Source organism: Apium graveolens, chromosome 7 (genome assembly GCF_009905375.1).
Source record: "Apium graveolens cultivar Ventura chromosome 7, ASM990537v1, whole genome shotgun sequence".
In the NCBI taxonomy this organism is placed as follows: domain Eukaryota; kingdom Viridiplantae; phylum Streptophyta; class Magnoliopsida; order Apiales; family Apiaceae; genus Apium; species Apium graveolens.
The window spans coordinates 48,273,075-48,345,163 of NC_133653.1; the positions used below are offsets into that span (position 1 = coordinate 48,273,075).

General features: G+C 34.9%; 2 protein-coding genes and 1 long non-coding RNA gene across 7 annotated transcripts; all 3 read right to left on the bottom strand.

The window, feature by feature from the left end:
- Positions 1 to 26,795: 26,795 nt before the first annotated feature.
- On the bottom strand, positions 26,796 to 29,155 carry LOC141675102 (uncharacterized). 2 transcript variants are annotated; one of them, XR_012555889.1, is made up of 5 exons: positions 28,996 to 29,155; positions 28,701 to 28,746; positions 28,397 to 28,510; positions 27,763 to 28,002; positions 26,796 to 27,123 (listed from the first exon to the last, which is right to left on the bottom strand). It is a non-coding gene; the product is annotated as an uncharacterized LOC141675102 (long non-coding RNA). The 2 variants fall into 2 exon arrangements; XR_012555888.1 differs by lacking the exon at positions 28,701 to 28,746 and having other exon boundaries at positions 28,996 to 29,152.
- Positions 29,156 to 31,183: 2,028 nt separating this feature from the next.
- Positions 31,184 to 34,883, bottom strand: LOC141671005 (E3 ubiquitin-protein ligase RMA1H1-like). 4 transcript variants are annotated; one of them, XM_074477070.1, is made up of 4 exons: positions 34,698 to 34,883; positions 32,992 to 33,060; positions 32,769 to 32,892; positions 31,184 to 32,063 (listed from the first exon to the last, which is right to left on the bottom strand). In XM_074477070.1, the coding sequence occupies exon 4, from the start codon at positions 32,018 to 32,020 to the stop codon at positions 31,298 to 31,300; it is 723 nt and encodes a 240-aa protein (XP_074333171.1). In that variant the 5' UTR covers positions 32,021 to 32,063; positions 32,769 to 32,892; positions 32,992 to 33,060; positions 34,698 to 34,883; the 3' UTR covers positions 31,184 to 31,297. The 4 variants fall into 4 exon arrangements, with proteins under 4 accessions (XP_074333171.1, XP_074333172.1, XP_074333173.1 ...); XM_074477071.1 differs by having other exon boundaries at positions 32,992 to 33,135; XM_074477072.1 differs by lacking the exon at positions 32,992 to 33,060.
- Positions 34,884 to 43,144: 8,261 nt separating this feature from the next.
- LOC141675305 (DNA-directed RNA polymerase II subunit RPB2) lies at positions 43,145 to 52,752 on the bottom strand. Its single transcript, XM_074482023.1, has 25 exons — positions 52,381 to 52,752; positions 50,349 to 50,570; positions 49,973 to 50,263; positions 49,655 to 49,852; positions 48,822 to 48,886; positions 48,653 to 48,739; positions 48,440 to 48,560; positions 48,301 to 48,345; positions 48,074 to 48,211; positions 47,798 to 47,870; positions 47,634 to 47,710; positions 47,421 to 47,528; positions 47,231 to 47,347; positions 46,932 to 47,087; positions 46,363 to 46,467; positions 46,140 to 46,265; positions 45,957 to 46,034; positions 45,780 to 45,875; positions 45,582 to 45,697; positions 45,399 to 45,468; positions 45,264 to 45,317; positions 45,016 to 45,165; positions 44,538 to 44,837; positions 43,782 to 44,204; positions 43,145 to 43,705 (listed from the first exon to the last, which is right to left on the bottom strand). Exons 1-25 carry the CDS (start codon positions 52,621 to 52,623, stop codon positions 43,586 to 43,588), a joined length of 3,579 nt encoding a protein of 1,192 aa, XP_074338124.1. The 5' UTR covers positions 52,624 to 52,752; the 3' UTR covers positions 43,145 to 43,585.
- Between the last annotated feature and the right edge of the window lie 19,337 nt (positions 52,753 to 72,089).

Sequence of the window (72,089 nt, forward strand, 5' to 3'; positions counted from 1 at the left end):
AGTGGTGGGTATAAAATAGGGATGGTTGATCGAAGCACTATTCGATGCTTCAACTGTAATGAGTTGGGACACTTTGCCACAGAATGCAGGAAGCCAAAACAAGCTAGGAAGAACTCTTATGATTCTAATCAGAAGAGTAAATCTGAAAGGGCGTACCTGGCAAAGGGAAGAAGCTGGGATGATACTGACAGTGAAGATGAAGAAGTTGGGAATCTTGCTCTCATGGCTAGTAATGCAAGCACCTCATCGTCAAGAAAAGAGGTAAAACTTTCTGATGCTGAAATGGTTTATCATCTAAGAGGTAACTTAGATTGTGCTCGTCGTGATAATGAATTGTTAAATCAACAAATCAAAGACCTTGAGAAAGAGGTCAATGAATTAAGACTTGTGCACATTAATCAAGATAAACTAAAAGAACAAGTATCTTTTCTAGAGAATAGAGTTGACTGTTATAGACAACTCGAAACTATTCTCAAAGACAAGATCACCGGTCTTGAGGCTAAGGTTAAAGCTTACTTTAATTCTTGTTCGAAGTCCAAAGAGTTTTACAATAAGCAAGCTGTTAATCAAACACATGGAATAGGTTATGATTACAATGCTGCTATTGGAAAATTAGGCATAAACTCCCCTCCTCATGTATGTGCTAAAGGCAGGGAAGTACCACATGTGCTTAAGGGTGTTGATGAACCCCTCTATAAAGAATCAATTGCTGAACCATTTGATGAGACCTCTTTTATTATTCAAGAAGAAATCCGGGCTGAAGATAATGCTTATGGGAAAGCTGTCTCCAAGTCAAGTGTGTCAAAAGTTCCAGTCAAGGTTGTGAAAGCAACTGAGACTAACTCAGACACACATGAGTTGGATAACACAAATGCCATGTCTACCATGCATAAGTTGCCTATTGTTAATCCTTCTCATAAAGCATGTGGTGTTCCTGATTGTATGTCTTGTGTTTTTAATCTGTTGTTTGCTTATTTTAATGGTAAGCATGTTTCTAATGATAAGACTACTCCTCGTCAGCATGTGAATAATAGAAAGCATGATAGGTCTAAGACTGCTAGTCCTCCTAAAGCTAGAAAGGAGACATTTGTGCCTAAGCCTAAACATAAATTTGATAAGGCTGTTTTAAAGGTCAAATGTTCAGTCATTGAGAATGTTGAGAATAGTGAAATTAAGAATGTTGTTTTGCCTGATAAAGGCCAATTTTACAAGTATGCCGGACCCAGCCAAGCTTGGGTTCCGAAGAAGTTCTAATCCATTTGTATTGCAGGGCATTAAACAGGTACAACCGGTAGTGTGGATTCTTGACAGCGGATCGTCAAGACATATGACCGGAGATAGAGCCCTGCTATCAAATGTGGTTGAGAAAGCTGGCCCAGTGGTTACCTTTGGAGATAACAGCAAAGGTTTAACGGAGGGATATGGCTGTTTGCAAGCTGGAAATGTTATCATTGAAAATGTATATGTTGTGCAAGGACTTGAACACAATCTGCTTAGCATTAGTCAGTTCTGTGACAACGGCTATAATGTTTTATTCGACAAGCTGAAGTGTCAGATTCTGCACAAGAAAAGTGAAAAACCCTCCTTAATGGGAATCCGGAAAGGAAATCTGTTCGTAGCTGACATGAACTCTGGAAGCAATCTTGAAGTCAATTGTTTCTATGCAAAGGCATCGTCAGATGAGAGTTGGCTATGGCACAAGAGACTTTCCCATCTCAATTTCAAAACAATGAATTCTCTTGTCAAAAGAGAATTGGTCAGAGGTTTGCCTCAGCTGGAATTCTCTCCAGAAGGACTATGTGAGGCTTGCCAGAAAGGAAAGTCAAAGAAAGCAAGTCACAAAGGCACTGACACATCTTCCATAACTGGTGTTCTGCAATTATTGCACATGGATTTATTTGGTCCAGTTAATATCCTTTCTATGTCAAAGAAGTGTTACTGTCTTGTGATAGTTGATGACTATTCCAAGTATACGTGGGTTTTATTTCTTCACTCTAAGGATGAAACACCACAAGTTGTGATTGATCATATCAAAATGATTGAGTTAGATTCTAACGTCCCTGTTAGAGCAATAAGGTCAGATAATGGGACAGAATTCAAGAATACACTTCTCAATGGATTCTATACAGACAAAGGGATTACCAGACAATTTTCAGCTCCTAGAACCCCCCAGCAAAATGGAGTGGTAGAAAGGAAGAATCGTACATTGATTGAAGCTGCAAGAACGATGTTAAATGAATCAGGTCTTCCAATGTACTTTTGGGCTGAAGCTGTCAATACTGCATGTTATACTCAGAATCGAACTCTAATCAACAAAGACTTCATGAAAACTCCTTATGAGATTTTGAATGAACAGAAACCTTCTATCAAATACTTTCATGTATTTGGTGCCAGATGCTTCGTGCTCAAGGATGGAGATGATCGTCGTGGTAAGTTCGAGGCAAAGGCATATGAGGGTATTTTTGTTGGATATGGAAGAAGATCATATAGAGTGTATATCATTGATCAACACAAAGTAACTGAAAGTGTCAATGTTACATTTGATGACACTAAACTCCCTAGTATCCAAACTGAAGATCCTTCTGAGAAACTGAAGTTTGATGATACGTCAGATTCAGAATCAGAACATGGTCAAGAACCTGAGGTTGTTGCTGGTGAAGAACCTGTTAATCCTGATGATACTCAAGGTAATAGTGATGGAAACTTTGGCAATAATGGAGACACCACTGCTACTGACGGAGAATCTTCAAGTCAACATGGCAACAACTCAGGGGGAGATGCTGAAGGATCATCTAGTAGGACACAACATCACAATGAATTTCAAGGCGAATCATCAAGATCACATCTTCCAAGACAGACAGTCTGGAATAAAGCTCACCCTTTTGAGTTGATTATTGGTGATCCAGATGTTGGAGTCAGAACTAGACGTGCTACTCAAAATGAGTGTCTGTTCTCAGGATTTCTTTCTGAGATGGAACCTAAGAAAATTGAAGAAGCACTGTCTGATCCAGATTGGGTGATTGCTATACAAGATGAACTCAATCAGTTTGAAAGTCAACAAGTCTGGAAACTGGTACCTAGGCCTGTACACAAGAAAGCTGTTGGTACTAGGTGGGTATTCAGGAATAAACTAGATGAAGATGGTGTGGTTACAAGAAACAAGGCAAGACTGGTAGCTAAAGGGTATTCTCAAGCTGAAGGTATTGATTATGATGAAACCTATGCTCCAGTGGCTAGACTTGAGGCCATCAGGATATTTCTGGCATTCGCAGCATTTTCAAACTTTAAAGTTTATCAAATGGATGTCAAGAGTGCCTTTCTGAATGGAAAGCTGGATGAAGAGGTATATGTAGAGCAACCTCCTGGTTTTGAAGATCCAGATCATTTGGATTTTGTCTTCTTTCTTTTCAAGGCTATCTATGGGCTAAAACAGTCTCCAAGAAAATGGTATGACACTCTCTCTGAATTTCTTATTGAAAATAGCTTTATTAGAGGTGTCATAGACAAAACTCTCTTTTCTAAAAAACATAAGAATGATACTATATTAGTCCAAGTCTATGTGGATGATATAATATTTGGGTCTACTAATGATAATCTCTGTAAGAGATTTGCTAAGTTAATGCACAGCAAGTTTGAAATGAGCATGATGGGAGAGCTGAAGTTCTTTCTTGGATTACAAGTAAGTCAAAGGTTAGATGGAACATTTATTTGTCAATCCAAGTATCTCAAGGAACTCCTCAAAAAGTACAATCTAGAGGATTCTGCATCAGCAAGGACTCCATCAACTACAGCTGTCAAGCTTGGACCATGTGAAAACTCCATTAAGGTAGATGTCACAAGCTACAGAGATTCAGATTATGCAGGAAGTGTTGTTGATAGGAAAAGCACCTCAGGAAGTTGTCAATTTCTATGAAGCAGGCTAGTCTCATAGTACAGCAAGAAACAGCAAACAGTTTCCAACTCAACGGCCGAGGCTGAATATATTGCTGCTGGAAGCTGCTGTGCTCAGATCTTGTGAATTAGGAACCAACTACGAGACTATGGCTCTGTATTGAACAAGATTCCTATTTTATGTGACAACACAAGTGCAATAGCCATCACCAACAACCCTGTGCAGCACTCGAGGACAAAGCACATTGACATCAGGTATCATTTTATTAGAGAGCACGTCATGAATGGTACTGTTGAACTATTTTTTGTTCCAACAGAAGAACAAATAGCAGATATTTTCACTAAACCACTTGACGAATCCACATTTACCGGATTAGTTGGTAAATTGGGCATGTTGAATAGTTTTAGTGATTAATTTAGTTAATATCTGGGATCTGTTCTTGAATAAATTTACAAATGAATTTTTCATAAATGAAAAATTCATTTGCAAATTTATTTTATCATTTTATCATATTTCTTGCTTATTTCTATGTAATATATATTATCTTATCTATTTTTATTTTCCCTACTTGTTAATTTAAAATATCTCAAAATATTTTATTTCCTCTAAAAATATTTTTCTATGAATTTTATTTGCTAAAATTCAATAGAAATCTATTTTTGGAATAAAAATAATAAATTCTGATATATTGTCTTTGTTTCTGTAAAAATTTTAAGTGTTTATTTTAGTTTTACTATTTTGTAATATAGTTTCAGTATATAAATAGAAGTCTGTTCCTTTTATTTTATTTTGTTTTCTACTGCAATGACAATCGGCAAGACAATTGAATTGTCTTGCTGAAAATCATTTCAGTACTTATATATATATTTACTTATTTTCATATTAATTCTGTGTGAAATCCTTTTATTTCCAAAATGACAATCGGCAAGACAATTGAAATTGTCTTGCTGAAAGTCATTTGCGAATATAATTGTCATTTCAGTGTTTTTCAATATAGTTTTATACTGGCAAGACAATTGGTATGACTATTGATTGTCTTGCCAGTTATAAACATTATACATATCTATTTTTGTTTTATTTTGCCTGGTATGACAATCGGTATGACTATCAGATTGTCATACCAGTTATAATTTTAATACTTATTCTATTGTATTTCTTTTCCTTCTTTTGCCTGGTATGACAATCGGTATGACAATCCCGGATTGTCATACCAGCTGTTATATAAAGGCGTTTGGTGTATTGTTTTTAAACCATTTCATCAGTTCACTTCATTTCAAAAAAATCTAACCGTTTTTCTCTCTTAATTTTCTCTCTTCTCTCTCTTCGAACCAAACCAACAATCTGCTATTTCCTTGCTCGAGTTTTTACTCAGCTTACTATTTCATCACTTTGTGATATATACATACAAGTATATATATACAAAGGTGCTGTTGCAGTTTTATTAAAAAAAAAAAAAAAATTTATAAAAATCAGTTTGCCCCTTCAAATTCCATTTGTGTTGTTGATTTTGAACTTTTTATTTTTAATTTTAATTTCTGATTTGTGTCTTTTGGCTTTTCAACTGTGTTTGTGAGTTAAAAAATTCTAACGAGATACATTTCTGTCTAAATTTTTCGATTATAATTAATTTAATTCGAATTATTAAATTAATTTAATTAATTCGAATTTTCTTAATATTATTCTTAAAATTTTGAAAAGCGTGTGTCTTATTATTATTTTAAATGGCTCTCAATTTCCAAATTGTCGCGCATAATCAGGTTGGTTATTTTAATCCGGAAAAATGTGATGTTGAAAAATTTAAGCCTTGGATTAGATTTTTAAATGACCATTCGATTGTTAGCTCTGCTATTAAATCAAATGTGATTTTAAATATCGATCTTCTTAGACTGATTTGCACAACCTCTACTGTGGCCGATGATTCAAAATCTTTTTCATTCACCGTGGCAAACACACAGTATGTAGTTGATGAAACAGTCGTCAATCGTGCGCTAAATTTTCCACTTGACAATTTCTGTAATTTACCCTCTGAAAATGATATCACAAATTTTTTCAATGCTATTCACTATCAGGGGGTGATCAATTTAACCAAACTTTCTAAATCAAATTTGGTGTCTGAATGGGATATTTTCTTCGATACACTTTCCAAAGTGTTTGCCAACTGCACAAAATCCAATTTTCATAACATCACTTCCACTCTGCAGTATATTGGTCTTGCGGTTGTTTTCAATCAAAGGATCAATTTTGGCAAACTACTTTTTCCCATTCTCTTGAGATGTCTAACTTCTGCTTTACGTGATCATTCTACAAATCGTAGGGTATCATGTTACTATGCTCGTTTTCTCATGCTTATAGCAGATCATCTACTCACACCTGAACACAAAGCCCTTTTTGCTAACTCTGCTGTAACTGAACCCCCTCCAGTTAGCAAAAAGATTTACACTCGCCAAGACACAACCTTCAAATTCATGCAAGTTCCAGTACTTGTATCTGCTTTCATGGCCAATTATATTCCCTTACCTATTTTCAATCTTCCCGGCCATGAACAGCAACCTCAACCTCCAGTGGTTCAAGCCACCCAGGCTCTTCCATTACAGGTAGTAATTCCTCACTCTCACTCTCTTCCTACTTCTGTTGACAGACCCCCAGTGGTTGATAGGGCTGACCATGAAGTTGTAGAACCACAGCTTCAATCCCAGGTCATAGAGCCAAACACAGCGTCTCATTCTATCTCAACCTCTCCCCCACTGTCTAAAATGTTACCCAGGAGATTACTAGGAAGTAGTACATTGTTAAATATGAGTGAACCCTCAGCTCTGCCTCCTCCTAAGAAAAGAAGAACATATTCTGAGGCATCTGAAAGCCCATCCTTGTCCTCCCAACAGGACATGGACTTTGAAATGGCCAATGAACAGTTACTAGATTCATTCTCTCAACAGGATGCATCTATTGAAATTCGCCATAGGGCCAGGGCATCTTGTACTGAGTCAAGCACAATTCCATTACTCACAATGGAACCATACACTTCCCCAGATCATACTCAGGACACACAGCGAGGAGTGCACGTAGATTCGGTTACAGTGCCTGCCATAGTTACGGCAGAAGAGCAGTCACATGCTTCAGAGGGAAAATCTGACTCTCCGCCATCTTTAATAGAGTCATTTTCTCCCCTCCCAGATCCAACACCTCTGGCTCCCTTATGGGATTCTCCACTCGCAGATTTATCTGGAGAAAGTGGAGGGCAACTCGGTCAATCTATCCCTGAAGCAATTCAGACATCTATTCCAAAAGATTTGATAGCATTGACTGAGGATCGGGACTCGTGAATTCCCATTGCACCACCACTGACCTCTCTTGAAGAGGCTAGGGTGATTTTTAATGCAGGTACACAAGAACAGCAACTGGAAGACTCCTCACGAGCAATTATATTGAGAGAAACACATGCACGTGAGATGAGTGAACCAAACACGAGTGAACTTCAGGTGAGAGCACACACAGACACTGATACTGTAAACCTGTTAGCTCAGATTGCTGCCCTAAAAGAAGAACTTGCTAAAAGCCAAGCTGAAGCTCAAGCATTCAAAGCACAAGTGGTTGAACGGTCTTCTTCTTCCACCTCTGTCAACAATCAGCTTGCAATCATAAGGAATGACATCTCAGATCTAAAGACTATTGTAATACCAAAGCTCAATTCTATTCAGGACACTCCAAATTTATCAGCTGATGACATATCCAACTTTTGCTCTCTACACACAAGAATGATTTCTCTTGAAGACCTCGTTGAGATGAATCATTCACTGGACTCCTCAAGATTTCTAAAGATAGAGACGGGCATGGAACATCTAAATGAAGGGATGAAGCACCTATATTACATGATCAAGAATTCTCATTGCCCTAATGAAGAACAAAGAGCTTATTTTGAAGGACCGTCTGGTGGAGGATCAGGCTCTGGAGGTGATGGAAGTTCCAAAGGAAAGTCAGTAGAGGATCCCTCAACTAAGGGGGAGAAGAAAGGGAGCAGTGCCAAAGGGAAGGAAAAAGATACCTCTGCTGGAGATAAAGGAAAGGCTGATGATGTCTACTACAGTGGAGAACAGGATGACTTTGATATTTTTGACATTCCCACTGAACCAATTCAGGAAGATAAAGATGGGTTATTTGAAGCTGAAGAAGAAAGTGATTTTGAAGATTGGGAAGAAGAAGATACAGTGGATCCTAGGTTTGAGAAAGAATTTCAGAAAGAGCAGTCAGAAATGAAAAGAAAAGAAGCTGAACTCAAGAAGGTCTCTCAGATCATTGACAGGAGGAAAGACATACAAAGAACAGAAACTCTTCAAAAGCAACGTCTTCATGACATTAAGGCTCAAGAAAGGAGAAGAGATGTCAGACTAAAGATTGGTGAAAAATGGGATGAAGCTAGGAGAGTACTTGATATGCCTCAGCTGAGCACTAACAATGATAGGCAGTTCTTACATCTTCTTGACAAGCTGGAAATATCAAATCCTAACAATGACATGTACATGAATGCTATCAAGACTGAAGTCTCAAGGATCACAGCTGCTTTTGATAGATCCCTAAATGAGATGAGCATTTTTGTATATTGTCAGAGTGAAGGATCTTTCAAGGTGTCACTTCATCTATTTGAGAATCGTTCTTTGTCAGAGATTTGGGTTCTTTTAAACAAAGTCAAAAGAAGCTCAGAATTGAATGAAGTTCTTCGAGAAAGGCTTAAAGAGTTTGCCAGCAGGGCTAGTCCTCAAGTGGTCAACAATCCTCATCAGGTGAGATTCTTTAAGTCTGATTGTCTTCAAATCTGTCAGCTAGATGTACAATCTCTTAAAGACTACTCAGCTAAGCATCTGGTCTGGATGGAACATCATTTGAGAACTGCTGGATATTCATCCATGTTGAAGACTCAAGCTGCTGACTTGATTCAAGCTTATTGTGAAAAGAATGTTAAAAGGTACACTCAACTCAAGAATAAGCTGAAGTCAGTTGGAGTTCAACCAGTCAGACCAGCAAGCTTTACTTCAGAAAAGGATCGTGTCTTTGACAAGGAATTGCTTCAAGATTTAGAAGAAGGTGAAGTCAGGAGAGAAGACAACTGAAGTCAATTAGCTCAAAACTCAATGTAATATGATTAGAGCGTTATGAATCAAGATAGTCTAATGTAGTTATATGTTCAGGCTAGAGGAACATCTATCTTGTATTCACTTGTAAATTTCATTTGGAATCTGGAAAATGTTAAATATAATCCAGAACTTTTCTGCTATTTACTTTACCTTACTGTTTATATCTTTTTCTTATTTGTTAGTTGAGTTATCCTCTAGGTATTTGTTGTTATTGTCTAACAAGCAAATAGGGGGAGATTGAAAGGCATATGTCATAGCCTACTCGTTTATTCGAGTATTTAACTCAACTCAAATAAGAATGTAATAAGTAAATAGTGGATCAATCATCAGAGAGATCTCACAAAGTAACATCTGTCAAAGATCAAAGAAACATTGTTCATCTGCAGACTTGAAGATTCACTGGAAGAAGTTCAAGAATTTGATCATGCCTCAGTGATGTAAATCAAGATCGTGGATTTAATCAAGTGACAGAGATCTCGTCAAGGTATCAATTTATTACAAGGATTCAATCAGAATATCAAAGTCAAGACATGAAGAAACGTCACGGAAGTTAGTCACTCATGAACCAGACAGTACATCGAGTGTCAGCATTGAAGTGGCGGAATTGATTCATAAGTCTCAGTGACTTTCAGAAGATTGTCAGAAGAATGGATGCTGCTCAGCGTTAGTATTAATTCTCTATTAATTAATTAAGTCATATAATTTAATTAAGAAAATAAATTATATCTGCAAAGATTAATTTATTGATTAATTGAATTAAATTGATTAATTAAGTTAGAATTAATATTAAGGATTTACAGAATTTTAATTGATTAAAATCTGTTTTAATTCTAAAAAGACAACTGATTGTACTAGTATGACAATCGGTATGACAATTGATAGTCATACCGAAAGTCATGTTAATTCAGTTGATTGTCTTGATAGAATTATTGTTTAGATTAAAATCACTTATTAATTCAGTAAGACAATTTCATTTGTACTACTATGACAATCGGTATGACAATCAATAGTCATACCGAAAGTCTTGCTAGTTCATTTTAATTGTCTTACTAGCTCTAAAGGATTGTCACACCAGCTCAACATTCTCGGCTGTGGTGATTAAAAACAAGCAGAGACCAATTCATTTACATAACACATACAGAGAGCAATCAAAAAGAAGCCAAGAACAAAAAGAGAACAAGCAGCCAAAATATTTCATCTTATCTGCTAATTCAAGTTTACAATTTCTAGCTTGTAAAGTTAAATCCAATCAACTAGAAATCACTCTCTTGTTCTTGTGTATCAATCTAGCGGATTAAAATCCCTAGAACTTAATCTCAAATCGCTTTTAGCATTTGATCTTTTAATTACAAAAATAGAAAAAGTTCATGTCGAATTTATTCTAGATTTGTAATAATTGATTTGAGATTAATCCCTTGTAACCGATACCGTAGTTGTAACACCTTTCAAGTTTAATAAAAGTTTTATTTAACTTGAATTTTGTTTCACAATTTTATTCCGCATTTTATTCGACGAAACGGTATTGTTTGCATTCAACCCCCCCTTCTACAAACAAATTGGGACCTAACAGGCTCCACCAAGAAGTCGTATCCATTTGGAAAGGAGAACTCACCGATATTTCCCAGGCGATGCCTGTTAATGGATTAACTTGTTCCAAGAATTTTACTTCCCGAGTGTTGGGTAAGTAATCAATTCATTTATCAAAACAGCAACCTTGTTGCGAATATAAAACACACCACAGAGCCGGATCCCTCAGGTTTTGAGTGAGTATTTAAATCCCCTTAAAAAAGAAGATCTTAAATATAAAAATGAGTTTTGGGATCCGCTCTAACTTTTAAAAATCATTTTGAAGACTCGAAAACACTTTATAGAGTGTTTGGAGTAAAGCTGATTTAATGAAGTAAATCAGTCCCCAGAATATTTAGAAAATGACTGAATATTATTATTTAAATAATATTCCCATAAAGAATAATCTTTATAAAAATAATTGAAGTAGAAGTATTAAAACTTATACTTGAAATGGATATCAAATAACCAAAGATATACTTATATGAAAGTACTATCTTTATTTGAATAATCGAAAATAAGTTTAATTATTGACACCTTATTCTTTAATAAAATAAAGAATATATCTCAGCAAATAATCGGAGTCATAGATCCTCAAATGAATATTCAAATAATATTCATTAAATAATATAAACTGAGTCATAAGCCCTCGAATGAATATTCAAATAATATTCAGATAATAAAATAAAAGGAGTCATAAGTCCTCGAATGAATATTCAAAATAATATTCATTTAATATAAAGGAGTCATACGCCTTCGAATAATATTCGAAATAATATTCAATAATAAAATAAAGCTAAAGTTATCGAATAAACCTTATTCGATTAATAGTTTTGAAAACTATGTCCATATATATATATATAAGTATATATATATATATATTTATATCCATATATACAAAACCTACTCGGGATCCTCGACTCCCGGTTTTAGAAAATATTTTCACCTTTGGGTCCCTATACTAAGGGTATATTCAAATTACCGCTATCCTCTAGCATAGGTATTATCAACTGAATCAATTGAATCAACAGATATATATCAAGATTACGAAACAGACATGCATATATACCATATCAGCATGCTCCAATATATCGCAAAATTTGCTAATAACAATCATGCACTTATCACAAGATAATGCATATACATATATTTACATCACAACAACAGTATAACGGGTAGAAAACTTGCCTGAGCGACTGGGGGTTACGAATGGCTCGGGACGAGTCTGGTAACCTATAAACAACAAGTAAGTTGGAATTAAACCAAAGTCACTTGTAAATCTATACTTTAACTAACTTAGACTCTAACGCTTGTTTTGCGCTTACTGATTCTCTTAAGTCACTCGAGTACCCTCGGCTCCACCATTTTTAATAATTTAACCTTTACGAGTTTTAAGGCGATTCCTTCGCGAGTGTCTTACTAACTGCCTAGCACACTTACCATAAATGTTTCATACAATAATTAACCCTTTTTGGTCTTTAACCTATGTTTCAAAGTAAGGCGAGGGGAAAAGTTTCGTTCGCGAAACGCCGTTACTTGAAACGGTCGTTTCTCCTAAACCGTGCATCGGAATCGAACGAACTACATATCAAAACGAAGCTCGTAACATGAGCTATCTAGACATGGTAATGGTCATAATCTAGCAGGGGGTTCTCGGGTCCTAATGTTATGCACAAAAACAGTCTAAAGAAAATCGGACGTTACGACGGCTATGTTTACGCGATTTCCAATATTTTAAACCATTCAAAACCCTCCCAATTCAACCTCAAATCCAACATACAACCAACATCCATCCTTATCACATCATGACAACCCCAACCAATTCAATTTAATCATTCATACTTATGCCTAAGCTTAACTTTAATCATACTTAAGTCCTTTTAATCAAAACCACAACATTCACCATTCCATTTCACTACCATTTCAAATCTCAAACTCTAAATCACAACAACAAGCTACAATAGCACCCTACTAATCAAAATCATCTTATAATATATAGGAATCTAGGTTTTGGAGATTGTATACCTTCCTTGAAGTGGTGGGAGGAGCTAGGAAGCCTTAAGAAGCTTTGAGAAGTCTTAGGAATGCTTGGATCTTCAAGGAAAACAAGAAAAACTTCAAGTTAAAAACTTGAAAACACTATTCATAGTCTTCTTCTTTGATTAAATGAAGAAGATGGAGAAGGAATTGATGGCTTAAACTCATGATATAGCCCTAACTAAGCATGAAGATGATTAGGGAATTAACTCACCAATTTAGGAAGCTTGGATCTTTGATTTTGAATTTCTTGCTCTTTTGAATAGTAAAAAGCCGAGAGCAAAGATGAACCATGCCTTGGTTGCTTTTTGATTTTGATGAAAAATGATTTTACTTGGCTTGGTTGGCTTATTTTTGTGTTTGATTTAGTTAATTACCTTGTTGCCCTTGAATTTGTGTGGTTACAAAGCCACCACACCTCCTTCCTTTTTTGTCATGCCTATGTCACCTTGCACATGTCATAATGCTCCCACTTGTCCACACCCTGTGGTTTGATGATGTCACAACCCCTGGCTTCTTGTACAAGCTTGTCTCTTGGTCACTTATTTGTTTTACGGTTCGCTTATCTTTCGTTCTCGTTTATCGTTTGAGGGATCATACCCGGGATCTTATTACTTAGGTTCCCTTAACCTTTCTCAATACATTATATTCCTTTTTATGATCCTCTATTATAATTCTTTAATTTAAATCCTTTTATCCTGTTACCTTATACTCAATTCTTTCCGTATCTATTGGATTTCCGGGAAAATCAAAGTGTTCGGATTTGGATTCTGACGATCTTTACATACACTTATATCCCATATAAAGTACTAATAAAATCTCAGAATATCCATATCAGAACCCCTACATAGTGTGGCATGAAAAGTTTTCTCATTCAGCAAAAACACTATTCATAAGGGTTTCAAAATTTCCCAAAAATTGGGGTTATTACAGTCTCCCCTCCTTAAAAGGATTCCGTCCCGGAATCAGATAGAAATGAATAGGGATACCTTCTTAGTATTGCACTTTCTAACTCTCAAGTCAATTTTCCCACATTGTGGTTCTACCATCAAACTCTTACTAGTTTGACAACCCTTCTCCTAAGCACTCGTTCCTTTCTTAATCTATACCCTTCCTGGTTGCTCCATATAGGTTACGTCTGGTTGCATGTCTATGCGCTCATATGCCCCTATTTATCTGGCATCCGAATTACATTTTCTTAACATTGATACGTGGAACACGTTATGAACTTGCTACATATTCGGGGGTAGGGCTAGCTCATATGCTATCTTCCCAATATGTCTTAATATATCCAAGGGTCCAACAATTCGTGGACTTAGCTTCCCTTTCTTTCCGAACCTCATCCTTCCTTTCCAAGGGAATACCTATAACTACGCTAGGTCCCCTACTTCCTATTCTTTGTCCTTCCATGTCAAATCAACATACTTCTTATGTCCATCTTGGGCTACTACCAGCCGTCCTCTGATTAGATCTATTATATCCGTGGTCCTTTGGACTACTGCGGTTCCGAGCATCTTACGCTCTACAACTTCATCCTAACATAAGGGAGATCGACATTGTCTTCCCTCAAGGATCTCATAAGGCGATACCTCAATACTGACATATGATCTATTATCGTAAGATAACTTAATCCGCGTTAAGTGATCATTCCAAATTCTTTCAAGTCTATTGCACAGACTCTCATTATAGCTTTTATCATTAGAACTTTTGCTTCTCAATACCCATTCTTTTCCAGTTCGTAATCGCTACTACCTTCCGTTCCTAATATTATACGGGTTATACTTTTGCTCGCTAGCGTTCTATAACCTTTTAATAACCACGTCAACCTTAGTATCACGAATGTGTCCCCATTCTGCATACTACCACCACTTTATTACTCCTTTTTCAGTTGTTTCTATTTTCCAAAATTTGATCAATCAAATAGAAGTAAAGGAATTTGTTGAGAGATCACTATGATCATGAACACTTGTTATATCGCATAGTTAGTACAGAAGGTGGCCAGCCTTTAGTACTTGACAAGCAATTAAACAATAGCTGGTATCCTACTAGGCTTCTATCACACAGATAGATAGTCATTCGGCAATACCTCCCCTTTCTGGAAGGGTTTTCTTCTCAGCTTACATGAAATGAAAATAAGAGAAAAGAACGAATTGAAGAGAATTGTATATATGAAAAAAATATACTGCCACAAAATATCTGGCTTGGAACCTACCTCTGAACTATAGAGGTTTGTCATAGGAGAACAAATCATATACGTATATAAATCAACATTAAGCATTATAGCCTCGTATTTCCCATGCCTAAATATTTTCGCTATCCCGTCCATCATTCTATGGACCCACACTCTTCCTCGAGCTTATACACAATCACCTTTGAAACTCCCTCGACATCGAAAATCGAATCTGGGATCTCATTCTATACATCATCGTTACTAGAATTCTATGCTTGCACCGTAACCTTCCTCGTATAATAATACGACTCTCTATTGATAAGAAAGAATAATTATTCACTAGGTAGATACTCTACTTAATTAGTCTATCAATGATAACTTATACACTACCACGACCCGATTAGTGGTACTCAATCTCAACACCATTCCAATACAACTCTCACGGTTGTATTCAGCTCCATACTCGCAGAATCATTGCTGCCTTACTATGGTCCACCACTGACCTACTGTAGTCATTCATTTTCCTTGAAGTCTTAATAGCTAACCATACAGAGTCCATACATATCGTATCGAATTCTTCTAAGGAGGTAACATAATCACCATTCATGATTCATGAAGAACACTCCTGATCCTGACATACATACATGACATGAAGCAAATAAAATTGCAGAAGAGTTTCCATCAAATCAACGATAGCAGGTTAATACCATTCGTAATCATATGCCTTCAATAGAAGACTTAACTCAAAGGTTCTTTTAGTCCTTTTTGAAACATGGTCCTGGATTATTCTCAAGATAGTACCTCCTAAGATAGATAGCCCGTTCATGGCGATTACACGAATTAAACCTTTGCCAACTACTATTACGGTTGGGTATTGCACAGTCATCAGAAGGAATATCAATCTTCCAAACCATAATACAATCTGTATAGCTTTAACCATCATCACTGTATTCCTTTGGCACAAGCGCCTATAATTATCCTCTTACCTTTAAAGTGTCGGCCACCTCTTTGGCCTTTCCTGATAGTAAAATTTCCTTACAGTCAATGTCATTTTAACCACCTCCAAATAAATTTTCCACCTTATTTCAATCACAGCTTATGTGAAGATGTTTTCCTTAAAATCTGATGAGTAAAAAAAAATCACCATTTTTCCATAAGTTATTGCCTCAGTCTTTAGAGGTTAATCACTGTCATGACTGACGCTCAATCATAATTAGAACATCTTTTATCTTAAGTCCTAATTGCCCTGAACAATTTCGACCATTACTGGTTCGATCCATACTTTCTTGTGGTTTAGCACGTGCCTCACTTGGCAACATTATAATTACGTCATATTTCCTTTATCAACATTTCTATTCTTGAGAATTTTGAATATTACCTTTCTCCTTGTAAAACCTCTAAGGTTATCCTTGAATCGTTCCTCCTGTATTCCCTAGATACAGGGCATATCAAGATACCATTTATTAATACCAGAATCATTGTCTATATACTTCTGAAAAATTTCTCCACTGATCCTTAAAGGTTGTTATTACCTTAATCCTTCCCAATTCATACTGTCAAAACTCATACTATCCCTATTAAGGATGAAATGCCAACCTTTATGCATTCCCCTAGGATTCGTTTTAAGTTACCGATGTTCTATTATTAATTCCACCTTTAAAAGGTACCTGCCTTCTTCTATGGATAAATCAAGTCATATATCCCTGATAAGGGTGTCTTATTCAATCATTCCCACCTCGATAGTCTATACCTAACTTCATAATAGCATCCTTATTCAAATTGAGGTCAATCCATATGGCCTCCAAAAGATAACAATGGTCATCCGCTTTTCTTTCCTGATTTGGTAATGATAACATGGATGTTTTGGAAGATATTGGTCATGTTCAACATGAACTTCTTCTTAATAATTCCTTATTTACTTTTGTTGTTTATCTCAACAGTCACCTCAATGTTGGGATACCTCCCATACCTGGCGTTTCCCTTTTTGGGTAACAAGCCACCGGTCCTACACTTCACATTCTTGAAGGTCACTTCCTTCATCCAAATTTTCCTAATTTCTTACTTCCTTGTCTCCTCAGTCTATCCGCGTCTCATTATTTATCCTTCGAACTATCTCAAGGTTTCCTCGAATCCTCCCAACTTAAAGGGGGTACAATATATGTATCTCTTATGCCTTCAACCATCAATTTTAACTCATGGTGGATCATCATCATCCTGACGATTATATACTTTTCTATTTCTATTGCTATGAGTCTTTAGGGTTTCCTCATACCCAACTCCCTTATCATTCCTCAAACTCTATTGCCTTTATATTCCTTTCCACTTCAGTTTCTTTTTTTTTTATTTTCCTTTCTCTTATCGTTATTTCACAAACCAATCACAATATAAGCATTGATTTCAAACATCCCATCATTCTGGATTCGTGTCCTCAGAACGAATCTTGACAACTTTTACAACTTAGATTCATAATTTATCATACTTGTCTGCCTTTGTTCTGGCTCTAAAGCTTTTACATTATCTCCTTATCTTTGGGAATTACTTTCCCGAAAACAATTGACTGAACTTAAATCAGTTTATTCTAACCTCTGGCTCCGTGCCTTTCTTGGTCTTTCACCAGCGGGTGGTCTCTCTCTTAGGAGGGTAAGTGACAAAAACAGTCTTTTATGGTTCGTCAATCATTCAGAATCTCAAATGATTCCTCTATTTCCTTTAGCCAGGCTCTTGCCTCGACTAGGTCAACCTGTTCCTTGGAACTCTGAGAGCTTAGAGACTTAAAGGTCCTGAAAGAATTTCCTATCGCATTATTTCCTCAAGGTGGTGGTTGGGGATAATAGTCTAAGTTCTGTCTAGACAGGTCCATGAATTGCCGTATAGGAGTACCGTCTCGGGTCTCCTTTCCTTACTCGACTTTCTGTTTCCTTAGTATGAAATGTTTCATCCTACTCCCCATAATTGGGGTCATTTTTTTTTTTTTTTAAATCCTCATTTTCCACTCCATTATGTCATGGGTTCCTTCTATCTTGATGGTGACCTCCCTGACTATCACGTTCAGGGTTTGCTCTAAATCTTATTCCTCCAACTATGGCTCTCATCTAAGTTCTCATTCTTACGCTCTTGAACTTTTCGGAACCCAAATTCTATAGGAATACCTCATTATTCCCTTATCATCTTTCTCGGTATTAATCTCATATTTATTTGTTGGCTCTCTGCCTTCATTCATCACCTTTCTCTGGTACCGTATGCTCTTTTCCAATAATTCGGTCTCTATTGCAATCTCAAACAGCTTTTCGGTACCGGCTCCGGTTACCTTCACTACTATTTCCAAAATCTCTTATAAACTCTCCCAAAGACATTATCATCTTGAGTCTCTCCTCTTTTTTTTTACTAAGGGCATCAGCCACCACATTGGCTTTCCCCGAATGATAAAGAATCTCATAATCGTAATCCTTGATTAGCTCTAACCACCTCATTTGGCACATGTTGAGCTCTCTCTACGGGAAAATGTACTAGAGTACTTATGGCTTAGGTAAATCTCGCACTTCTCTTCATACAAGTAGTGCCTCCAATCTTTAGGGCAAAACTATTGCCACGAGCCCAAGCTCATGGGTGGGGATATCGAATTTCATATTACCTTAATTGTCTTGACATGTACGCGATTACCTTACCATGCTGCATAAGCACGCACCCTAAGCCCTTGTGCGAAGCGTCACTACACTTCACAAAATCTCCTTTTCCATCCGGAAACGCCAGCATAGGGGTCGTCACCAACCTTTGCTTCAGTTCTTGAGAGCTGTTCTCGCATTTCTCTGTCCATTCGAACTTCTCAGTCTTACGAGTAAGCCGCGTTAAAGGGGCTACTATCTTTACAAACTTGAACAAACCTCCGGTAGTGACCGGCCAATCCTACCTCTGGTAGTCGACCAAACCATGGTCATCAATTCATCAGTGGTCCTTTATCCAATCCTGTCAGGATCCTCCATGGGATCCTCCTCAACAACTATCCCTTCTAGGACAACATCCTCAACCGCTACATCCTCAATATCAACATCATCCGGTCCTGCATTAGGACATTCTATCGGATCCACAATCCGATCTCCAATTAGTAATAAAACATCATCGCGCTGTTGCCCCTCAACCTCAGGGTTCGGAGTCCCGCTACCATATACGATAACGAACTACGCTCCTATCACGATATTTATAAGGGTTCCCATAAGGGTTTTAACTGTCAGTACCACGTTAGGTAGCCCGACTATGAACTTGGCAAGAGTTCTTATTATCTTTGTGAACTTATTATCTTAACGTCCCATCATCTCTGAGGTTTATAACGCTTAGCTCTAATACCACTTCTGTAACACCCCCAAATCCGGGGTCGGGGATCCGGGTTGTCACGAGTTCCATTTCCCTTAATAACACCCAATCTTAATAATTACTCAACTACTCTGTACTGTGACCCCACAATAAACACACACACCACACGTTATAGTCTCAGAGATGACCATCCAAAAATAATCACAAGTCATTTTATTCCACAATTATAAGACAATACACCTTAAAAGGTTTTCTGAATAAATTTACATTTCTTTGCCATTATTACAATTCATAGATATACATAAATCTGGTACATCAAAAGTTGAAAGCCTAGCCTATTGGTAGCTCCTACCTCAGCTACAGCGACATCAACGCCTATAGGAAACTGCGGAATGTTTCCTATCCGCTCGCGAATTGGGAGCTTGGTCCTGTTCATCCTTTCTATCTGTTGTTGTGTGATGAAAGAAGAAAGCAAGGGTGAGCAGCAAGCCCACCAAAATAATATGTATAATGATTAATAGTATATGAGCCTTCTCTTAGTACTCATGAAAGTCTTGGTCAAAAGAAATGAACCAAGTTGATATCTTAATGCGATGAAGTCGCAAAATATTCAGTATATATATATACATATATACTTTTCAAAATATTGGAAGTCCTCTTCCATGCATAATATACACAAAGTCCCAGTGTATAACTGTATAAAAAAAATATCGTTGCAAGGTGATCTCATATATCTAACCTTGTCTCAACGTTTTTATGAAAATCTTTGTCATACATAAGACAATTATTAATTAGATATAAGCTTAAAAGATGAAGTTACCAAATACTCCAATATACTTATATCTTTCCCAAATACTACTTGAACTACCACCGTTCAAGTTATAATTAGCTTCAAAAGTTCATCACATAGATGAGACTATAAGACAAGATTTGAATAGATTAAATCTTTAAAATATTATCAAAATAAAATGAAGTTACGAGATACTTCATTTGATGTAAACATCATTTTGAAAACTTGACCCTGCCAACACTCAACAATCGCCCAACCGTAGCCTTTCTATCAAAGTGCTCTGGGTAGTGTTGCAGAAATTATCCAATTGGATGATGAACTCATTACGGGAGTTTGCCGCGCCAGGAAGACCACTTACGATGATCAGTCGTAGTAGTACAACCCCACCATTTTCTACATGTAGAGGAGAACCTGTCGGATTTACTTGTCAACCGAACACTGAACTCCTAAGGAATGGACCGCCTTAGCGGAACTTCCAGGCCATTTGGGCCAATATAATAAGGCTGGGCCGGCGCTACTCGGCCACTTACGCCACTCCTAGTTCAGATGAAATCCATGACTCTGAAACGTAAAGCTCGTCCCCACTTTCCCCAAGTAGAAACTTGTTGATACGGCTCCACCAAGAAGTCGTATCCATTTGGAAAGGAGAACTCACCGATATTTCCCAGGCGATGCCTGTTAATGGATTAACTTGTTCCAAGAATTTTACTTCCCGAGTGTTGGGTAAGTAATCAATTCATTTATCAAAACAGCAACCTTGTTGCGAATATAAAACACACCACAGAGCCGGATCCCTCAGGTTTTGAGCAAGTATTTAAATCCCCTTAAAAAGGAAGATCTTAAATATAAAAATGAGTTTTGGGATCCGCTCTAACTTTTAAAAATCATTTTGAAGACTCGAAAACACTTTATAGAGTGTTTGGAGTAAAGCTGATTTAATGAAGTAAATCAGTCCCCAGAATATTTAGAAAATGACTGAATATTATTATTTAAATAATATTCCGATAAAGAATAATCTTTATAAAAATAATTGAAGTAGAAGTATTAAAACTTATACTTGAAATGTATATCAAATAACCAAAGATATACTTATATGAAAGTACTATCTTTATTTGAATAATCGAAAATAAGTTTGATTATTGACACCTTATTCTTTAATAAAATAAAGAATATATCTCAGCAAATAATCGGAGTCATAGATCCTCAAATGAATATTCAAATAATATTCATTAAATAATATAAACTGAGTCATAAGCCCTCGAATGAATATTCAAATAATATTCAGATAATAAAATAAAAGGAGTCATAAGTCCTCGAATGAATATTCAAAATAATATTCATTTAATATAAAGGAGTCATACGCCTTCGAATAATATTCGAAATAATATTCAATAATAAAATAAAGCTAAAGTTATCGAATAAACCTTATTCGATTAATAGTTTTGAAAACTATGACCATATATATATATAAGTATATATATATATATTTATATCCATATATACAAAACCTACTCGGGATCCTCGACTCCCGGTTTTAGAAAATATTTTCACCTTTGGGTCCCTATACTAAGGGTATATGCAAATTACCGCTATCCTCTAGCATAGGTATTATCAACTGAATCAATTGAATCAAGATTACGAAACAGACATGCATATATACCATATCAGCATGCTCCAATATATCGCAAAATTTGCTAATAACAATCATGCACTTATCACAAGATAATGCATATACATATATTTACATCACAACAACAGTATAACGGGTAGAAAACTTGCCTGAGCGACTGGGGGTTACGAATGGCTCGGGACGAGTCTGGTAACCTATAAACAACAAGTAAGTTGGAATTAAACCAAAGTCACTTGTAAATCTATACTTTAACTAACTTAGACTCTAACGCTTGTTTTGCGCTTACTGATTCTCTTAAGTCACTCGAGTACCCTCGGCTCCACCATTTTTAATAATTTAACCTTTACGAGTTTTAAGGCGATTCCTTCGCGATTGTCTTACTAACTGCCTAGCACACTTACCATAAATGTTTCATACAATAATTAACCCTTTTTGGTCTTTAACCTATGTTTCAAAGTAAGGCGAGGGGAAAAGTTTCGTTCGTGAAACGCCGTTACTTGAAACGGTCGTTTCTCCTAAACCGTGCATCGGAATCGAACGAACTACATATCAAAACGAAGCTCGTAACATGAGCTATCTAGACATGGCAATGGTCATAATCTAGCAGGGGGTTCTCGGGTCCTAATGTTATGCACAAAAACAGTCTAAAGAAAATCGGACGTTACGACGGCTATGTTTACGCGATTTCCAATATTTTAAACCATTCAAAACCCTCCCAATTCAACCTCAAATCCAACATACAACCAACATCCATCCTTATCACATCATGACAACCCCAACCAATTCAATTTAATCATTCATACTTATGCCTAAGCTTAACTTTAATCATACTTAAGTCCTTTTAATCAAAACCACAACATTCACCATTCCATTTCACTACCATTTCAAATCTCAAACTCTAAATCACAATAACAAGCTACAATAGCACCCTGCTAATCAAAATCATCTTATAATATATAGGAATCTAGGGTTTGGAGATGGTATACCTTCCTTGAAGTGGTGGGAGGAGCTAGGAAGCCTTAAGAAGCTTTGAGAAGTCTTAGGAATGCTTGGATCTTCAAGGAAAACAAGAAAAACTTCAAGTTAAAAACTTGAAAACACTATTCATAGTCTTCTTCTTTGATTAAATGAAGAAGATGGAAAAGGAATTGATGGCTTAAACTCATGATATAGCCCTAACTAAGCATGAAGATGATTAGGGAATTAACTCACCAATTTAGGAAGCTTGGATCTTTGATTTTGAATTTCTTGCTCTTTTGAATAGTAAAAAGCCGAGAGCAAAGATGAACCATGCCTTGGTTGCTTTTTGATTTTGATGAAAAATGATTTTGCTTGGCTTGGTTGGCTTGTTTTTGTGTTTGATTTAGTTAATTACCTTGTTGCCCTTGAATTTGTGTGGTTACAAAGCCACCACACCTCCTTCCTTTTTTGTCATGCCTATGTCACCTTGCACATGTCATAATGCTCCCACTTGTCCACACCCTGTGGTTTGATGATGTCACAACCCCTGGCTTCTTGTACAAGCATGTCTCTTGGTCACTTATTTGTTTTACGGTTCGCTTATCTTTCGTTCTCATTTATCGTTTGAGGGATCATACCCGGGATCTTATTACTTAGGTTCCCTTAACCTTTCTCAATACATTATATTCCTTTTTATGATCCTCTATTATAATTCTTTAATTTAAATCCGTTTATCCTGTTACCTTATACTCAATTCTTTCCGTATCTATTGGATTTCCGGGAAAATCAAAGTGTTCGGATTTGGATTCTGACGATCTTTACATACACTTATATCCCATATAAAGTACTAATAAAATCTCAGAATATCCATATCAGAACCCCTACATAGTGTGGCATGAAAAGTTTTCTCATTCAGCAAAAACACTATTCATAAGGGTTTCAAAATTTCCCAAAAATTGGGGTTATTACATAAGCCATCTGGTAGTGAAGAGTGGCTATATAAGTTCCTTCCACTTGAGGTGCTTCAACAATCTGTAACTGAACTTTGAGATTTTTGTATATGAGAGGGTCGTTAAGCCTCATGTTGAAGTTTGGAAATAGCGTCACAGACACAATACTAATATTGAGTGTTGTTTGAATAGTTGCAATTAGAGCCGGCCAAACGAACGGGCCGAGCGTGTCGGGCCGAATTTTGGACGGGCCGGTTCGTTGACAACTGAATTCGTGAACGGCCCGCGATTATATACGGTCCGGGCCGAGCCGGGCCGATTACATAGTTGAATTACTCGTGAACGGCACGCGAATAAACCGAATAAAACGGTTCAGCGAATAAAGGCGAATAGAGGCGAACAACAAATTGATTAAACGCGTAATAAGAAAAAGATATGGTAGGCGGTTAACCGTGAATTGCGGTTAACTCACGAGTTGCCCTCTTTTTTTTTTATTTAATAAGCCGTTGACTTTGTAAATTAAACAGGAGCTGATTGATTTATATATAAAAAATTAGTACTTATTCGGATATGCATTAGTAAATTAGCAGACATCAAGTAAAATGTATAATTTGAAATTCATTATTGATCACCAATAAATCTATGAAGGCATCTGGTTTAGGTTGATATTTTTTTAAATTTTATGATATATTTTATATTGTACATAATAATATATTATTTAAAAAAAAAGTAAAATGATAATTTATATTATTAAATATCATACATAAGTATATCAATGAGAAATTAAGGAGGAACAACAGCCCACTTCCCTTTACTGCAATCGTCTGGCGAATAATTTGCGGGCCGGTTAACCGCGAATTCACGTGCCTTCACCCTAACAATTCATTGACGAATTAATCGGTTCGGGCCGGTCCGGTTCCGGGCCGATTCCGGTTTCAAAAAATACTATTCGTATTCGGTTCGTTACACTTGACGGTTCGTGCCGAATAATTAACCGTTCGTTGACGAGCCGATTTAATACGAATTTTGACGAGCCGAATTGTGAACGGGCCGAGCTAAACCGCTCGTTTGGCCGGCTCTAGTTGCAATACATGCATGGACATATTGCTGAAAACGGATGTCCAGAAGTGCCATTCTTGCCACTATTCCTTTTCTTCCATGGAGTGTTAAGGCCATTCGAAGTGCTCCAAAATGGAGATGTGTCTACACATTCATTTGCCATTGGGTTGGCAATGATTCTCCTAGCTGAATTATAATAACTCGTTCAACTTCAGTAGACGGGATAAAGACTTGTTCTAACTTCGAAACTAGTACGAGCTCCCTAGCCTCCATCGCCTTATGAGATGAAAGAACCTGTTTTACAACACGAAAGACAATATTTTATTTTTTAGTAAAGGTTCTATATTGATTCAATAAAGGAATTTTAGTAATAGATATTTTATTGTCTTCATTATTTCATTATGATAATCTACAGCATAAAGAAAATCATTATTTTTTATTTTAAAAGAACTGAAAGAATTACAAGAAGAAGTAAAAGAAGAGAAATTGTTGTGCAATACATGTCTGTATTGTAACAAGAATAAGTCACATTGACAACCCTAAGATTTAGTCGTATGATAGTCTAAATCTGTATTTTGTATTGTATTACTTGAGTCTATAAAAATGTTAAAAATCTGACTGGAGTATTTTTCCATGAACAGTCTCAAGCCTAAGAATAAACTCTGGAAGAAGATTAATAAGATCATGCCTCAGAGAAAATGTAAAGAAATTTGGAGTTGAATAAATCTGTTTTAGGAAAAATGTTCTAAGTCAAGATATCTACAAGTCACAGATCAAGTCATATAGAGAAGTCATTTGAGAACTCCAAAATGACTTATCGAGAAGTCCAAAATGAATTATAGAGAAGTCTCAAAGATATCGACAAGTCAAATGAAGATATGAAGATTGGAGATATTGACAGTGACAAGTCAAATTATCATTAGAGATCTCAGAGATATCTACAAGTCAAAATGTATATAGAGATCTCTGAGATATCGAAAAGTCATATCGACAAGTTAAATGAAGATATGAATATTGGAGATATCGACTAGTCAATTTCTCATTAGAGATCTCAAAGATATCGACAAGTCAAAATGCATATAGAGATCTCAGAGATATCGACAAGTCATTTTTATATCCCGAGATTTGGAGAACTCGACAAGCCAAATTTACTTATAGAGAACTCGGAGATCTCGAAAAGTCAAAGACACTTATAGAAAAGTCATAGATCTCGATAAGACATTATATTTATCGATATGTCAGTTCTCTATAGAACAAATTGGAGATCTCGATATGGAACTCAAGTACAAAATGCAGACAAGTTAAATATTCAAGATTATCAATCAACAAATAATCTAATCACTTAGATTGAAAAGTCTACAAAAGCAGCTTGAAGAGTGCAAGATCAAGGGTCAAGATTAACTGACAAAGGAAGGTCACAGACCAACAAGATTGCAAGGATTCACTAAGCCAGAAATGGAAAGCTTTGGAGATAACTTAAAGTAGGGTTTAATACATCTTATTTCATGCAGTGTAAACCTGTGTTTACTAATCTATAAAGTAAACACTGCTCCTTTATTTTTAAGTGTAACAAACAGATCTAAATTTTCTTGTACTCTCTCAAGAAAGAAGCTGAGTTCTTATATTCTTAAGAACCCAGGAATTGTAGCAAGACATACTTAATTTTAATACAAATTAAGTGAGTTGTGAAATACTTTGTTTTGTCGTGCACGTTCCTTATATTCTGCTAAATATAGTATCTCACTACACCATAGAATGACTACGACAACCACAAAAAATTATTGCCTTCTGGGCTATTTGTGTTGCAGTAGAATTTATGGCAACAAATATGCAAATTTTTGGCGTTGCATCCGGTGGTGATGCAATATAGGTCCTATTACAACATTTTAAGTCATGTTTTGCAACAAAATATTATTGCAATAAATCATATTTAGCAACAAAATGTATTTTAAAGCAACGTAGTGAAATCATTGCAATAGATGTTTTTGTCAGCTAAATAACCACCTTAAGGCAACATTAATTGGACCAATTGCAATGAAGTTTAAGGTAAAATTTAATAAAAATTGCAACAATTTTGATCCAATTGCAATATTTTATAGCTGATGTAATTGTAAATGGCAACATATTTGAATACAATTGCAGCGTTATTTTTTTTTAAAAACAAAAGGATCTGTTTATAAATAGACTAGCCAGGCATTTTTCATGCCACAACCAAACAATGTCATTCATAACTATTCATGACCAATTCAAAATCCTCAGGCTGTCCCAACATCAAACCATTCATAATATAAGTCTAAGACAAAATGACAAAACGTAATCTAGCTATTTTTATAAATTTTGAACTATAATTAAACATAAAGTGATTTGTTGTACATGATGCAGAAACTACAAATGAACCACCGACAAGTTAAGAGATCTCTCCATCAGATTCTATTAAAACGACACATCTGATCATCTAACAAAATGTTGAACAGCCATCCCAAAATATGTCAAATGCAGAAAGGTACGTAGGCATGATGCTCTGTCTCCAAATAATATGGCATGTAATCGGGCTAATAAAATCTTCTTCCACAGCTTTGTCGATAGATGATAATAAGGAGTTGTAGTATCCGCCCATAATGAGCAATTTCACCTGCCAAATATAACAAAAGTACTTATTATACTTGATGCTAGTGGATGCACATGCTACCACATATACAAATAGTATTCAAGGCCACAGGACAATTTGATAGCAAGAAAAACAGATATTATGTTTTTCAGGTCTGCCAAGATTATTATTTGACATATTTCATTATTTGACATCTTTTTCCTACGTTACGAGCTAGAAAAAGAGCTAAAAAGTACTTCTAGAGTAACAAATATTTAATTAAAAATGGAAAATAGAAAATCTAAATTACCATTATTATTATTTGACAAATAACAAATAGCAGATTTTGTACCATTTCTCAGGCCTGCCAAATTCCTGCTCGTAAATCTATCATGTTAAGCAATTTGCAACGACTAAGCAATTTGCTAACCAGGGATATATTTGATATTTGTCTCCTTAAAAAGAAAGAATGCCATCACTTCACCTTGGATCATACGGTAAACTTTACAAAGCAAAACAACAGATGGGTAAATTACATGGACATGACTACATTATAGAAGTCTTGGGTTAGAATTACTACAGATGCCCCAATCATCACTTTACTATCAAAATTGCTGCTTGAAATGTTATGTTACTCTGCTGGTAGAATTTCACAAGAAACGTAAATAGAATAAGATGCCTTACAACAAATGCATTGTACTTGAGGCTTGATATCTCCCCAGGAATCAATACAACTGGTAGTGGCCACTCATCAACAACTTTACTGATATAGTCTTCCATGTGCCGATTATGAGCTACATGAATCACTGCTGTCAACTCGGAATATGAGCTCTTCCGTAATTCCCTAGTGCTTGAGAAGACAGAAAGCATACGGGTAACCTCCTGTAATCTACTCCCAGGAAGCAGAGTAACAATAGTGGATCCCTGAAATATAATCATAAATATACGGATTTAGTGGAGGAAACTTTGCTCAAACACCCAACAAACGTTTTTTTAGTACAGGGACAACCTCAAACAGATTAAAAGAAATTAAGATATACTCCTATAGTTGCAAGCGGACTTTACATGTGTCCTTAACAATTAGAGTTTTCTACGAGGAATGCATGGCATGAATCAGTCCGCAACATGGATTTGGCACTTGAGGCAGCATAATTCACCAAAACAAGTTAAAGCTTAATATTGTATACTTATTAAATATACAACAAATACACTTAAGCAGAAGACCTATATAATCAAGAGAGCGGAACATAAAATAAATATACTTAACAAATAAATAATACAACATAATAGGTAGAAGGAAAGATAATATTTTACACACCTGAGGACCTTCAACCTTCGGGGTCACTTAAGAGTGTATCCCAAATATAAATATTGTCCGCAAAAGTGAATTCATGAGTCAGTAGGAGAGTAATGCATAGAACTGGGGATTTACCTGGCATATAAAGGGGATGAAGATTGGAATGAATTCAATGACATTAACAAACTTATTTTTAGATCATTTATTAGGACAAAGTAAATAATTTCTTTTTCTCATCTATACAACAATAGGCCCAGGAAAGTAAAACTTTGTATATATCATACCCCAGTGATAATGTACATAAAAATGGAGGACCCAGATTTACCTTCATTCTACATTAGCCTTTCAATTCACCCTATAAAAACAAAGTACTGCATAAATGTACACTAAATTAAACACAAATAATTAAAACAAAAAATATAGGAACACTAGTTAAGAACTGAAAAATAGTAATTTAAGAACAAGGAAGAAGATTTGAATATATACAGATAAATTTAATTAAGATTTCAAAATATGTTGAAATTTTTAATCGATTTGAATAAACAAGAACATGTATACTCGATTAAAGAAGAACATGGACAATCGATTTGAGGGGAAAATGATTAGGGTCGATGTTTTACCTTTTTGTAGCTTATATCTTTTTCTAGAGCTTAATAATAGATCTTGATTCTTCCTCTCTGAATGTTACATCTTGAATCTCTCTCTTTCTCTTGCTTGTCCAGTGACTTCTGTGTTTGCGTGTGTAGGCAGGGTGTGTGTACTGTATAGTGGTTGGGAGTGCATTTTTGTTTTTGGTTTTCTTATTTTTATTATTATTTTGTTGGCCCGACAAAACTTTACACTCAAATAATTTAGAAGCCCGCCAATTTCTTGGTCCCAAAATTCAGATCTCGTGCAACGCCTTTAAAATTTCATTACAACAGAATGCTACATTTTAAGTCCCTCAATCTTTTGCACTGCTATTGTAATGCTTTTGAAAGTTCTTGCAAAACATGTAATACATTCTCTCATTTGCAACATTTTTTGACAAATTTTTAGAAATGTGGTTGCGATAGTCAATCTCTACATTCAAACCGCTTTGTTCACCACCTTTCCAAATCAGTTTTAAAAAGACTAAAAATCAAGAAAACACATTCACCATCCTATATGTTACACTCAATATCTAACAGAAATGAGGGAGCTTATTAGGACTAGTCATAGGCGTGATGATCCTTATTCTTACTAAACTCGCCTTTGAAATTAAGGTGTCTTACGAACACACAAATCGTCTAAACAACAAAGCGTCTAAACAACCATAAAATCTCTGTGATAATCTGAGCATATACCCATCGCCGCACCATCATAGCAGCCTATAGGGCCACAACTCAAGATTATAACAACCATTTCGTAGTATGTTTCTAGTCATTAGATTTCTGGTGTGAGAGAATCCCCTGTCAGAGCAATTACATAGCATACTCTCTAGATCACATGTAAGCCAACGTAAGACCGCTGATTTGTTAGGAGAAATAAGGGGAGGGGGTTTAAGCTAACCTGGCTCTAATAACAAGATTATAATTTACTAAAAAATGTACAACCACTAAGGAGGTTACAAGAAATATAAGAAGGAACAAGATTATCAGAAAGATACAAAATATATAATAACACACTGAAATTTATTTCTTAGAAGCGAGTAGATGTCTAAGACTTGGATATATTAAATCAATACAAAGATACTTATTTATAATAGTCCTGGAGGGGAAAACTTAATAGGATGAAATATTACAAGTCAAACAGATTTAAACACTTATAATGATATCTTCTCTTAATAAGATAATAATATATCTTTTTATTTAATAGACACCACACTTTATTTTAATACATACTATACATTTTAGTTTAGAAGCATAATAATTAAGTTGATGAGAGTTGGCGGTTTAGTGGTACGCACCGAAAGAAAATAAGAATTGTTTCCTCCACAAATGAACATGATTAATGGAATGAAGGACTTTGACAGGGGATTAGGATTTAATTAAAAAATTGAATATAATCTGATTGATTATCCAAGTCTTGGAATGTTGTTCATTGTCCTGTCTAAATTATAAGATTCGTCAAATGTGATTAGTGTTTAAATAAACAGGGAAACAAATATCTTCTCTGCTTTTCATAATGTGCAACAATTAATTAGTTAAAAACTGCTTCAACTTGCTTGAATTGGTCAAAGCTCAAAACAAAAGACAACTAATATCATTCTGTTTCTAGTTTCAAACATGTTTTTAGGGGTACACAAGGCTCATATTCCAAGTTTCAAATATGTTTTTGTAGTGGTAAGGCTCAATTACGCTTGCACTACACAGTGCATACGTCCGAGTGAAAATTGAATATTCGATTTCGTGTTACAGAAAGACGGGTAGTCACTAGTATTCGCTAAACTATGCTAAAACTAAATTTTAATAAAGTTGTTTTTCTCAAAAATCGGATTTAATCGGTAACAAAAGAGAATGGAATTGGTAACTTATACTATATAGCTAGCTTAACAGGTCATGATCATGGGGCCATGAGATTGTTGCGAAAACAAAGGAATATATTAGCTGTGTTTGTCGGACAGGCCATCCGACTCTGTTTTGAATAAGACTTTAGAATATCCCACAAGTCAGACCAATACATTTGTTTACTACTTTAGACGCGGCATCTTATATGATTATCAAAAGAAAGCAGTCATACCAATTATTTTCCAATAGCATAGCGATCCGCATTTCTCTAACATATATCATATGGTGGTTGTACCACAAGAAAGTTGTACCGTAATAAATGAGGTTACCGTAAATTGTGGGTACGATAGACGTATGTATACATCAACTCATCAGTGATATCATTCAAGCTTCTAAATAATGGCACATATACAATGGCGGATAAACAACAACAATACATAAAACTAATACATGATTAGAAAAGAACTAGGCAGAGAAGAAAGCAACAGAATAGGAAGAGTGAAACTCTGCCTAATGACTTGTCGGCCTGCATATGTTGCCTTCTTAATCTGGGGTGGCTATTCGGGACTAGATGATATGAGTTTGGATATGTGTAGAGGCTCCGTGAGTTCCCGAATACCCTTGCATATACCATTTCACCAAACATTTGAACTGCCACATTAGAAGGATCCATTCTTGTACTCAAGTGTGCTGATGAGGAATTATAATCATCTCCATTATCATTGTATGCTAGAGGGGAATGCTGCAGATTCTGATACGGATTCCTGTATGGGAGCCGTTGATGAGTTTGATTAGACGTGGTTACAAGAGTTTGAGTGCCAAGAGCAGGTGGCCTTTGTGGTATGTTCATACCACGATCTGATGCCTTGCCTTGATTTTCAGTTCCAGAAGGGGTTTCTCCGCGGCCATATAGAGGGACAACAGTCGTGTGGGATACTTCCGCCTTGCAAACTGGGCACTGTGGATGCTCGTCTGAAGCAAGAGAGGCGCTCTGATAGTAGAACCACTTATAGATACAGGGCCAGCAGTAGAGGTGGCCGCATAGAGTAACAACAGGTTCATTCGCATATTCAAAGCAGATGTTGCAGTCGAAGCATGGCAAAGTCTTTTCGGATTTTTCCGATGCAGCACTAGAAATGGGTCTCCTATCCTTGTTAAAACACTGCTCGATAGACATGGATATGTTATCACAATTTACCCGAGCTAGCAGTTCTTAAATCCTGAAAATATGATGTTACGACAATTTAGAACCAATAATCAAATTGTTTTATCGGTTCGTAAAATCAAGTAAAAGCTAATGTAAGAGGTCTATGCCTTAAAAAATGGTAAAAGTTTTGTACGTAGATAATAACGGAGAAGAATAACAAGAGCACTTACTTGCAACAAAAAATTAAACAAGTACAATCAACCGGAGGTGCTTCGAGCACGATGTCAAGTCACATTAAATACTAAGATATATATTTTTAATAGTTTGCATATAACAATTTAAATGCAGGTTTGGTCTGCTCAGGTCAATATGGGAAGGCGGGGAAGAGGCAGCAAGAACTTATCAAATGTATGGAGCTGCATATAGTCTTCAATAATAAATATATATTGATGAACAGAAACGAACAGCTCAACATGTGTCTTAAAGTATCACTGCATCCTATCTAACAAGGATAAGAGTATATAACAATGAACTGAACCCCAAAAAAAAAACACAAATGCAGAGCTTCCAAAAAAGTTTCAACTGTTTAACCCTAACAACCATGATAAATATTTGGGGAGATGGGAAACTGGTAATGGATTATCTTTTAGAACGGACAAATGGCCTATGAAACCTCTAAATAGCAGGTCCCAGTGCTTTTTAATGTGGACATCCATCTAAAGCATCAGATATCATTATAACTATCTAGCAAGGAAGAACTGGTATTACGAAAGATCACCTTATAAGTTTGCACCAATTAACAAGCCTTCAAAGAAAAACATATATTTATGACACATCATATGAAATAGGATGATTTGTTGCAAAAGATTCCAAGGTTTGTTTTCATTCCAGATAATGCGCCACTAAAAATCAAAGGAGAAGTGATTGAGAAGGAACACAACAAGTGGAGTACATTGAACTTTAGAAAACAAAATTAAAAATAAAATAAAATAACATCTTACCAAATAAACTTTTGGATTATTATTTTGTAGAAGGGGTCCACAACAATCCCATTATGATGCTCAGATCCACTATCCATGAGAGGGGCCAACAATAAATAAAGGTGCGACCCCAAATAAAAAATTCCTATCCCGAAAATAATATTTCTGATACCAACATTAAAGCAGAATCATGACTAGCATAGTTGGGTTAATGTAGGAAAGTGACAATAATTTCCTTTTCTTACTTCAAATTTCCTATTGTTTTGCAAATGAAAAATCACCTAAAGTTGGTAGATAGTAGATTTTGTGTCAAGAAGAAGATAAACAAATCCAGATGATGTTTTTGGCATGTTATATATCACTGGCACATGGAACGTTATGGGGTTACAATTGTATAAAGGTTGAATTATAAGATAATACATTATCTATTTATGTATAAAAATTACTCCCCCATCAGAAGATCTACCATTCAGAAGATCTGAGTACTTAAAATTAAATGTTTGTAGAAATACTGAGATGCTAAACTCGTTCCAGAAACTGGCTACATCTTACACTCCCTTCCCTTTTGTTTTCAGAGGCAACAGGTAATATAGAAGGTTTGCAAAGAAGAACGAAGAGTTTCATCAATAATAGTCTAGCAAGCTTTTTTTTTAAAGATAATACTATTTAACCTACCGAAGCATACTGACATCCCTGTAAATCGGAGTGGCACATTGAGTATAAAGATGGCGATATCTTGATATTAACAGCTACCAAAAGACAATTCATAACCTTAACAGTATAGTTATACTAGTTGGTTTGTCATTTTGGCAAGTTGCAAAACTTGCAGTGTAAAATAAGAAAGTAAAGATAATTACAAGAGAGAAAAGACAATATCACAGAGAAACAAGTTTGATTAGGTCTCATACAATACAAGGCTAATTGCAGAGTAAATTACAAAATGAAGTTTGCATATCCTTAAAGGTATATGATCCAATTAAGCCATTTCACTACCACTTTAGCCATTTCGGTTCTTGTAGAGTTTGTATCTTAACATGTTAACAAAAGTGCAAGATCCCGAGTTCTCAAGCACATTTTAATATGAACATCAACGATACAAATTTCCCCAAAAGATCCTAGTGATCCACAATTTAATATCAAAACATGGAATTTCAAGCGAGGGGGTGTAAAGATATATATATATATATATATATATATATATATGATCCAAGTATATATATATATATGATCCAAGTAAAGCCACTTTACTACCACCTTAATATTCAAAACATAGGATCCTAGAAATCCCCTTATATTTCCCAAAAAAATGGGATTTCGATATTTCGAGTTTGGGAAGTGCTAGAGATACATGATCAAACCAAGCCACTTTACTAACACCTTAAGCTATGAGTCTCACTACTATGAGATTGTCCGAAAATTAGGCAAATTTTATTATCATAGAATTACATGTTGCAATAATCCATCCTTTACCTTCAAACACACAAAATTTTATGAAAATCTGGGCCAAGAACTATAAAAAAAACTTTCTAAAATACAACTCAATACATTTCCAAAAAAATTGCATAAACCATCAATTTGACCCACAAAAACCAACCAAATTAAAGAAACAATTACAAGATTACATCTTTATCAAAACCCATATAAATGATCAAATAAAAACCCCAAAAAAACATAAATTTACAGCAAATTAGAAGAAAACTAAAAGAAAAAGAGAATTGAGAACATACCCATGTATATTGGACAGGGATATAAATACAGGATAGATCAAGCTTGCAGTAGTTTGATGCTTCAGCTGCGTGTGTATATATGAAGAGAAGTGTGTGTGTGTGTGTGTGTGTATAATAGTGGTGGAGGAGGATGATAAGAATGGAGATAACGTTTGGTGCATGCCTACTTAAGCTTTGTTGTATTGTACAGGCAGACATCACAATTTATATAAACATTCATATCTCAATATCTCTTGCATTTGATTAATCATATTAAAAATAAAAATAAAAAAATAGATATTCCAACCTGAGTATTATTAATAAATAAATAATTATCGTACGAAATCATAAAAAAACAGTTGTGGTTGTATTATGTTTATTGGAGAAGCGTTTTTACATTTATTTAAAGAAATAAAAAAAATATAATTTTAGAAAAAATCAGACATGCGGTGTCTAAATATTTCTGAGTTAATCGACCAATCCTCCTGTATAATGTGCCCCGATTAGATTTTTAAAACATAATTTACTGTTTTAAGTTTTTCTTTATCGGTTATATATAATATTTTATTAAAATAAAAATATTATATGATCACAAAACTAATGATACAATTTATTAATAAATAACTGATATAATTATAATATAAATTAAATAAATTTTTAATAAAATAATTCACATTCCTGAATAAGTACAAATTCTCGTGGGTTTGATTTATTAGTTTTGAAAATTTGGGGCAATTAACTTATGGGACGGCGGAATAATGGCGATAGGCCTACAGATAACGTTGGCTGAACCAACCAAATATATAAGGCAGGGGCCATCTCATTAGACATATCAAGTGAAGATGGTAAAAACATTAATTATTTTGGAACGAATTAAATTCGAAGATGTGAGGGTTGGGGCCCTGCTCCGCTACTGTTCGGCCACCCATGAGTGATGAGCCAACCAACAATTTTTTGATGTGATATTATAAATAAAATTGTCGGACCTATCACCTCTCTTATAGAAATCGGTCGATTTTTCAAAAATCGTCGATAAATTACTCAAAAATCGGTTAAAAATATTTGTCCGACTTGACTGATTTTTGATAAATTATCGATTAATCATCCGATTTTTTAAAAATCGTCCGATAAATCGTGACTAGTTCCGATTTCCAAAGTCTGTAACACTGTTCCTAACTCAAAATTGTTCAAAAATATTCATAACTTTCTAGCCAGATAGACTTAATAACTTATAATTTATTCTTATAGTGATTCATTAAACCCAAACAAGCTAATTAATCATCTTTAGCTAGATTGACGCTGAAGACATTAACTAACATAACAACTAGAACAATGTCTTACGTTACTCAATATATAAAATATGTAACTCTCAAAGTAGTTTGCCCCAATCTAACGTCAACACTTAAAATGTAGTTTAACAAGTCTTAATTTTGTCATTAAGACGGTTAACATGTCTTAAAACCGACGTACTGTCTAAAAAATGTTGACGACGCTCAAGTCATTTTTTTGTTCTCGGTATCTCCCTCTCCATGTGCAAATACTCATCCAAACTGCACCTCCTCCTCTTATCCATAATTATTTATTATGGAATAATTCTGCCTTTTTTGTATTTTTAATAATTTAGTTTTTTTTGATAAATTTAATTTATAATTGTATAAATAATTATATGTTCACATAAATTTTCGGAATAAGTGAGGATTGACGACAGATAAAAAACTCTTAATCAGTTATGCACTGTGCTCAATAATTAGTTTTTTATTTTATGATGTGCAGTGTGAGATTTGAACTTCATACTCTATCATCTTCAGAAAACAAATGTTGTTGTTTAATATTTTGGTATTCAAATTTTGTACTACCTCTTCGACCATAATCTTACTTTCATATTCGAGAATAAAGATTACATGGCAGATCTCAGAAAAAGTTTTCTGAGTTATGATTGATTTGAATTGTATTAAGTTCCTAATTATGTTTCCTTTATGTACTTCACTCAATTTAAAAATAAATATAAAATAACATTAAGTGAATATTTAACTATGAATATCTAGATTCATTTATTTACATGCTTTTCTTGTGGTATGTGGAAAAATATCCTTAGGTTTAGGATCCTGTTTCTCTTAAGATTTTCACCTACGTTTATGCTGATCCAATGTAATAATTATTGATAAGTGTAATATGCATTTATGGATTTTAAATGTTATTAGTAATACAATATCACATTGGTCAAAGTCAATCAACATTACTTGATAAATATAAATTATTTAGCTTAACTTAGTGAGTAAGAAAAGTTTAGTCAGTTGTTTTCTTTTCCCGCCAAAAGTTAGTTAGAAAATTCTTACTCTCTTCTTGTATATAACCAGCTATAGTTTCCCTCTAAGTTTAAGTTTTTGATGACATTTTCATTTCTGTAAAATCTGTAAAAACACATTATTCATATATTGAGCTAAAAGGTTCTTTACAAAATCTTTATGGTATCAGAGCTATGGTGACTTGATCAATGCACTACTGATCATCATCTTCGTTTTAATGTTACCGATCATCGTCTTCGTCTTCCTGTTATCATCATCTTCTGCGTGTTGCTCATCAATACACAATCAGGTTCTATGTCTATGAATACAGTTTCATCGTAAATAGATATAGTGCAATCAAAATTCATTTCTCTGAATATTTCTGTAATTTTCTTAGTTTTGATTTGCTTAAAATTGATCATTTGGTCGATTATTTTTTCTGAATCCTGTCGATTTTCTTTATACATCTAGAATTTGTGATTACCTGTTGAATCATAGATATTTATGAGAAATTTCATCGCTGATTTGCATCAAACATTTGTTAAAATTCCGATTGCACATCAACTGTTTGTCAAATTTTCTCTAAGAAAACCTTGATACATTTGTTCGTATCAACCTTGATTAAACATGGCTTCCGCTTCTGATTCTACTTCTACTGATCAAAATATCGCTGTCAACAATCATGATCCGTCTAGTGTGTATTACATACATCCTTCTGATGCATCTTCGACTCAATTAGTTTCTGTTAAGTTTGATGGAAACGGATTTAATAACTGGAAAAGATCAATGCTGTTAGTATTATCAGCCAAAAATAAGATTGGTTTCGTTGATGGAACGATTGAAATTCCTGACAAAACTTCACCAGAATACAAGTTTTGGGCGAGGTGCAATGATCTTGTCATTTCTTGGCTTATTTTCAATCTTGATGTCACTATAGCAAAGAGTGTGTTGTTTTTGCAAACTGCTAGAGAGATTTGGTACGATTTGGAAGAACGTTATGGATATGCTTCTATGACAGAAGTGTATTCTTTAGAGCAGAAATTGTCAGAAATTGTACAAGGTTCCCAGAATATCTCAGAATTCTTCACTGCAATCAAGACAGTTTGGGATGGTATATCAGATGCCAACCCTCTCCCAGTCTGTACTTGCAAAAAATACACTTGTAATTTGACTCAAAGAATACAGGATAGACAACAGGATCAGAAACTATTGCAGTTCATGATGAAACTAAATGACAATTTTGCTGCAGTAAGGGCAAATGTTTTAATGATGCAACCATTGCCAAATGTTTCAGCTGCTTATAGGCTATTTGCTCAAGAGGAAAGACACAAGGAAATTTCTCAGGTTTTCAATCAAAATGAATCAATGGCATTTCTAGTTGATAGAAGAAGAGGTTTTGATAATGACAGATCTGCTAATAGACAAGGAAGTTTCTCAGGGAGCAACAACAGAAGTATTCAGTTCAGACAACCAAATTTCAATGGTAATAGTGGTAATGGGAATAAGAGATTTGCTATCAAACCTGGCTCCAATTACTACTGTACTCATTGTCAAGTACCAGGACATAGCATTGATAGATGCTTTAAGATACATGGCTTTCCGACAAATTTCAGAGGCAACAAAGATCAAAGAATAGCTGCTCTTGTTCCAAATTCTGATGTCTCCATTCCACCAGTTGAACACAAGGAAGATAACCATTCCAATACAGTTACTCATCAATCTAACAATATTTCTCAAGAACAGTACAATCAGCTCATGGACATTTTGAATAGACAACATATTTCAGACACTCAAACATCTGATTCTGCTACTGATTCTCACAATGCTCTACTTACAGGTAAGACTTGCTTACTTTCTTGCTCTAAATCTGAATGGTTACTTGATAGTGGAGCTACAGATCACATCATCAACACAATAGATGATTTTTGTCAATATTCTATTGTTTCTGATATTGACAATACTATCACTATTCCTAATGGTAGTAAAGTGCCAGTTACACACATTGGAAATGTCTTACTTCATGGTAATATCTTGCTCAAAGATGTTTTACTAGTTCCCACTTTTCAATTCAAACTTATTTCCACTCATAAACTGTGTCTTGATCTTGGATGTCAATTAATATTCAACTCTGATTGTTGTCTCATTCAGGACCATTCTCAGAAAGGTCCAACTCTTCTTGGTAAATTGAGTAATGGCTTGTATAGTGTGGACAAAGCTATTTTGAAGAATTCTTCTCCACCTATTCAAGCTTGTCTCAGTTCATCTTCTGCTACAGGCTTACATTCTGCTTCTCTCTGGCATGTGAGACTAGGACACTTACCATTTCCTCAAATGCGTTTAATTGTTCCTTCTTGTGATGTAAAGTCATTCAGTTCAGAACACTTATGTCAAGTTTGTCCATTAGCTAAGAAAACTAGAAATCCCTTTCCTACAAGTAGCATTAAAACTACTGCTATCTTTCAACTTTTACATATAGATGTTTGGGGACCTTATAAGGTCAAAACTACATCTGGTTGTAATCAATTTCTTACAATTGTTGATGATTTTAGTAGATTCACATGGATTCATCTTCTCAAGCACAAATCTGATGTTCCAGTTGTGTTCCAAAATTTCATTTCATATGTTAAAAACCAATTCCATACTTCTATACTTTGTGTCAGATCTGATAATGCCTTAGAACTTACTGCTGGAAAAATGCAAGAGTTGTATTTAAAAGAAGGGATCATCAATCAGATTACTTGTGCATACTCTCCACAACAAAATGGAGTTGTGGAGAGAAAGCATAGACATCTTTTAGAAACAGCCAGGGCATTATATATTCAGTCTAAACTTCCTGCTAGATATTGGGGTGAGTGCATACTTTGTGCCACCTATTTGATCAACAGAATGCCCTTAAAGAGCATTAATTTTTCAACTCCTTACTACAAATTACATAAATCTCAACCCATTCTATCAGATCTTAAGTGTTTTGGATGCTTGTGTTACATTTCTACTATCAAAGTCAACAGATCCAAATTTGATAATAGAGCTTCCCCGGCTGTATTTTTAGGATATCCAGTTAACCAAAAAGGGTATAAAGTTTTAGATTTGCTAACTAATACTGTTACAGTTAGCAGAGATGTCATATTTTATGAATCTCACTTTCCATTTCATTTGATTACCAATTCCAGCATGAATACATATACAGATTCCTTATTTCTTCCCATTACTACTCAAACAGATTATGATTCAGATCATATTTTAACATCAAACTCTGTCCTCAACAGCAATTCTACAAATCATATTCCCAACAATTATTCATCACAAGATTCTGTTCATTCTCATACAAATTCATCTTCATCTGATTCTAGTGATATATCTACTTCTACCATTTCTTTACCTCTCAGACATTCCACTAGACTTAAGACCACTCCCTCATACTTAAAAGACTATCAGTGTATGTTCAGCCTTAATTCTGATGTGCACTGGTGTAATCTTGTTTCAAGGAATATGATGCCTGAAAGTCATTCCAATTTTGTCTCTAATTCCATCCACATTACTGAGCCAACTTCTTATTTAGAGGCTTCTGGTGATCCACTTTGGACAGATGCTATGCAGAAAGAAATACAGGCTTTGCAAGATAACAATACTTGGACACTGGTTGATTTACCAAAAGGAAAGAAACCCATAGGATGTAAATGGGTGTACAAAGTGAAATTAAAGTCTGATGGAACTCTTGAGAGATGTAAAGCTAGACTAGTGGCCAAGGGATTTACACAGAAGTATGGAATAGATTATCAAGAAACCTTTTCTCCTGTTGTTAAAATGAGCACTGTAAGATGTTTGATAGCATTGGCTGCTCATAATAATTGGAAGATGTATCAACTGGATGTAAATAATGCTTTTTTGCATGGCACCTTAAAGGAGGAGGTCTACATGAGAGTTCCAGAAGGTATTGTCCACACTCCTAATCAGGTCTGTAAACTCAATAAGTCAATTTATGGTTTAAAGCAGGCCTCTAGGGAGTGGCATGAAACTTTAGTTGATGAGCTTATTAGTCAAGGGTTTTATCAGTCAAAATTGGATTATAGCTTGTTTATTTGCAAAGACAAGACTGATATTACCATTGTAGCTGTGTATGTAGATGACATTCTTGTCACTGGTAGTAATCTTACTAAAATAACAGCTCTCAAGCAGCAATTACATGCCAAATTCACTATTAAGGATCTTGGAGTATTGCACTATTTTCTAGGCATTGAGGTGTCTTATCTTCCTGAAGGGACTGTTCTTAGTCAAACAAAATATACAAAGGAGATTCTGCAGCTTATTGATGCTGATTTGTCTAAGAAAGCTCTTACTCCTCTATCTCTTGATCTTAGATTAACAGCAGATGATGGACCATTATTTAAAGATGCAGAGCTCTACAGGTCAATAGTTGGGAAATTAAATTTTTTAACAAATACTAGACCTGATCTGAGCTATACAGTTCAAGTGTTGAGTCAGTTCCTACAGGCTCCAAGAGTTCCTCATTATGATGCATTGTTACACACTCTGAGATACTTAAATGCTACCATAGGTCAAGGGATTTTGCTTAAGGCTTCTACTGCTATAACTCTTCAGGCCTTTTCTGATTCAGACTGGGCTTCATGTCCTGATTCTAGAAGATCTGTTACTGGCTATGTTTTATTACTCGGAAATTCTCCTATTACATGGAAATCAAAGAAGCAGTCCACTGTGTCCAGATCTTCTTCTGAGGCCGAGTATAGAGCAATGGCTTCTGCTGCTTCTGAAGTTGTTTGGACAGTCAGATTGTTGGAAGAACTAGGTATTCATGGATTAAAACCTGTTCAACTCAACTGTGATAATCAGTCTGCTCTTCATATTGCCAGGAATCCAGTCTTTCATGAGAGAACAAAGCATATAGAAATTGATTGTCATTTCACGAGGGATAAAGTGCTGGAAGGTCTACTGCAACTCAGTTATCTCCCTACTACGAACCAATTGGCAGATGTTCTTACAAAGATAGTTCCTTCACCTCAATTTAAGGAACTGTTGTCCAAGTTGGGGATGGTTTCTTCTGCTACACCTCCCAACTTGAGGGGGGATATTAGTAATACAATATCACATTGGTCAAAGTCAATCAACATTACTTGATAAATATAAATTATTTAGCTTAGCTTAGTGAGTAAGAAAAGTTTAGTCAGTTGTTTTCTTTTCCCGCCAAAAGTTAGTTAGAAAATTATTACTCTCTTCTTGTATATAACCAGCTATAGTTTCCCTCTAAGTTTAAGTTTTTGATGACATTTTCATTTCTGTAAAATCTGTAAAAACACATTATTCATATATTGAGCTAAAAGGTTCTTTACAAAATCTTTAAATGTTTTGATGCAACCTACCTTGTTCCATTATATTATATGAAATGAAACACTACACCGATCGACTAGGATTTAGATTTAGACCGACAAATATTAAACAAAGCAAATAATATCTCGCCGAAATGTCAAATACAAACAGTAATTTTTTTTCTTTTTACAAATATGCCCATTTAGTCATTTTTCTTCCATTATTACTGGAATATAAGTAAGTAAAAGATTATCACTTATTAAGAGGATGGCAAAGACTAAAGCATTTTATAAATTTATGTTTTTAATGAATTCCATATGATTCAAATACAGAGCTTCTCTACTCCAAGTTACATATTTGAAAGTTACATATTAAAATAGATTAAATGTAATTTGTAATGAAATAACTTTTAAAATATTTTCAATTACATAATAGGGACAGAGGCACTAATGATTACATCGTGATGAAAATCAGTTTTCCAAGTTCTAGTTTTTCCAAGCAGCTCGATTAACTTAATTAGTGCTGAGTAGCTAGTAGGAAAATTCATATGAAAATTCGAATTGCAGACACCCCGTGGTTTCCTGTTTTTTTTTTTAAATCTGCAGCGTCCCGTTGGGCTGTAGTTTACTGCAACTGAACATCAACATGCTTCATTTGATCTCCCAATTAAATATCGTTTGTGCAGTTCATCCGAGTTACATTATTTTGACCTTGGATTGGGTGAATGATTCGGAGGACTACTAAATTCTAAATGACAAACGTGCACTAAGCTCGCGTCTGTTTCTCTAAGGTTTTTTCTAGCCATTGTTATTCGGAAAAATTAAAGTTGAACAGAACAAAAAACTTATCAGAACCATCTCGTAAAAAACAAAGCATAAAAAGGCAGGGCTACGATCTATATATATAATACATATGTTTGTCAATATAATAACTAAACTCAAGTGAATAAATTCATCAATTCAGCAAAATTACAACTAAAAATGGCACAAAAGACTTGGCAACTCGACACTCATTCCCTTCTCTTCACAACATTCATCTTCACCCTCTTCCTCTGCCTACTAACACTTCCCGCAAGGGCAATTACTGATTCAAAAAAATAGCACTTGCTTTTAATGCTTATATGCAATTTTAGCAGAGGAATAACATTAACACCAACCTTGTGAGCAATTGTATAAGACTCCCCCCGCCTTATATTTTTGAGACTTCAATATATAATTTCAGTAACCTGGAACCTCACTTTACACAACTACCAATCCATTTTTCTTAATTTGCACTTGATAGATTTGATGATTCTATATAGTTTCAGGCTCCCCTCTTCTTCAGGTCTTTCGCCATTTTCACATCTTTAGTAAGCATCCTAGGTGCAATCGCCATAGACATCAATTCTTGGAAAAGAAGCTTGCATGCATAAGGGATATGAACCTGCAACAGACAGATTATTAAAACAAAAAACTAACAATATTAAGCTGAAAAATACCCAAAAAGTTGTATAAATCACCTGGACAATATCCGTCTTGTTCTTGCAGCTTCTGCACTCAAATGAATTCTTCTTCAAGTTAGCAATTGCTACCAATCCACATTTCTCACAGACATGAACCCTGTAAGCATCACTCTGATCAAACAGTCTTTCTTTAAGAAAATGAGCAGCACCATGAGCAATCATGCAATCTCGTTCCATTTCTCCAAATCGAAGACCTCCATCTCGCGAACGTCCCTCAGCAGGCTGCCTAGTGAGGATCTGCACAGGGCCTCGTCCACGGGAATGAATTTTATCATCAACCATATGCTTCAGTCTTTGGTAGTAAGTAGGGCCAAGAAATATCATGGCTGTCAGACGCCTCCCAGTGTGGCCATTATACATTGTTTCAAAGCCACGCATTTGATACCCACATTTGTGAAGAGCTTTACTGATATTATCCACCTACAGTATTATGCGACAAATTATATTAACCTGCTTAGACTCTTATCAAAAGCAATTGAAATGAGCCAAGTTAACGCAACATATAGAATAACTGATATGTAGCACACCTAGCATCACTAGTAATTCAGTGTGTTATCTAGTTCAGCTGCACATTTGAGGGCAGAAGTTAAGTCTAGTAGTAACAGGGATTAAAGACTTGTAGCATATGTAGCTACTTAAAGACTTGTTGCATATGTAGCTACTTAAAGACTTGTTGCATATGTAGCAACTTGCAAATACATTAGTTTAATTATCAAATTAAGCAAGCAATCAAATGTCAAGAGCACAACTTACTGTAACATCTGTAAATGGTGTGGCATCTCCTTCCTTCCCCATGTGGGCAGCAACTTTACCCATGATGCACTCAATAAGCTGACCAATCGTCATTCGAGAGGGAATGGCATGGGGATTCACAATAATATCTGGGGTAATACCTTCTACTGTCCAAGGCATGTCCTCTTGTGTATAAGTCATGCCAACTGTTCCTTTCTGACCATGCCTACTGCTAAATTTATCTCCGATTTGAGGTATCCTCACTGATCTCACCCTTACTTTCACAAATCTTAAACCATCCGCATTCGTAGTAAGTAGTACCTACAGAAGCATTACATGAAAAAGATAACATTCTCAAAGTGCTGTTTCCAAAAACACAAAGTAATAGCATCAAGTAAGGAATTAAAATTATCAACAATTTTACAGAACACACTTCTAAACTAATTTTTTTGTACATACAAGTACTTTGAACTAAAAAACATGTTAGATGAATGCCTACCTGATCCACCATCCCTGTTTCACTGTGACGTAAACTTGTGCTATGATCCCGACGCGTGTACCTCGATGCAGCTTGCCCCTGACCAGCATCATCCTGAGCAATGGGAGTAGTCTTCCCTATGATAACATCCTCACCAGAACATCTTGTTCCCTACAATTATAACGTAAAAATAATAAGTATTAGCACCAAGCACATAATTCAACAAGGAATATCAACTTGAAAAGCACCACCAAGTTCAATGTACTCACCGGAGGAGCAAGACCATCATCATCCAACTTATCATATGAGCCATGTCGCATCCCCTGCGATGAATAGAGTCAAATAAAAGGATAATTTTTTTTATAACAAAGCCAGTTGCTAGAAGTCAATAAGGCCTTGCTAACCATGGTATTAGCTCTATCTGGACGGCCAAAGTCCTCTTTAACAAGCGTTCCCATCTTCTTCTCCTCATCCCTGTTAAAGTACGTTTAAAAATTATTAGACAGGAATAGACAGTACATATAACTCATAAGAAGGTAATTTGCAGAGCATATGTGATTAAAAGAAGCATATTACTGAAATAGCACCTGTATGACCGAAAAAATAGTGATCGAAAAAATCCACGATCTATCGATGATTGGTTCATGATGACAGAATCTTCTTGGTTATATCCAGAGTAGCAGGCAATAGCAACAATGGCATTCTGCACAAGAGTATAACACGATGTTTCAACAAACTGCACACCAAATCTTTTTTGATAATCCACAGAGGGATAGAAGACTTACGATGCCAGCTGGAAGTTGCCTAAAGTGTAAATGCTCCATAGCTCTGGTTGTAACAAGAGGCTTCTGGGGATAGTATAAAACATAGGCCAATGTATCCTGAAAAAAAAACAGCACTACTGAAGTAATCTGAACAAAAAACATTATTCATACATGAAACGATTTTTATGAGCTACATACCATACGAAACTGAAAATTCGTAACATAAATCCCCATTGCTTGTTTACCCATAGCTGACTGATATGTGTTACGGGGAGACTAAAACAGAAAGAGAGGTGTCAAAAAATGGAGAACCCACACAAAACAAATGAACAATGGTATATTAGTATATTACTGAAAATCCAATAACCCCAGACCTCTTACCTGATTGTGGTCAGGGAAGGGTATAATAGAAGCACAAACACCCAAAATTAAAGATGGATGGATTTCACAGTGAGTATATGTATCAGAATAAGCCTCCTCTGGGTTTTCCCTTGCACTTCTAAGATCCTGAATTTCAACATTTAGAGTGATTGGAGTTACTGAAAAAAACTTCAAATATGTATAGGTGATTTTCTAAAAACAAGACAATGTAAGGTATACACACATTAATGGTCATGGAAATCATAGTAGTTTCTTCCTCTTCTGTATCGATGTACTCTATAAATCCCTTGGCTACAAGATCATGCCATCCACCATCTTCTGGGCTTTCCTGGAAAAACGAACAGTTGTTAATGATATTAGCATGAACACAACAGAAGCTAGGAAGCAGGGATTCTTTGGTAAGCCAACGAATCCCCGTATCTGCACGCACCCCCGTATCGGATTCTTGAGGATACTTAATTACTCATAATAGCCCACCTGAATTTTTTCTTTTACACAATTTGTACAACAAAATTAAATGATTTGACATAAATTGTTGTGATTTTGATGTTTATATCATATATTTGTATCAATTTGTACAAAATTATTAGTTTTGCTGCTAGATTGTATCATTCTTACCATCAAATATATATTTATAATATTATTATGTATGCCGTATCCCGTCACACCCGAATTCCCATAATTTTGAATTTACCGAATTCCCGTATCTCCGTACTACGCACCCCCGAACCCGCACCCGCACTCATGCTTCTTAGGAAGAAACAGAATATTATTACAATCAAGTATCTAAACCTTCTGTTGCAATGCTTCAATGTCTTTTCTTCTAATGAGAAGCCTTTGCTTCTCCACTATGAACAGTGGACGACTGCAACGACCATAATCAGTATAAATGCGAAGTTCTTTCAAGCGAATATCTCGAACTACTCCAACCTCAGTATTGACATCAACCTGTTCATTTGGAAAAAGAAAAGTCAGTCATCACCAACCATCTTTTATACACTAAATACTGGTATACAAGCATGCTTGATCATCATCCATCACTAATCCAGCTCACAAAAATAATTCATATATAAAAATATATGAATATGTACCCGTCTCCTTAGCCGCCTTAGAGTCCTCACCAACATGTCAGGATCACGGTGAATACCCACCCAGCACCCATTGACAAAAATCTTTGTGGCTTGGGTAATCACAGCTGGTGAAATTTCCTATTAACAGAAAAGTAAGTAAACCTGGAAATATGACAAGAAATTTTTCATCAACATAGTTTAAGGTGCTCACCTCAAAATTCTCTGTACCCCACTCTTCTAAAAATTCTAGAATCGGATATGCTGCTGATCCAACCGTTACGTACACCATCAACGCTAGGTTTTTTACCAATCCACATGCCTAATATAAAATGATGAGAAATTGAGAATTAATTGATAGCACTCAAAGTCAACAAAAGATGCACATTTGTCTCTGCAAAATCTAAAGATAATACAGCCTTCTTACCTGTCCTTCAGGTGTCTCTGCAGGACACATCATTCCCCATTGTGAGTTATGCAACTGCCTAGGTTTTGCAAGTTTTCCTGTAAATAAAAACACCTCATCATCAGCCTGGATATGTAACGGTACACAAAAAATGAAGAAATCAATCATAGAAATTTTTAATTTACCTTCACGTCCAATTGGAGAATTCAATCTCCTCAAATGTGATAAAGTTGATGCATAGGTTAGGCGATTCAACACCTACATTATATGCACCACAAGTTGAGTAAGACAAAAAGTTCCATCTATGCACAAATATTCAACAAACACGCCATGTCGCCATCTTGTCAAACGTGTAAAAAAATGCTTTTAAAAGAACTTGGAAACTGAATTGCTTAAATTTATTTTTACACCGACTGGGTTATGAAAGAACCCAAACTTACACAATACACTAAAAATCAGACCTGAGAAACGCCGGCTCTTGTACCAGCTGCATTTGCCTGCCCCCAGTTCCCTGTAGCAAGTGAGTATTTAAGACCACTTGTTATCGTTTTTGCTTTGATTGCAAACTGCAGGTTCACGTCTTTCCCATTATCAACACACTATACATGCACAAAAAAGAAGTTAGGTATACAGGATAATAAGAAGCACTAACATATAAAGTGCATTGTAGTTTAAGTATTGATTCAACCTTTTGAACATAACCTCTAACATCCCTCGTCAACTTTCTGAACAACTGCATTACGATAATTAGCACCAGTTTAGCACCTGATCCCAAAAATGAAAGGAAAAACAGAAAGTTATAATCCACATAATAACCAGAGACAGACCATGCGGAAAAGACCACCCAGCAAAGGCCCAGCAAGATCCATTCTCTTATTGCCATAATGATCCCTATCGTCCTCCGCTCTTCGGCCAAGGGCACAAAGTAGAAGGCGGTGAATGATATACCTGATAGGGCGGCATTTAGTTTTCTTGAAATATAATTAGAACTGTAACAGTTACAGTAACATACACAAAATAGTATGATAACCGTAACATACCCAAAATAGTACGCTTTCTTTGTTTCACAGTACTCTCCAACCCCAACATGAGGAAGCATCTCTTTCTGAAGAATTTCCTTGGCATACCTGTTGGGGAAAAACGGAAATAAATATTAGACTCCGTCTGCAATCAGAACTGCTCATGTGAAACTACAGACAGTTTACATACTTAATTCGCTTTTCCCTTGTTACACCAACAGTAGCTCCTCTTTTTCCAATGTAATCGAGTGCCACCTATAATAATTGTAGACACAAAAAGAAAAGAGAAGGAATGTTTACAAGCATACTCTGATATATATCAAGAAGACAAGTTAAATAAACTTAAAGAAATAAACAATGGCAACAACTCCACACGGGTAATGTTATTAAGACAAGTCTTTTCAAGTCAACAAGTGTTCACACTATGTTTCATATTAATACAGTAAATGTACATTTATTAGATTTATTTTGACGACATTTTTTTAATAATTCAATATGAAATATTAGAACACACTAGCATCATATTGTTACAAAATTTGAAAACATATCTCAATTAATTAGTTATTCTAATAGTGTCCAATGTACTGTTCTTTTTAACATTATTATTGGTACTGATCATTTTCAAATGAGGCCAGCCCAAAAAATAAAACAATTACAAATAGAAGGAATATATACCTAACACTCAATGGAGCATAAAGATTTATGTTACATGTATCAATAGTCAAAACACTTTTTACTGCCGTCAAAACTCCAATAATACTCGAACCCTTTTTCCCAATTTCTAATCTTGTTTTTTCGAGTAGGGTATCCTTTACAGTCTGGACTCCAAGTCTCTAAACAATTTGTTACAAAATCTGACTGTTGCAAATTTAGTAATAGCTATAGCTTTACCGTCTGGCTTCCATAAGTCCCGAAGGCCTAAACAACATGTTACAAAACCCGACTGTGCTGCAAATTTAGTAATAGCTATGCCTATACCTAAACCAATTAGCTAAAATGAAAATAAGATTACCAGAGACATACCTGTTGATTTTGAATAACAAATGCTTCCTCTAAGGATGGCCTCAATAACTCCATCATTTGGGTATCCGCGAAGTCATAGCAAATATGTTCTAAAATATCTTTGTCAGCAACAAATCCTAATGCCCGAAAGACAATAATAATAGGAATCTCGGTGCGAATATATGGAAGAGTTGCACGAATATACTGCCCCGAGGATCCCTGCATTAAGAAAGTTACAGTACACATATCATACTAATGTAAAAAAACTAGCACACATTATAAACTCGCTAAATGTAAAAAAAGCAGGAATGCACAGATACAGATATGAATGCCGTATACCCCTTTCGCACTAGTCCTTGAGAGCATCCGAACGAACATAGTACTGGGAGGCCTATTCTGGGATTCTGCCATAGAGCGCACTTCTCCAACATAGGCATACTTGTTGGGTTGCCTTTTTTTAAATACATAAACATGATTGGTGCTCATCTTCTCCTGAGCAATCAAAACTTTCTCACTTCCATTGATGATGAAATAACCACCCTGATCATAGGGGCACTCACCCAGTTCAGTTAAATCCTTCTCGTTGTTCTGATACAGAGTACAGTAGCTAGACCTAAGCATTATAGGAACCTGAAATGTAGAACAAGAAGTTATGAAGTTGACAGTTGGGCTTCAAATTATTATCAAAAACACACAGAAACTTATATATATGCACCTTCCCAATGAAAACTTTGTTGAAGTCCTGTGTTTCAGTGACTTCTTCACCATCATGTCCCTTTTTAATGACTCTCTTCGAGACATCAGCATATAAGGGAGCAGAGTAAGTGAGATTCCTCAACCTAGCAGCTTTGGGGAACAAGGTTGCTGTTTCTCCGTCCGATTCTGTCATCATTGGCTTACTAAGAAATATCTGACCAAAACTAATCTTATATACAGTCTGCATGAAAAAAGACAAAAAAGAAATTAAGAAACAAAAACTGTTCGTCCTTGCATAGTCATTTAGGTAGATAATTGGTATAGAAAATATGGAACCACTAGTTCTCATTTGGGTCTTCGAAACTGCTCTAACAACTAACATACACAGTTCAGTCTAACATTTTTACCAAGCATGTCCGAAGTCACTAGTCATTAAGTGAGTTCATTATTGTTTTGCTCCATTCAATTCCCTGGTCATGAAGGTGAAGATTGACCAACATAATTGGAAAACACAGTACAACTTTGTAAGCATCATGTTCGAATAAGGACAGAAGTCATATGGACTGCCAAACAATACATGAGAAAAGTCTTTATATCTTTTAATATACGCCTAAAAGTTGTATGCTTATAACATTTTAACAGAAAAAGCAAAATTGATTAACTTAAGCTGACCTGCCAAAAGAAGATGAACAAAATACAGTTAACATATTGAATTATTCTTACAATTATAAGATTAGAAGTTTCTAAAAAATCTATTATGTATTAACAAACAGCACTGTAATACTATAAATAAGATATAGTAAATAAAATAAAAAAAACAAAAGTAAAATCAAAATAGCAAGAGATGCATAAGTATTGACCCAAAGACCATATCAGATAACAAAGCTAATACATCTTCTTATCAATTAATCAAAAAGCTTCACCAGTACCTCACATTTCATCAAAAGCATGACATTACAACATACAAGAATCAAAAGAAAACAGGGTCTAATTTATGTAAAATAAAGGAAAAGGATGCAAACCTAAACTTCTTATAATTTAATTACTGGATGTGTTCAGCTTTCTTCTATAAATTTTACTTGTGACCATAGAAGTATTGCCGTAATGAGACCATTATAACATGTGTTTAGACCTTCTCTACAATCATAATTAAGTCCATGTAAACTTCAGTACAATAATTAAAAAAACTCTTAATAACTCTTAATACACTCCATATGTAAGAATCTGCACTAGCTGAAACCACCTACTTCCATAACCATATAACAATTACAAAATTTACTTATTCCACAACATTATATCCACTTGCCTCATTCTACTCTTTCCTTCTCCACTAACACTCATGAAACCCACAAATTAAACGCACACACATATTACCACAATTAGTTTAACAATAGTCGATTCTATCCCACTATTACTTCTCCAAAAAGACTAACAAATCCCTACAAATACAAACATACACACTATACTACAGATTCGTAACAACAAAAGTTAAAATACCACAGAAAATGACCGCATCAATTAAAATGTAACTTCTGCCATGTTTGTAACATAATAACCGTAATGCCGTGATGTGAAATGTAATTAGCACAGAAACCTAATAAATAGCACAAAAACCTAACATAAATATCCGGGACCACTTCTTTCCGCAGTATCAAATCCAACTGCCTCATATATTTCTCCTTTCACACAATTACAATCTCAAACACATAGAGAAGGCAATTAAATAGAGCTACATAAACACATTAGCACAAATTTTAACACAATGAAAATAACAAAAGCTATCTATTCACAAATATAACCTAACACAAACATATAAGCATACTAACAATTCCTATACACCGTAACACAGTGATTATAAAACGTAGCTAGAATACAAACATAGTAACAATTCCTATTTATTTCTTCCAAAATATCGAATCCACCAGCCTCATTCTACTTTCCTCCTCCCACAAACACTCTGGAAACCCTAGAATCACATACACCCAATACAAAACTAACCTAATTATCGAAAACACGCATAACTAAAAAAAAGGCAAAAACTCGAAAGGCACCTCAGCGAAATCGTTCTGATGACCAGGATTATGCTGAGATTCAGGACGAATCTCGATATCAGCCGACTCATCAACGATTTCCTGCATAGTATTCTGAATAAACTCATCGAACGAGTCGAGTTGTTGTCTAACCAGGCCTTTCTCATCGAAATAAGCGCTGATTACAGTCCAGGCATCTTCCTGAGTTATGTCCTCGCCTTCGTCTTCGTTGTAGGCTGGATCGTACTCTTCTTCCATGTCCATTTTTAACGGTATGTGTTTAAATTTAGCTCACTCGGAGTGACTCGGACTGAGTTGGTTTTTTGTTTGTTTTGAGGGAGAGAGAGGGAGCGAGAGAGTAGAGAGTAGAGAGAGGAGAGATTGGGGAAAATGAGAAAAGAACCCAAAGGCGGAGGCTAGGTGTGGTATTTATAGGCAAATGGGAGGGGGAGGGGGAGGGGGTGTATGTATCGAGTGTTTTTAGTATGGGCTTTCTACTTGGATAAGATGAGAGGTCCAACTTTATAACCTGCTGTTTAAAGTTACTGGGCCTTTTCTTTTCTTTTTCTTTTGTTAACATTATTATAACTTATTAATTATTAATTATTATAAATTATTGTTATACTTTTTAAATACTATTTAATTTATGTCAATTTACAAGTGTGTCCCTTTTTTTCAAAATAATTATAAATATATCCCAAAATTAAATTTTAACTCTTATATTAACTCATATACATACATATATCTATATATTTGTTTACTTAAATAGACTAAGAGATCCCCAACATTATAGAGAAGATAATAAACTAGAAATTAGATTAGTTTTAAGTAATCACGTTATATGACTCGTCAATTTTTTTATGCTAGGTTTCTACACTCCTATCTTTATTTATTTTATTTTATGTTAGGTGTCTACACTTTCACGTAATACCCTTAGTGTCATTTACATGTGTTCTTTGATCACTTCTCTCGTAATTAGAAGAAGAAGATTTAAGTGAATGTATCATCCAATCTTATAAGGGTTAGAGTGGAAGTAGATAGTTGAATTGGTTTGTTAGGATTACTGCATTTGTTCTTGAGTTATGTTAATTACATAATAACCTGTGCGAGACACATATCATTTTCTAGAGTTTTTTTTATATATTATGCAATTATAATATTTTTAGAATAACTCCAACAATATCCTTATATAGGCAATCAATTCCATGTCCCCCTCTATAACATTAAGAATTTCAAATGCTTCCTCACTTTTAGGAGTGAACATCCCCTCAACTATTATTATATTATATTTTTTTATCCATTAATTTATAATTAATGGATTAATATAAATAGGGTAGTAAGTGTATGTTTAAAACGAAACGATTAGTAGAATTCCGTTAGCATGTTTACAAATAAAAAGCTAAAAATTAACATAAGGTCTATATTATTACTCAGTTCGCTACTAACTTACAATTAACTTAATCAATTTAAAAAGATAAAAAAATACATAACTAAAGTCAGAATGACTTGCAATCATAATATACAATAATGTAAAATTTATATTATTGTTAATATTAAAGTTGATTTTAGTGGAAAAGTATTAGTTTTTGAAATTTAACATATATATGTACGGGAAAATGTTAGTTTTTTATTTACACTACTGTTAACAAAGTAAAATTAAATTATATGTATGTGTGTGTTAGCATGTAAATTATTGCATGTTACATCTCTTAGTAAATTATAATGATTTCAATTATTTATATGTTAAATATTTGATTTATGTACATGTATAATCATTATTAACATTTAATGAGACAATTGATTACTTAAATAACATGCATTTATAATTATTCAAAAATTAAAATTATATAATAAATAAATTGTTATAATTTATATATGGTATTCACATTATTACTGAGAAACAATCCCTATCTATTTTTTACGCAACCGGGTATCAATCATGGTTGTAACATAAAAATGAATTATATATATATTTTAAGACTTATTATTGATATCCATGATTTTTTTCAAGAATTTGAATTTTTTTGTAATTATATCGTTATTTAAACCGTTTTTAAATTTCTTTCATTGCAATATTGTAATATTTCTTCATATAATAATTTAATAATATTGTAAACTATTCTTCTAAAATTAAAAATTTTCAGTTCGATAAAGTTTTATAAATATCAGTTGAACTGGTTAATTCCTTCAAATTATTGAACAATATATGTTTTTTTCCTTAAATAATATAAAATGCATTGAATCAAATTCTACAATATAGTATAGATATAATTTTTATTTGAATAATTCAAAATATTTAAATAATTCAAAATATCTGTACGATATTATCTTGATCAATGAATATTACTAATCTAAAAGAATTCTTTTTAAAAAGGTAGTTTTTTAAAAGTAAAAAATGAAAAATAAATCAATTTAATATATCATCGTAGTTTTAACAAATCTCGTGAGATCTCATTTCAAATTTCAAATATTCTTAAAATCGTCCCAAAAATAATAATGCGTTACCAGTGAAGTTAGTAATTTTAATATAAATAATCAATTGACTTGATCCTATAAAAACCTCAAACACATTAATTTAAATTAACATGAGATATTAAAAAATTTCACATTATTGGTAAGATATTTTCGCCGAGCTTGTAATTTGAATTTACTAAAAGTAGAATATGACGATGTTTTTCGACCGGGTCATGTAGTCAAATTTCGAGTATTTTTTGAACAATGAGTCAAGTTCTAAAATGCATCGACTCATTATAATTCGGACTTATCTAAATATGTAATACCAATATAGATTATTTATATATAAGCGATTCTATTTTCAATATTTTTTAAAAATTATATATGTATATTTTAATTACTTTTTATAATAAAAAATATATTAAAAATATATGAGATATATTTTCAAACTTAAAAATGATTAATAAATAAAGTAAATAATTCATTTATGTACTATGCCTAATTTTATATCTCGAATTCAATTCTATAAAGTTAATTATACAAATATTCAACTAACTATTTTTTTTTGCGAAATTCAAGTAAGTATCTTTAAATTAAATACAATATTCATTTAGCACACTTACATATTACGTGTATGATAAAAAGCACATGTGACAATATGTTGTAGTGGTAAGAGGTTGTATAGTTAATGAAATAACTCGAGTTCAATTCCCACAAACCACATTTTTTATACCCTCTATATATTTACTTTAGCTAGGAGGATTATGTTAATTATTTTTAGTGTCAGACATTGTTAAAAAATTTCACGAGCAAGTATATGTTATAACATGTACTAATTAATTAATTATTCTACATTAGGATAATTTCAGAAGAAGTAAAATAGTAACATTTAAAAATATAATATTTGAGAAGTTAAGTCTGAAGATCATATATATCATATAAAAAATTTAAATAATAAAATTAACCATGGTTAACTTAAAATTGTTAAAAAATTTGAAAATGGAATATATTTATAAATAAAATTTTAAAGGGACATATTTATTAATGAATATATAAAATGGGACATATTAATAAAAAAAATCCTTAATTTATAGAAAAAATAATTCTAAAATTATTTTGACTAATTTTAATTGATGATGAAATGATACAGTACCAAAAATCTTTACGGAGGTCTAGTTGACTACTTTTTGTAAAGTTCGGAAAAAAATTGTCGAAATTTTTCTTTACTTGCAAGTTAAATTTATGTAAAAATGTTATGTCATATTCTAACTATTTTCGACTTTTTTCCAACATAAATTCTTTAAAAAATTATGAGCTTTTGAATTTTGCAAATGACTTGCAAGAATTAATAGGTTAATTATATATATATATATTTGGATAAAAAATTGGGCGATGTCCCTAAATGCCCACATCAAGAAAGTAGTGGCTCAAATGCCAGCCCACATCAAGAAAGTACTGGCTCAAATGCCTATATCTCGAATGGATGATCCAAAATACCGACCTGATACGTATATGGTATATGCGTATCCTGAGATACGCATTCTTAGAATGCAGATCACGGGATACACATGCGTATCTTTTCTTTATTTTAGTGGGAGATGTTATTCCCTAACAATACAACAAGAATTACAGAAGGGGGGTTGAATGTAATTCTGGCTACTTTTTCAAGATTTTAAAAACTGTTCTAATCGAATATATATAAGTGTTTGATTTGCAGAGTGCAGAATGAAAAAATTATATAAATCAAAACACAAAGTAATAAGGACACAAGCTTTTAAAACTTTCTGGTGGATTTGAATGTATCCACCATATATATATATATATCAGTTTGAGAATTCTGTGTAGCTTAAAATGGCTCACAGCTGCTTTACAAGTAGAACAAACAAACTACAGAGAAATTGTTGACAAGTACAGCTTTTTCTATCTCTCTTTAAAATGTGTTTGCTTAGTTGAATGTTCTACTAGCTACACTTGGTTTATATATCACCAAGTTTACATGACAATAAGATAAGATAAAAAACATATCTAGTCTAACTCCATGCTGGTTCACTACTCTATTCCAGCATCTTTGAATATCTTCACAATTGCATGAAAATGGTAATGCTTCTTTCTTATCAAATTCCTGCTTAACAGGCTGCCACATTCCTTTTGCAAACACCCAACGCTTGTGACTGTGTTGTCACTGTCAACAGATATTTGAATTTGATCATCCGTCGGGTACATGTTTATCATCCGTCGGGAAGCTTTGTTGATCATCCGTCAGGTAGCTTTGTTGATCATTCGTCGGGTAGCTATTTGTCACTTGACTCCATTTCACTTATACAAAATTACAAGACATCTCATATTTATAATTAATCAACCTATTCTGCATATCCACTAGCAGTAAACATTACTCATATACTCTTACAGAATCTACACAAAGTTGTTTGCAGAAATGTGCTAAACACTTATTTGTTACATAAGCTACTCACCCGGTGGATGTCAAATTGTCATCCGTCGGGACTATATTAAATCATCCGTCGGGACTATATTTTATTATCCGTCGAGTGCTACAAAATTCACCAAGTTAAATCTACTAAGTTATTTTGTTTAATTTATCATCAAGTTCACAACATATTCCTAACAATATCCCCCAATTTATGTCTACTGGAATTGTAGCCATAAACTAAAAGAGACTTGATGATAACAAAACATCCTAAAGATACAGATTGAAAGGTAGTAGATAAAACTGATAAGTGCTACAATATTTACTGAAAATTGAACAAAGCAAAGTATACAAAGAAGTTGCTCATAATCATTATCAAGGTGCTCCTCTAGTCTGAGTAGATAAATCTATTTCCTTGATTGTCTGGATTTCTTCTCAAGCCTCCTGTTGTTCTCTTTTATCTAATTTTGGAGTTGTATGTGGAATTCAAGTTCATCAGCTTCAGATAAATCCAACATTTCTTGCATTTCCAAAAGAGTCTCATTGCTAGAGATACTCAGTATGTCATCCAGTCTGAAGAATCTTCTAAATCCCTTATCATCCATGAATTCCATCAGCCAAGAAGGCCTCAAATGCACTCTCTTTCCTGTAAAGGGAATAGACAGAGTTTTTGGAAGTGCATCTTTGGCTCTATTACTCTTTAGCTCCTCAATTTTCTTTAGGACTATTCTCCTTACAGTCACATTAAATCCAAAGTTCTTATTGAAGGATGAATAAACCTTTATCAGTACATATTGGCTTTCTTGAAGAATCCTGTGAAGTGGCCATGTGATCTCTTTCCCTCCCTTATACTTGATCACTAGCCTTTCAGGAAAATGTCTGTAGGCATCAATCCCTCTTACTTCTTCCAATTCTTCCAAGTAGAGGTTTATTTGATGTCGCAGATGTATAAGAGATCTTCCTTATTGACTGTGGGTTGAGATTTGGTTAGGGTCCTGGATCTAAAAGTCACAAGCTTCACTTTCTTGATTGCTCTGATCTTTGTTTTCTTTAGCTTGTTAAAGATTGGAAAGTTTAGTTCAGGAATTGGCAAACTATCCCAGTCTACTGGCTCATCCTTTGGAATTATGGGCTCACCATGAATATTCCTTGTTGGATCCACCACCTTGAATTCTTTAAATGCCATTGAGGGTTTTGATGTCTGAGTTGAAGTTATAGACTTTTTGAGAATGTAGTATTCCATTTCCTCATCACTGAAGTCCAATTTTCTTTTGGAGTGGAACTTGTATCTGAATCTTCTTTTCTGTTGTGGTTTCTGTTATATTTTCTGATCTTGAGGTTCAGGAATCACAGATGGTTGTGCAGAAATCTCAGTTGTAGTCTTCACATCTTAAAGTTTGGCCAAGATAACAGCTTGCTCCTTCTTTTGTTTGAGCTTCTTAGCATCTAAGGCATCTTGCTTCTTTTCTTGCCTGATTCTTTCCTTTCTTCCTTTTTAGATTCTACCAACTGAGGGTATCCAGCCACCACACAGATTTCTTTACCATTTCTGTAAATCTTGGAAATTCTTCTTTTAAGTGCTGAGTCAGCTGGATCTTTGATAAATGCAATTGACCTAGCCAACAACTTCTTCTCATCTGGCCTAGGTGTTTCATATACAATATCCATAGGATTTTTTTATGAAAACTTTGAGTAGTTTTTTTTAGGCTTCATGATCAGATTTGCCTTTGGAGATTTGATGCAAGATGTTTGGCCTTTTTCCAGATAATTTATACTTATTTTATTCACAGAAATATTCTTGACTTGAGAGTGATGAATGAAGATTTTGTCTGGTTTCTGAATTGGCCCAAACTTCTGTTGAATTCCTGCATCTATCTTTCTCTATTTCTCATCTAGTTCCTTCTCCACAGCTGCAACATCAAGCATCTTGCGAATTGACTTTGACTCAAGCTTAATAGCTGCTATTTGGATCAGATCAATGCTGTCCAATACTGGTGACTTTGGCAGAGTAATTTTTGGAACAATTACTTGGCTGATTTGTACATTTACCACATGCTCCCCCTCACTAGTTCGCTCTGCTTGACTGTCTTGAGATAATGATTTCTCCCCCATTTTTTTATTATCAAGTAGTGAAAGGCATATGTCATAGCCTATTTGTTTATTCGAGGATTTAACTCAACTCAAATAGGGATGTAACAAGTAAATAGTGGTTCTATCGTCAGAGAGATCTCTCAAAGTAACATATGTCAAAGGATTAAGTAACATTGTTCATCTACAGACTTGAGGACTTAATTCACTGGAAGAAGCTCAAGATATTGATCATGCCTCAGTGATATAAATCAAGATTGTGGATTTAATCAAGTGACAGAGATCTCGTCAGGGTATCAATTAATTACAAGGATTTAGTCTGAAGAAAACCAAGAGTATCAAAGTCAAGGCATGAAGAAACGTCACGGAAGTTAGTCACTCATGAACCAGACAATACATCGAGTGTCAACATTGAAGTGGTGGAATTGATTCATAATTGACAGTGATTTTCAGAAGATTTTCAGAAGAATGATTGCTGCTCAAGATTAGTATTAATTCTCTATTAATTAATTAAGTCATATAATTTAATTAAGAGAATAAATTAAATATGTAAAGATTAATTTATTGATTAATTGAATTAATTAATTAATTAATTCAGAATTATTATTTGATTAAAATCTGTTTTAATCCAGCAAGACTATCTTTTGTATTAGCAAGACAATCGGTATGACAATCAATAGTCATACCGAAAGTCATGCCAGTTCATTTAGATTGTCTTGCCGAAAGTTCTATCAGTTCAATGGATAGTCCTACCGAAAGTTCTATCAGTTCAATGGATAGTCCTATCGAAAGTTCTACCAGTTAAAAGGATTGTCTTGCTAAGCTAAAAGGATTGTCTTGCCAGTTAAATCAAGGATTGATTTAATATAAAAGAACTGAAGCTGATTTTCAATAGAAGCAGTGCATTGAATATCAAACATAGAAGAACACAGAACAGAGAAAAACAGCAGAGAACTTATTGCAATTTCTCTAAACATTTATTTCTAGTATTAATTGTTAAATCTAAACCACTAGAAATCCTTTTCTTGTTCTTGTGTAACTAAATAGCGGATCAAAATCCCTAGAACTTAATCTCAAATTGCTTTTAGCATTTGATCCTTTTTATTTTAAAAATAGAAAAAGTTCATGTCGAATTTATTCTAGATTTGGAATAATTTATTTGAGATTAATCCCTTGTAAACGATACCGTTGTTGTAACACCTTTCAAGTTTAATAATAGTTTTATTTAACTTGAATTTTGTTTCATTTTTTTATTCATTTTTTTATTCTATTAAACGGTATTGTTTGTATTCAACCCCCCTTCTACAAACATATTGAGACCTAACAATTGGTATCAGAGCCTTCTGATTAACGAACAAATCAAGATCCTAGACTTTTGTGATTCTTTCACTCCTTGAATTTTTATTTACTCAAAAATTCATAATGACTACACAAAAAGTTGGAACCGTTAAAATTCCACTATTCGATAAAGAAAATTATGTTATGTGGAAGAAGAAGATGCTATTGTTTTTACAAGTTGCAAATCCCAAATATCTGGAAGTGTTAAAGAAGGGTCCAAAAATTCCGATGGTTATTGAACCAGAAGTAATAGAAAATGATGTGGTGATTACCAAAGTTAGAACTTATGTAAAGAATCCTGAGGATTTTTCTCCTGCTGAAAAAGAAGAAGCCTCCCTGGATGCTAGCCTTCAATTAATTTTAGTAGATTCCCTTGATCCCTTGATGAATAGACATGTGATGAACTGTAAAGATTCCAAACACATCTGGGAAACTATTGAGGTGATTAATGAAGGCACAGAGGAAGTTAGGGAGAATAAGTTAGAAATCCTAACCTCTGAGTATGAATACTTTAAATCTAATCCAGGAGAAGGAATCACTGAAGTGTTTGAGAGGTACAATGCATTGATCAACAACCTGAACATTAATGGTAAATACTATTCAATCAGGGAGGTCAACAAAAAGTTCCTTTTAACACTGCCAACTCATCTCGAACATAGAATCACTGCCATAAGAAAAGCAAGAGATCTGAGTGAGATTTCTTTGGAAAAGCTCTATGGTGTGCTAAAAACCTATGAGTTGGAGCAGATTCAGCAGAAGGAAGTCTACGGGAAAGGAAGAGTGGTCAGCACGTCTACTGCTCTAGTAGCTGAAGAACAACAACAACGACAATCTCAACAGTCAGAAAGAATGGTACAGTCTTCCAAGGCTGAAGAAAATGTGATAGTAGCAGAATTTGATACTCCTACTACAAATCAATCAGGAGATGATTTTTATTCCTTGGAAGAACTGGAGCAATTGGAAGATGAGTCAATGGCCCTGATTGTCAAGAGATTCTCCAATGTCAGATTCAAGAGGAATCCCAAGTTCAAGTACAAGTCCAACTACAACAGATTCCAGAAAGGTGGATCTTCATCCTCTAACACCAGCAGTGGTGGGTACAAAACAGGGATGGTTGATCGAAGCACCATTTGATGCTTCAACTGCAATGAGTTGGGACACTTTGCCACAGAATGCAGGAAGCCAAAACAAGTTAGGAAGAACTCTTATGATTCTAATCAGAAGAGTAAATCTGAAAGGGCTTACCTGGCAAAGGGAAGAAGCTGGGATGATACTGACAGTGAAGATGAAGAAGTTGGGAATCTTGCTCTCATGGCTAGTGATGCAAACACCTCATCGTCAAGAAAAGAGGTAAAATTTACTGATGCTGAATTAGTTTATCATCTAGGAGGTTCCTTAGATTGTGCTCGTCGTGATAATGAAATGTTAAATCAACAAATCAAAGACCTTGAGAAAGAGGTCAATGAATTAAGACTTGTGCACATTAATCAAGATAAATTAAAAGAACAAGTATCTTTTCTAGAGAATAGAGTTGACTGTTATAGACAACTCGAAACTATTCTCAAAGACAAGATCACCGATCTCGAGGCTAAGGTTAAAGCTTACTTTAATTCTTGTTCGAAGTCCAAAGAGTTTTACAATAAGCAAGCTGTTAATCAAACATCTGGAATAGGTTATGATTACAATGTTGCTATTGGAAAATTAGGCATAAACTCCCCTCCTCATGTCTGTGCTAAAGGTAGGGAAGTACCACATGTGCTTAAGGGTGTTGATGAACCCCTCTATAAAGAATCAATTGCTGAACCATTTGATGAGACCTCATTTATTATTCAAGAAGAAATCCGTGCTGAAGATCTTGCTAATGAGAAAGTTGTTTCCAAGTCAAGTGTGTCAAAGGTTCCAGTCAAAGTTGTGAAAGCAACTGAGACTAACTCAGACACACATGAGTTGGATAACAAAAATGCCATGTCTACCATGCATAAGTTGCCTATTGTTAATCCCTCTCATAAAGCATGTGGTGTTCCTGATTGTATGTCTTGTGCTTTTAATTTGATGTATGCTTATTTTAATGATAAGCATGTTTCTAATGATAAGACTACTCCTCGTCAGCATGTGAATAATAGGAAGCATGATAGGTCTAAGACCGCTAGTCCTCCTAAAGCTAGAAAGGAGACATTTATGCCTAAGCCTAAACAGAAATTTGTCAAGGCTGTTTACAAGGTCAAATGTCCAGTCATTGAGAAAGTTGAGAACATTAAAGCTAAGAATGTTGTTTTGCCTGATAAAGACCAATTTTACAAGTATACCGGACCCAACCAAGCTCGGGTTCCGAAGAAGGTCTAATCCATTTGTATTGCAGGGCATTAAACATGTACAACCGGTAGTGTGGATTCTTGACAGCGGATCGTCAAGACATATGACCGGAGATAGAGCCTTGCTATCAAATATGGTTGAGAAAGCTGGCCCAGTGGTTACCTTTGGAGATAACAGCAAAGGTTTAACTGAGGGATATGGCTGCTTGCAAGCTGGTAATGTTATCATTGAAAATGTGTATGTTGTGCAAGGACTTGAACACAATCTTCTTAGCATTAGTCAGTTCTGTGACAACGGCTACAGTGTTTTATTCGACAAGCTGAAGTGTCAGATTCTGCACAAGAAAAGTGAAAAACCCTCCTTGATGGGAATCCGGAAAGGAAATCTGTTCGTAGCTGACATGAACTCTGGAAGCAATCCTGAAGTCAATTGTTTCTATGCAAAGGCATCGTCAGATGAGAGTTGGCTATGGCACAAGAGACTTTCCCATCTCAATTTCAAAATAATGAATTCTCTTGTCAAAAGAGAATTGGTCAGAGGTCTGCCTCAGCTGGAATTCTCCCCAGAAGGACTGTGTGAGGCTTGCCAGAAAGGAAAGTCAAAGAAAGCAAGTCACAAAGGCACTGACACATCCCCCATAACTGGTGTTCTGCAATTATTGCACATGGATTTATTTGGACCAGTTAATGTTCTTTCGATGTCAAAGAAGGGTTATTGTCTTGTGATAGTTGATGACTATTCCAAGTATTCGTGGGTTTTATTCCTTCACTCCAAGGATGAAACACCACAAGTTGTGATTGATCATATCAAGTTGATCGAGTTAGATTCTAATGTCCCTGTTAGAGCAATAAGGTCAGATAATGGTACAAAATTCAAGAATTCACTTCTCAATGGATTCTGTACAGACAAAGGGATTACCAGACAATTTTCAGCTCCTAAAACCCCTCAAGAAAATGGAGTGGTAGAAAGGAAGAATCGTACATTAATTGAAGCTGCAAGAACTATGTTAAGTGAATCAGGTCTTCCAATGTACTTTTGGGCTGAAGCTGTCAACACTGCATGTTATACTCAGAATCGAACTCTAATCAACAAAGACTTCATGAAGACTCCCTATGAGATTATGAATGAACAGAAACCTTCTATCAAATACTTTCATGTATTTGGTGCCAGATGCTTCGTGCTCAAGGATGGAGATGATCGTCGTGGTAAATTCGAGGCAAAGGCATATGCGGGTATTTTTGTTGGATATGGAAGAAGATCATACAGGGTGTATATCATTGATCAACACAAAGTAACTGAAAGTGTCAATGTTACATTTGATGACACTAAACTCCCTAGTATCCAAACTGAAGATCCTTCTGAGAAACTGAAGTTTGATGATATGTCAGATTCAGAATCAGAACATGATCAAGTACCTGAGGTTGTTGCTGGTGAAGAACCTGTTAATCATGATGATACTCAAGGTAATGGTGATGGAAACTTTAGCAACAATGGAGATACCATTGCTACTGACGGAGAATCTTCAAGTCAACATGGCAACAACTCAGGGGGAGATGCTGAAGGATCAACTAGTAGGACACAACATTCCAATGAATTTCAAGGCGAATCATCAAGATCAAATCTTCCAAGACAGACTGTCTGGAATAAAGCTCATCCTTTTGAGTTGATTATTGGTGATCCAGATGTTGGAGTCAGAACTAGACGTGCTACTCAAAATGAGTGTCTATTCTCAGGATTTCTTTCTGAGACGGAACCTAAGAAGATTGAGGAAGCACTGACTGATCCATATTGGGTGATTGCTATGCAAGATGAACTCAATCAGTTTGAACATCAACAAGTCTGGAAACTGGTACCTAGACCTACACACAAGAAAACTGTTGGTACTCGGTGGGTATTCAGGAATAAACTAGATGAAGATGGTGTGGTTACAAGAAACAAAGCAAGACTGGTAGCTAAAGGGTATTCTCAAGCGAAAGGCATTGATTATGATGAAACCTATGCTCCAGTGGCTAGACTAGAGGCCATAAGGATATTTCTGGCATTTTGCAGCATTCTCTACCTTTAAAGTTTATCAAATGGATGTCAAGAGTGCCTTTCTGAATGGAAAGTTGGATGAAGAGGTGTATGTAGAGCAACCTCCTGAGTTTTGAAGATCCAGATCATTTGGATTTTGTCTACTTTCTTTTCAAGGCTATCTATGGACTCAAACAGTCTCCGAGAAAATGGTATGACACTCTCTCTGAATTTCTTATTGAAAATAGCTTTATTAGAGGTGTCATAGACAAAACTCTCTTTTCTAAAAAGCATAAGAATGATACTATATTAGTCCAAGTCTATGTGGATGATATAATATTTGGGTCTACTAATGATAATCTCTGTAAGAGATTTGCTAAGTTAATGCACAGCAAATTTGAAATGAGCATGATGGGAGAGCTGTAGTTCTTTCTTGGATTACAAGTAAATCAAAGGTTAGATGGAACTTTTATTTGTCAATCCAAGTATCTCAAGAAACTCCTCAAAAAGTACAATCTAGAGGATTCTGCATCAGTAAGGACTCCGTCAACTACAGCTGTCAAGCTTGGACCATGTGAAAACTCCATTAAGGTAGATGTCACAAGCTACAGAGGTATGATTGGCTCGTTACTCTATCTTACTGCAAGTAGACTAGATATTATGTATGCTACATGCTTATGTGCAAGGTTCCAAGCAGATCCTAGAGATATTTATCTCGTTGCTGTTAAACGAATCTTGAGATATCTTAAGGGAACACCAAATCTAGGTATTTGGTACCCTAAAGAATCTGGTTTTAACCTTGTTGGATATACAGATTCATATTACGCAGGAAGTGTTGTTGATAGGAAAAGCACCTCAGGGAGTTGTCAATTCCTAGGTAGCAGACTAGTCTCATGGTACAGCAAGAAACAACAAACAGTTTCCAATTCAACGGCCGAGGCTGAATATATTGCTGCTGGAAGCTGCTGTGCTTAAATCTTGTGGATTAGGAATCATCTACGGGACTATGGCTCTGTATTGAACAAAATACATATTCTGTGTGACAATACAAGTGCAATAGCCATCACCAACAACCTTGTGCAGCATACAAGGACCAAGCACATTGACATCAGATATCATTTTATTAGAGAGCACGTCATGAATGGTACGGTTGAACTATTTTTTGTTCCAACAGAAGAACAAATAGCATATATTTTCACTAAACCTCTTGATGAATCCACATTTACCAAATTAGTTGGTAAATTGGGTATGTTGAATAGCTTTAGTGATTAAACTTGTTAATATCTGAAATCTGTTCTTGAATGAATTTACAAATGAATTTTTCATAAATGAAAATTTCATTTGAAAATTTATTTTATCATATTTTCGATAATACTTGCTTATTTCTATGTGAGTTTTATTATCTTATTTTATTTACTTATTCTACTTGTTAATTTTAATATCTCAGAATATTTTATTTTCTCTAAAAATATTTTTCTATGAATTTTATTTGATAAAATTCAACAGAAATCTATTTTTGGAATAAAATATAATTATTTCTGAATATTGCTTTTGTTTTTGTAAATTTATTCTGTCAACTGTAAGTATTAATTCTGTTTATAATTGTTTTATTAATTCTGTGTTATAATTATTTATTCTGTTTATTCTGTTTATAATTGTTTTATTCTGTAACTGTAAACCTTCTGCAATGACAATCGGCAAGACAATTGAAATTGTCTTGCTGAAAGTCATTTCAGTATATATATATATATTTTATTTTATACTAGAATGACAATCGATATGACTATCGATTGTCTTTCTAGTTTATTCTGATATATTCATGACTTTTATACTGGTATGACAATCGGTATGACTATCAGATTGTCATACCGGTTTTATTTTTATTTATTTTTGTTATTTCCTTTAGCCTGGTATGACAATCAGGAAGACAATCAGTATGACTTTCCTCGATTGTCATACCAGTTGTCTACATAAGTTTTTTTTGTTGTTTGTTTCTTTTATTAGTAATCAGTTCAATTTTTGTTTTTCCTTTCAAATTCCAGCAGTTGTGTTTCTTTCTCTCTCTCTTCGAACTAATCAACAGTCACCATTGTTCTTGCTCGAGTTTTTACTCAGCTTCACAAAACTCCACTTCTGAGATATATACATACGCGTGTATATATACAGAAGTGCTTCCCGTTTTGTTTCTAGGTTTTAAAATTCTTTTTGTTATTGGGTGCGTATAAAATCTGTTTTGTTTTAAGTGTGTTTGTGGGACAAAAATCAACTAGATATACTTTTTTTTAAAATTTTTGGGATATAATTAAATTAATTCGGATTATTATTTATTTTTAATTCGAATTACTCTTAATTTAATTCTTAAAATTCTGAAATTATGTTTTTTATTGAATTTTTTTTAATGGCTCTCGATTTCCAAATTATCTCGCATAATCTTGTTGGTTATTTTAATCCAGAAAAATGTGATGTGGAAAAATTTAAGCCGTGGATTAGATTTTTAAATGACCATTTGATTGTTAGCTCTGCTATTAAATCAAATGTGCTTTTAAATGTCGATCTGCTCAGACTGATTTGCACAACCTCTACTGTGGCCGATGATTTTAAATCTTTTTCATTCACCGTGGCAAACACACAGTATGTAGTTGATGAAACAGTCGTCAATCGAGCGTTAAATTTTCCAATGGACAATTTCTGTAATTTGCCCTATGAAAATGATATTTCAAACTTTTTCAATGCTATTCACTATCAGGGGGTGATTAATTTAACCAAGTTGTCTAAATCCAATTTGGTTTCTGAATGGGATATTTTCTTCGATACACTTTCCAAATGTTTGCCAACTGCACTAAATCCAACTTTCACAATATCACTTCCACCCTGCAGCATATTGGTCTTGCGGTTGTTTTCAATCAAAGGATCAATTTTGGCAAACTACTTTTACCCATTCTTCTGAGACGTCTCACTACTGCTTTACGTGATCATTCTACAAATCGTAGGGTCTCGTGCTACTACGCTCATTTTCTCATGCTCATAGCAGACCATCTTCTCTCACCTGAGCATAAAGCTCTTTTTGCTAACTCTTTAGTAACTGAACCCCCTCTAGTAAGCAAAAAGATTTACACTCGCCAAGACACAACCTTTAAATTTATGCAAGTTCCAATACTTGTATCTGCTTTCATGGCCACTTACATTCCTTTACCTATTTTCAATCTTCCCGGTCATGAACAACAAGCTCAACCTCCAGTGGTTCAAACCACCCAGGCTCAAACATCAGATGCTCATCCTCTACAGGTAATAATTCCTCAAACTCAAACTATTCCTACTTCTGTTGAAAGACCCCTAGTGGTTGATAGGGCTGACCATGAAGTTGTAGAACTGCAGCTTCAATCCCAGGTCATAGAGCCAAACACAGAGTCACAACCTATCTCAACCTCTCCCCCACTGTCTAAAATGTTGCCTAGAAGTTAGTAGGAAGTAGTATGTTGTTGGATATGAATGAACCCTCAGCTCTGCCTCCTCCCAAGAAAAGAAGAACATTTACTGAGGCATCTGAAAGCCCATCCTTGTCCTCCCAACAGGACATGGACTTTGATATGGCCAGTGAACAGTTACTAGAGACATTCTATCAACAGGATGAATCTATTGAAATTCGCCATAGGGCCATGACATCCTGTACTGAGTCAAGCACACTTCCATTACTCACAATGGAAGCATACAGTCCAATAGATGATTCTCAGGACACAGAGCGAGGAGTGCACATTGAGTCGGTTACAGTGCCTGCCATAGTTACGGCAGAAGAGCAGTCACATGCTTCTGAGGGAAAATCTGACTCTCAGCCACCTTTAATAGAGTCATTTTCTCCCCTCCCAGATCCAACACCTCTGGCTCCCTCACGGGATTCTCCACTCGCAGATTTATCTGGAGAAAGTGGAGGGCAACTCGGTCAATCTATCCCTGAAGCAATTCAGACATCTATTTCACATGAAAAGATAGGTTTGACTAAGGATCGGGACTCGCGAATTCCCATTACACCACCACTGACCTCTCTTGAAGAGGCTAGGGTGATTTTAAATGCAGGTACAGAAGATCAGCATCAGGAAGACTCCTCACGAGCAATAATATTGAGAGATACACAAGCACGTGAGTTGAGTGAATCAAACAGGAGAGATATTCAGGCGAGCGCACACACAGACACAAACACTGAAAATCTGTTAGCTCAAATTGCTGAACTGAAAGAACAACTTGCAAAAAGTCAGGCTGAGGCTCAATCATTCAAAGCACAAGTGGTTGAACGGTCTTCTTCTTCCACCTCTGTCAATAATCAGTTGGCTCTCATCAGGACTAAATATCAGATTTGAAGACCTCTGTTGTACCAAAGCTTAACTCAATCCAGGCATCTCCAACTTTATCAGGTGAAGACATTTCAAACTTCTGCTCTCTCCATACAAGAATGACTTCTCTTAAAGACTTGGTTGAAATGAATCATTCACTGGACTCCTCCAGATTTCTGAAGATAGAGACGGGCATGGAACATCTCAATGAAGGGATGAAGCACTTGTACTTCATGATCAAAAATTCTCACTGTCCTAATGAATAATAAAGGACTTTCTTTGAAGGGCCGTCTGGTGGAGGCTCAGGCTCTGGAGGTCATGGAGGTCATGGAGGTCATGAAGGGTCTAAGGGAAAGTCTGTAGAGGATTCCTCAACTAAGGGGGAGAAGAAATGGAGAAGTGGAAAGGGAAAAGAAAAAGATTCGTCTGCTGGAGGCACAGGCAAGGCTGATGATGTCTACTATAGTGGAGAACATGATAACTTTGATATTTTTGACATTCCCACTGAACCAGTCTTGGGAGATAAAGATGGTTTCTTTGAAGCTGAGGAGGAAAGTGATTTTGGAGAATGGGAAGAGGAAGCTCAAGTGGATCCTATTTTTGAAAAAGAGTTTCAGCAGCAGCAGTCAGAGTTGAAAAGAAAAGAAGCTGAACTCAAAAAGGTATCCTAGATCATTGATATGAGGAAAAATATTGAACGAACAGAAACTCTTGAAAAGCAATATCTTCATGACATTAAAGCTAAAGAAAGGAGAAGAGATGTCAGACTGAAGATTGGTGAAAAATGGGATGAAGCTAGGAGAGTACTTGATATGCCTCAGCTGAGCACAAACAATGATAGGCAGTTTCTACATCTTCTGGACAAGCTGGAGATCTCTAATCCAAATAATGACATGTACATGAATGCTATAAAGACTGAAGTCTCAAGGATCACAGCTGCCTTTGACAGATCTCTAAATGAAATGAGCATATTTGTATATTGTCAGAGCGAAGGATCTTTCAAGGTATCACTTCATCTGTTTGAGAATCGTTCTTCATCAGAGATTTGGGTTCTTCTCAACAAAGTCAAAAGAAGCTCAGAATTGAATGAAGTTCTTCGAGAAAGGCTCAAAGAGTTTGCCAGCAGGGCTAGTCCTCAAGTGGTCAACAATCCTCATCAGGTAAGATTCTTTAAGTCTGACTGTCTTCAAATCTGCCAGCTCGATTCATAATCTCTTAAAGACTACTCAACTAAGCATCTTGTCTGGATGGAACATCACTTAAGAACTGCTGGATATTCATCCATGTTGAAAACTCAAGCAGCTGATCTGATTCAAGCTTATTGTGAAAAGAATATTAAAAGGTACAATCAGTTCAAGAATAAGCTAAAGTCAGTTGGAGTTCAACCAGTCAGGCCAGCCAGCTTCACTTCTGAAAAGGATCGTGTCTTTGACAAGGAGTTGCTTCAAGATTTGGAAGAAGGTGAATTCGAAAGAGAAGACAACTGAATTCAATTAGCTCAAAACTTAATGTAATTTGCTTAGAGCTTTATGAATCAAGATAGACTAATGTAGTTATATGTTCAGTCTAGAGCAACATCTATCTTGTATTCACTTGTAAATTTCTTTTAGAATCTGGAAAATGTTAAATATAATCCAGAACTTTTCTGCTATTTACTTTGCATTACTGTTTATATCTTTTTCTTATTTGTTAGTTGAGTTATCCTCTAGGTATTTATTATTATTGTCTAACAAACAAATAGGGGGAGATTGAAAGGCATATGTCATAGCCTATTTGTTTATTCGAGGATTTAACTCAACTCAAATAAGGATGTAACAAGTAAATAGTGGTTCTATCGTCAGAGAGATCTCTCAAAGTAACATATGTCAAAGGATTAAGTAACATTGTTCATCTACAGACTTGAGGACTTAATTCACTGGAAGAAGCTCAAGATATTGATCATGCCTCAGTGATATAAATCAAGATTGTGGATTTAATCAAGTGACAGAGATCTCGTCAGGGTATCAATTAATTACAAGGATTTAGTCTGAAGAAAATCAAGAGTATCAAAGTCAAGGCATGAAGAAACGTCATGGAAGTTAGTCACTCATGAACCAGACAGTACATCGAGTGTCAACATTGAAGTGGTGGAATTGATTCATAATTGACAGTGATTTTCAGAAGATTTTCAGAAGAATGGTTGCTGCTCAAGATTAGTATTAATTCTCTATTAATTAATTAAGTCATATAATTTAATTAAGAGAATAAATTAAATCTGCAAAGATTAATTTAGTGATTAATTGAATTAATCAATTAATTAATTCAGAATTATTATTTGATTAAAATATGTTTTAATACAGCAAGACTATCTTTTGTATTAGCAAGACAATCGGTATGACAATCAATAGTCATACCGAAAGTCATGCCAGTTCATTTAGATTGTCTTGCCGAAAGTTCTATCAGTTCAATGGATAGTCCTACCGAAAGTTCTATCAGTTCAATGGATAGTCCTACCGAAAGTTCTAGCAGTTAAAAGGATTGTCTTGCTAAGCTAAAAGGATTGTCTTGCCATTTAAATCAAGGATTGATTTAATATAAAAGAACTGAAGCTGATTTTCAACAGAAGCAGTGCATTGAATATCAAACATAGAAGAACACAGAACAGAGAAAAACAGCAGAGAACTTATTGCAATTTCTCAGAACATTTATTTCTAGTATTAATTGTTAAATCTAAACCACTAGAAATCCTTTTCTTGTTCTTGTGTAACTAACTAGCGGATCAAAATCCCTAGAAC

Excerpts from the sequence above, each read along its gene's own strand:
- LOC141671005 (XM_074477069.1), bottom strand. The coding sequence starts at position 32,020 with ATGTCTATCGAGCAGTGTTTTAACAAGGATAGGAGACCCATTTCTAGT.
- LOC141675305 (XM_074482023.1), bottom strand. The coding sequence starts at position 52,623 with ATGGACATGGAAGAAGAGTACGATCCAGCCTACAACGAAGACGAAGGC. Across the intron at positions 49,853-49,972 it reads CAAGGACTAGTGCGAAAGGG|GGATCCTCGGGGCAGTATAT; the intron begins GTATACGGCATT and ends TTCTTAATGCAG. Across the intron at positions 45,166-45,263 it reads ATGATGGTCTTGCTCCTCCG|GGAACAAGATGTTCTGGTGA; the intron begins GTGAGTACATTG and ends TTATAATTGTAG.